The sequence below is a fragment of the Nerophis ophidion genome, linkage group LG12 (assembly GCF_033978795.1).
Source record: "Nerophis ophidion isolate RoL-2023_Sa linkage group LG12, RoL_Noph_v1.0, whole genome shotgun sequence".
Taxonomy (NCBI): Eukaryota; Metazoa; Chordata; class Actinopteri; order Syngnathiformes; family Syngnathidae; genus Nerophis; species Nerophis ophidion.
The window spans coordinates 26004217-26076305 of NC_084622.1; the positions used below are offsets into that span (position 1 = coordinate 26004217).

Below are 72089 nucleotides of genomic sequence, written 5' to 3' on the forward strand. Positions count from 1 at the left end.
AACCATGCAAGGAAATGTACAAATGTTTTTTTACCGTTTCAGTCTTTGGTCCATGCCTTTTAGAAAATGACTGTGAGAGTGGATACATCCCAAAATGAATTCAGTATGAACAACATTTAGTACCAACAGTTTGGTAAAATAATACAGCTGGCAGCAAGATCTGGGACAAGGACTTCCATCAGATGTGCAAGGGTATACGAATTGTTTTAGAAGAGAATAGAATAGAATAGAACAGAAAGTACTTTATTGATCCCTGGGGGAAATTCAGCACCACAGTTCGCTCACAATAGACAATAATAATAATAAATAATTCATGACATATATTATATATATGTATATATATATATGTATATATATATATATATATATACATATATATATATATACATATATATAATATATAATATATGAATAATATAAATATATTCTACATATATTCTACATTTAAGTGCAGTCAAGAAGGAACATATACATTATACAGTCTGATGGCTGTCGGTATGAAGGATCTTCTGTGTCGTTCCGTGTTACATTTTGGGAGTCTGAGCCTTCCACTGAACGTGCTCATTCTCTCCGCAAGGTCCGAGTGTAGTGGGTGGGAGGTGTTGTCCATAATGGCTAGGAGTTTTGGTAGACTTCTCCTCTCTGACACCACCGCCAGAGAGTCCAGCTCCACTCCCACCACGTTACTGGCCTTCTCTACCAACTTGTCCAGTTGGTTTGCATCCCTCACTCTCAGCCCGCTGCCCCAGCAAGCCACAGCGTACAAGAAAGCGCTCGCCACCACCGACTCTTAGAACATATTCAGCATTTTTGTACAGACGTTGAAGGATCCTAGCCTCCCGAGGCTTGAAAGGTGGCTCTGTCCCTTCTTGTAGAGGGGCCGCAGCGTGTTTTGACCCATTCAGCTTGTTGTCCATGTGTACTCCGAGGTATTTGTAATCCTCAACCATGTCCACATCGACCCCCTGTTGGAAACAGGGGTCGCCGGAGTACTCCTCCTCCTTCCCAGGTCCACAACCAGCTCCTTGGTCTACGTCACATGGAGCTGGAGGTGGTTCTTTCCACACCATGTGACAAAGTCCATGTTTATGTAGTCGTTCACATTACCCAAAAAAATGTGATATCTAATGTGAATGCAATCCGACCAACATGTAGATGTGACATCATGACATCACACTGCAGTGTTTACGGAAGTAAACATGGCTCCAATTCTATAGTAGGGCTCAGTCCTGCCGCATTGGTGGCAATTCAAAGATTGTGTGCGATCCAAGTCAACATTTTTGGAACCGAACTATTGCATGTTGAAGATTAAGACGTAAAAGGGCGAGCATTTTGGCTCTCGCAGTTTGTGGATCATTTGCTTTGATGTCTGCGAGTAATCAGAGACAGGGGTAAGTGGACCATTGGCATGAGTTCCTAAAACATCTTATTTTCACCTGTTCTCTCTACATTTGTCTACTATTTATTTCGCAACCGTCTATTCTGGAGAACAATTTTGACGTTTATCGCTTTTTGATGGCACAGTTGGGTGAATGCTACCCGTTCGTTCAGACTGCAGCCACATCGGCTGATAACTGATCATATCCACATACGAAAGAGGGCTTGGTCTGATTTGAGAAATTCAGAATTGCACTGTTCACATTGACATGAAACAATCCGATACGGGTCAATCGGAATCGACCTGTAGTGTGAACAAGGCCTAAAACTTACACTGTGAAAAATTGTTTTTAAATTAATTGCAAATTGCTGGCTATTTGCATTACAATCATGATCAAATTTACAGCAATTTAATATAACTGCAGAGCTGGGATTTTATGTTGGATTACAATAAAGTTACAACTAAATGCTGTAATTTTACAATTGTAATTGTATAGTTTCTTATAATAAAGTTAGAACTACATGCGTTCACTTTAAAAATGTATTTTCAAAGTTAAATACTCTCAGTTTAAACACATGACACAACTTTCTGTACAAGAAAGGATAGAAATCAGTTTGAATTTTTTGTAATTTGTTTTGATATTACAGAGGACTTTGATTACTTTTATTTACTATGAAATAGTAAATAACACTAGTTTATTGCTGTGAAATATAAGGATATTGTATTTTTTTTTTTTGCAATTTGTTGTAATGTTACAGTAAATGTTGATTACAGTGTTTTACTGTGAAAAAGTCATTTTAAATGCTGTGAAATCAATTTTTATTTTTTATTTTTATTTTTTTGCAGCGTTGCCAGTCAAGATGATGGTGTGCTAAATCCCCAACGGTCAGTCCAACTACAACCTATAGGGTCTCTTCTGGCGGTCAGAAGATTAAGTGTGAGGTGTGCTGTGCAGCGCCTGATACACAACCCACTATAAAAAAAAAACTGTAATTATATATATATTTTTTATTCAAAGGTCTTCCAAGCATTAAATGTGAAATACACTTTAGTAGCTCATGTGATAGCTGGATAAATAAAATATTATTAGCTAATATAATCCATTTTAGTGCCATCCATTCATCCATTTCTACCGCTTATTCCCTTCGAGGTTGCGGGGGGCGCAGGAGCCTATGGTTTTATGAAAAGGCCCATGTATTTTGAAAGGTTTCAAGTATAAACAATCCCCTTTTACATAAACCTGCAAAAATAATTAAAAATAGTGTATTATGCATGCCACGCCACTAGTTGGCGTGGAACTAAGTAAAGTATTCCGCATGTACACTTATACATGCTTTATAAGCGATGTGTGAATAATGCGTTTACACTGGGGGTCAGAAACCCGCGGCTCTAGAGCCACATGCGGCTCTTGAGCGGCGCCCTGCTGGCTCCATGGAGCTTTTTCAAAAATGTATGGAAATGGATCAAAAAGGGGTGAACATTTTTTTGGGGGGGTTGTAATATGATTTTAGTAGGAGGACAAACACGACACAAACCTCCTTAATAATTAGAAAGACCATTGATTAATAAGTTTGTGTTCAAGATTCACTGATGAGCGCCGTTTTGTCCTACTACTTTTAGCGGCCCTTGAACTCACCGTTGTACCGACTGTGACTCAACAGTTTGTTTACAAGTATAACTTTCTCCGACGCTGGCACAAAAAGATGTGTTTTATGCCACTGCTTTTTTGTCTCACTTTGTCCACCAAATGTTTTATGCTGTGTGTGAATGCACAAAGGTGAGCTATATTGATGTTATTGACTTGTTGGAGTGCTAATCAGGCATATTCGGTCAGTGCATGACTGCAAGCTAATCGATGCTAACATGCTATTTAAGTTAGCTGTATGTACATATTGCATCATTATGCCTTGTTTGTAGGTATATTTGAGTTTATTAAATGTCCTTTACTTATGTCCTTGGTGTATTTAGTTTATATTGTTGTATATGTTTCACTATATGTATGTAATATTGGCTGCATCTCTGATAGTTGTTTGTGTGCCATGTTGTTCCAGACCACAGCAAACGTTACCCAGCTTGCAAAGAGTGTAATAAATCTATTAGAGAATAGAATAGAATAGAATAGAATGGAATAGAAAGTACTTTATTGATCCCTGGGGGAAATTCAGCACCACAGTTCGCTCACAATAAACAGTAATAATAATAAATAATATATAACATATATTATATATATGATATATAATATATGAATAGTATAAATATATTCTACATATATTCTACATTTAAGTGCATTCAAGAAGGAACATATGCATTATACAGTCTGATGGCTGTCGGTATGAAGGACCTCCTGTGTCGTTCCGTGTTACATTTAGGGAGTCTGAGCCTTCCACTGAACGTGCTTATTCTCTCCACTAGGAGTTTTGCTAGACTTCTCCTCTCTGACACCACCGGTCAGAAGAAGATTAGAAGAAGACAGCCTGATGTTACCACTTGGACACACCCATCTATATCTTTGACCATTTCCAGGAGTTATCTCACCCTCTGAGAGATCTTACTCATGTTTTCCAATGTTGTAAAAATGTGTAGAATACATTTTAAATTTCAACATTTCTGTCAACGAAGATCGTGACACATAGTAATTTTGATAGTAGACTAATATAGCTAATATAGACACTTACATCACGTGTTGCCTGCCCTGCGATGAGTTGGTGACTTGTCCAGGGTGTACGCCGTCTTCCGCCCGATTGTAGCTGAGATAGGCACCAGCGCCCCCGCGACCCCAAAGGGAATAAGCGGTATAATATGGATGGATGGATCATGTTTTGCCTTCATTATACAAACCCTGTTTCCATATGAGTTGGGAAATTGTGTTAGATGTAAATATAGACGGAATACAATGATTTGCAAATCATTTTCAACCCATATTAATTTAAATACTCTACAAAGACAAGATATTTGATGTTCAAACTTATAAACTTTATTTTTTTTTGCAAATAATAATTAACCTAGAATTTCATGGCTGCAACATGTGCCAAAGTAGTTGGGAAAGGGCATGTTCACCACTGTGTTACATCACCATTTTTTCTAACAACACTCAATAAACGTTTGGGAACTGAGGAAACTAATTGTTGAAGCTTTGAAAGTGGAATTCTTTCCCATTCTTGTTTTATTTTAGAGCTTCAGTCGTTCAACAGTCCGGGGTCTCCGCTGTCGTATTTTACGCTTCATAATGCGCCACACATTTTCGATGGGAGACAGGTCTGGACTGCACGCGGGCCAGGAAGGTACCCGCACTCTTTTTTTACCGAGCCACGCTGTTGTAACACTTGTCTTGCTGAGATAAGCAGGGGCGTCCATGATAACATTGCTTGGATGACAACATATGTTGCTACAAAACCTGTATGGACCTTTTAGCATTAATGGTGCCTTCACAGATGTGTAAGTTACCCATGCCTTGGGCACTAATGCACCCCCATACCATCACAGATGCTGGCTTTTGAACTTTGCGCCTATAACAATCCGAATGGTTATTTTCCTTTTTGTTCTGAAGGACACCACGTCCTCTGTTTCCAAATATAATTTGAAATGTGGACTCGTCAGACCACAGAACACCTTTTCATTTTGTATCATTCCATCTTAGGTGAGCTCGGGCTCAGCCAAGCCGGCGGCTTTTCCGGATATTGTTGATACATGGGTTTGGCTTTGCATAATATAGTTTTAACTTGCATTTACAGATGTAGTGACCAACTGTAGTTACTGACAGTGGTTTTATGAAGTGTTCATGAACCCATGTGTTGATATCCTTCACACACTGATGTCGGTTTTTGATGCAGCACCGCCTGAGGGATCAAAAGTCCGTAATATCATCGCTTACGTGCAGTGATTTCTCCAGATTCTCTGAACTTTGTGATGATTTTACGGACCGTAGATGGTAAAATCCCTAGAGTCCTCGCAATAACTTGTTGAGAAATGTTGTTCTAAAACTGTTCGACAATTTGCTTACAAAGTGGTGACCCTCACCTCATCCTTGTTTGTGGATTACTTAGCATTTCATGGAAGCTGTTTTTATACCCAATCATGGCACTCAACTATTCCCAATTAGCCTGCACACCTGTGGGATGTTCTATATAAGTGTTTGATGAGCATTCCTCAACTTTATCAGTATTTATTGCCACCCTTTCCAAATTCTTTGTCACGTGTTGCTGGCATCAAATTCTAAAGTTAATGATTATTTGCAAAAAAAAAATGTTTATCAGTTTGAACATTAAATATGTTGTCTTTGTAGCATATTCAACTGAATATGGGTTGAAAATTATTTGCAAATTATTGTATTCTGTTTATATTTACATCTAACACAATTTCCCAACTCATATGTAAACAGGGTTTGTAACACTTATATCCATTTATCCATCCATTTTATACCGCTTGTCCCTTTTGGGGTCACGGGAGGTTGCTGGAGCCTAACTCAGCTGCATTCGGGCGGGAGGCGGAGTACACCCTGGACAAGTCGCCACCTCATCGCAGTAACACTTACAGTATATGTGCCTTTTATTTGTTTGTGGCTCCAGACAGAATTACTTTTTTTATATTTTTGGTCCAATATGGTTCTTTCAACATTTTGGGTTGTCGACCCCTGGTTTAAACAAACAATAATACTATCTTTTTGGAAAACTTTTGCCCTGAAAAATATATTTTTTGTTTGTTTTTAGTGTAAATGTACCTTACATTCATCCATCCATCCATTTTATCTACCGCTTATTCCCTTTGGGGTTACGGGAGGTCGCTGGAGCCTATCTCAGCTACAATCGGGCGGAAGGCCTCGTACACCCTGGACAAGTCGCCACCTCATCGCAGTAACAATATGCGTCTTTTATTTGTTTACGGCTCCAGACAGATTACTTTTTTTGTATTTTTGGTCCAATATGGTTCTTTCAACATTTTGGATTGTCGACCCCTGGTTTAGACAAACAATAATAATATCTTTTTGGAAAACTTTTGCCCTGAAAAATATATTTTTCGTTTGTTTTTAGTGTAAATGTACCTTACATTCATCCATCCATCCATTTTCTACCGCTTATTCCCTTTGGGTTTACGGGAGGTCGCTGGAGCCTATCTCAGCTACAATCGGGTGGAAGGCCTCGTACACCCTGGACTAGTTACCACCTCATCACAGTAACACTTATATGCGTCTTTTAATTGTTTGCAGCTCCAGACAGATTACTTTTTTTGTATTTTTGGTCCAAAATGGCTATTTCAACATTTTGGGTTGTCGACCCCTGGCTTAGACGAACAATAATACTATCTTTTTGGAAAACTTTTGCCCTGAAAAATATATTTTTTGTTTGTTTTTAGTGTAAATGTACCTTACAGTAGATGTGAAAACTAACATGTTGGTTTGTTTTGTATGGATGTTGTGCAGAAAGTGAGTTAGGTACCTTTTTGCAAAAAAGGTAAACACATTTATAGTGTGCAAAAAAAAAAAAAAAGGTAAACATGTTTATAGTGTGCAGAGGGAAAACTACAGATTGCAATGTTACAAATGCTTTCTTATTCCTCTTTTGTTTAATATTGTCTCTCATTACTACGTGGTAGTAACAGATTGTTTGAACAGGAGAGAGAAGCCATTGGAAGCTAATTAAGCAGCTATTCCAGCCCCTATTCACAGGCAAGGACTGAGGAGCACAGGCATTTGTCAGCGCTTGACCCCGCGTGGTATTGATTGACAACGCCGCCTGGTGACTGACAGGCTCCACAAACACCAACCAATCAGAGGTCAGCGTGTAAGTGAGCTGCTTCGCCATTGGTCGAGACGCCTTAAAGCCGCAGAGACACCCCACGTGGGGGTTAGAACAGGGAAAACAAGGCTGGAGCAGACATGGCTGATGTTAATATCACACAAAGACAATCAGCTGTCCTCTACGCGAATGAGCTCAGGCGGGATTTACGGAACGACGCCGAAGCTTTAATTTGATCGCCAATCGATAGGTCTTTAAGGTGTCCTTCACAGTCGTGTTTTTTTTTTTTTTTTTTTTTTCAAATTGGCGTTACCCCGCATCATCTCACACGACACCCTTCGTTTCCTTCTCGTCGATGAATTAAAACATGTTGATTTTGTGGCTAATCTGGACGCGCGGAATGTGCCCGTCTCTGTCCAATTTGAGTGTGCGCGTGCGCGTGACTGTTTGCGTGTGCATCAGCAGTAAAAGGGGCGGGGCTGGCGGCGTGGTGACGTCACACGCACCATGCCGGCCAACCCCACGTGGGGCTCGCCGCCCTCCGATAGGCAGATGTGGCGGTTCTTCCCGGCCAGTAATCCGATTGGACAGATAGGCGCTTTCACGGCAGCTCAGCCCCGCTGCCTGTGTGTGGCAACCGGGCTAAACTGGACAAGAAATGGAAGAGAGCGCCATGTTTTGAACAAGCTCCTTGTTTTTTAGGCGCGGTGATTTTTTGGAGGTATATTCCCCATCCGCTCTGTGGATTTACGGCGGACACATTCCTGGGAGGTTCGCGGCTCGAAGGATAAAAAGTAGTATTTTTTTTTTTGTGTGTGTGTGTTCGAGCACCGACCGCCGCCACCGCCGTGTTCTTTTCGCCCCGCCGCTGCACTCGCGGTGCGGCTCCGGAGAAATGGTGCTCCTCTACCACCTCATTTGTACGGATTAAAACGCCTGCTTTCTCTGCTTCGGTACGTTTTAAATGAGCAAGACCGTGTACACTTTTTTTCTTTTCCCCTTCGACATTTTTGTGCGCCCTGGACGACACCGGACGAAGCCTGGGTTGTGATTTGGTGCTTTTGTTGAGATTTTAAACCTTAAACACGCGCATTTTCACGTTCACACAGCATTTCCGTGGAAGCGTCCACCCCGTCCTCTGTGTTCAAATTGTATTGAATGAGTAATATGTTTCCCTGGCTTCCACGAACTGATTGCCTTATTCTCACAGGGATTATTAGTTACAAACAAAAGTGCATTTGATTGGTGATTAAACCGCGTCATTTCCCCAACGCAGGCTATTCACGACCTCTCCTGCACCAACAAGCCCCCTTGCCTGCTCATTTTCTCTACCATTTTGTCAAAGGACCTGCAGAAATAAACAAAGGGTTCATTTTTTCCCCCCAAGATGTATCCACAAGGCCGACATCCGGTAAGAGGCGCTTACTCCTCTGCATAACATGCATGTTTATTGCTGGTGTTGATATGCAGCCCCCTCCTCCCTGCACCTCATCAAGTGTCTATTAGATTATATTTCAAGGCTACATGGTGGTAAATATAAGTGGGAATAAGAGAACAGGTGTTTTTATGTGACTTCTGAAATGAAATCTATTCATTGGTTGTGTTAACGATCTTATAATTTGTTTATGTGTGCGCAAATCAATATTTCAAACTTGCCTTTTTTATTTTATTTTTTATTCCATGTACACAATTCAGGCTCCCCACCAGCCCGGCCAGCCCGGCTTCAAATTCACCGTAGCCGAGTCTTGTGACAGAATTAAAGACGAATTCCAGTTCCTGCAAGCCCAGTATCACAGGTACTGTTGACAAAAGACGTCAGAGTTTACTCATGTGCGGGTGCATTGCTAGGTGAAGGCTAATATTCGCTCGCGGGCGGAATGAAAATGTCCTGTAATCTGCCGCCAAGTGGTTAAGTGAGTTATGCAAGTGATGGAGTGGCTGAAATTGACACCTTCTCTCCTATTTTAGTCTTAAGGTGGAGTATGACAAGCTGGCCAATGAGAAGACAGAGATGCAGCGCCACTATGTTATGGTAAGATAGTGGAGCTATGGGCAGCAATTATGACTCCAAATTGCACGGCTTGTTGACAAGCTAGTTTGGGTAGAGTCAAACGGCATCTATTGTGCTCACCTGTGTGGGTGTCAGGGCGGATTAAGCGTCACTCACGTACGGGCCTGTGAAATCCCCCAGGAGGCTGGTTGTTAAAAGGGTGGCGTCCTTCTGACTGACAGACAGGCGGCAGTAGGCCGCGGCTCCATTAAAGCACACCCCTGATCTCTATGGGTCGACCACAGCTTTGCCCTCTGTGTGCTGATCTGATTATTCTCCTAGGAGACCTCACGCTCCGACATATGTGTGGGGGTCAGCGTGTGGGAAAATGTTTCCAAACAAAATGGAGGAGCCCGTTGCGGTTGATTTTGTGGAAAGTTCCAGTGTTCAATTTAGACAACCTAGGTGTGCCCATGATGCAGACGTGACGCTACAAGAAACACTTTTGTGGGCCCGTCATCCTAGGTAAACACGCTGGGCAAGGACTTCCAAGCATCGACAACATGCAGGTTGAACATTCTTTTAAACGAGGAAAACATGTCAGGCAGACAGGGAGGAGGTTAGGTAAACATGTGAGGAAGTATAGGGTGTCCTCTTACACTCCTGCCTGCTAGGGGCTCTGATCTACAGACAGAATGGCTCTCTTGTTTGAGACTCATTTTTCGGCCCTGCTAATGGACTGAATAATGCATTGGTTTTATCAGAATGACTGGAAAGCCATTTCTGCCCCAGCTGCCACCTGTGGTCTCTTCGGATTCAAGCAGACACACACTGACCTGGCTGCAAATAACGAGTGTTGAGTAAACACTTTAGTCTGAGCAAATAGACAACATGGAGATCCAAAGGGAAAATGCTGATCGATACATTGAGTGGTTTTATTTCTGCACCCTCGCTGGAAAAGCAGAATATCAATTTATGCTCACTCTTAGATCTCCTTTTACGTCTCATCTATGTTGATCACATTTGCTCCCAGCTGCTGCTGATTTGGAACTACGTCATGACGCAATTAGAGTAGCCGTCAATGCAATTATTGATCTTGCATCTACTGTGGTCCAACACTATATATTCTGGGATGCTCGCCGACCTCCAATTTGCTCGTTTAAAAAACAATTCTTCTCATCGGAAATAATGCAAATAGAGACCAAAACGTTGTCTTTTTTGTATCCCGAAGTTGTTTATGATATACTGACCTCAAACATGACAGTCATCTATCATTTGGAATAATAAGATCCAAAAAACCATAATAGGTCGTTTGAGGCATTCTGAGCTCACGAGTTCTTGCTCACTTTGTTGTTTATTTTGCCAGAAAACATCTTCAGGGGTACTAAATGATGTCTTTGTTTCTTTTGCAGTATTATGAGATGTCTTATGGGCTCAACATTGAGATGCACAAACAGGTAGGTACCCCCTTGTTGCTCGTTTTAATCAGTTCGCTGATTTTTCTTTTGTCTGGGGACATCCAACCTGCTGGTATGCTGTGATCTGCAGTTTTTGACATTAGGCTGTTAACACACACACACACACACACACACACACACACACACACACACACACACGCTGTTCTCAAACAAGGCAGCAATTCTGTCTTGGTTGAATGTTGAAAGCTTTTGAAAAAAATTGGCCAAGGGAATGAAATCCTAGATTTATCTCAGCTTTGTTGATTAGATTAAAGGTAGACTTTGGATGGCTTGGCCTTTGACTTCCTGATTAAAGGCAGTGTATAAATGATCAAGTTCAGTGGTGGTCTGGTCTATGCTTACAGGAAAGAGGGTAAAAGTCATTGTGCTCTTACTATTGTCCAAAGATAGTGTTGTGTTGTTACGCAAGGACCGTTCAAACCATTTCATGTGTTTGTAAAGTGACAGGGTTCAAAATAATCGTAACACCTCTTGACGTTCTTCAGATAGATGTGTTTGTAACAACACCGCAGGCTGTTAATTGGTCAACAGAATCACCACTTGTGTGCGACTTAAGTAGATTGGATACGACAGAGAGAGGTTTAAAACAGTGCTTTTCAAAGGGAAAACAGATTTTCTTGATTATAATCAGTTTTCTACTAAATGTAGATCATGCTGACTTGCCCAATGTGGGAACTGAAATAACATAACTAAGATTGGAATTATGTATTTCTTTATTTTTCTTCAGCTGCTGTGCCACCTCCGGATGATGTCGGCCTAACACTTTAAAACTGTTTCAAAGCCTTGTGTTCGTTGTTGTACAGATATAGGTCATCGTTGCAATTGGTGGAAATAAGGCATAAGTCCCTTGATTCCCTTATGTTTAAAGCAGGGAGGCTGTCCCTTCACCCGCCATCGCCCCGCTGGGCTAATGACAGTGCCGGAGGCGCAGTGTGATCCATCAGAGCCTGGGCCGTGTGTCACACTGCCACATGTCTGTCAGAGCTGGGGCCACTCTGATAGCTTCTGTCAGGCACTTATCGCCAACCAGAGAACCAATGGAGGGGGATGGTGAGCGCTGAGACGAGCAGGAGAATAGAGGGGGAGGGGAGGGGCGAAAACCCCCAGTTTTGTGTAAACAGGTTAATCGACTGATCCATTTTAGTGGCTGACTTTTTTTTTATCAGGAACCTCAACAGAGCTGCTGGGAAGCCCTTGAATAATTCATCAGTGGGGCCCTAACCTGCTGAACGGCATGTTTGTGAGCAAACAGTGCAGGCCCCCATGCATGCAGCTCAGGCTGGGGGAGGTGTGGAGAAGATAGAGAGTGGTTAACAAACAGTGAGGGTGTGATGGATTATTGGATGCACACAAGCATATTATTTTCCCGCCAGCAGATTAATTCCATAGCGAGGAAATCTATTCCTATAAATGTGCCTTTTTTCAATTATAATTCAGATTCCATCTGGCATAAACCAGCTAAGATGGACTGACGTGACTGTGATATTGATCCCTCTCGACATCATCATATGTGACGGCATTGTATGCATGACGTCTTCTGGTAATTTCCATCATCTGGTGCTTATTACATTAGTCCGATTACCTGCAGTTGTCACTCAGGAATGAGCCTGACCATGGATTTGTTTGGAACGTAGAAGCCTGTTGGCCGTACCCTGGCCAAAACAAACCTTGACTATTTGCCGTGTACATACAAAATAGTAGTATGAAGTGGAAATGGACCACCGCTCAAAACCTCAACCTGCTGTATGTCTTGTCCATTTACAGTGTATCTGGAAAGTATTCACAGCGCATCACTTTTCCACCTTTTTGTTATGTTAAGTCTTATACCAAATAATAATTTCCGTCCGCAAAATTGTGAAAACATGTGAAACATTTTTTTTTTTTTTTTATAGAGATACTGTATTTGCAACATACAAAGAAATCACAGCCTTTGCCATGAAGCTCAAAAGTGAGCTCAGGCGCATTCTGTTTCAACTGATTGTCCTTGAAATGTTCCTTCAGTTTGATTGGAGTCCACCTGTGGTAAATTCAGTTGATTGGACAAGGAGAAGCAATATAGGATAGGATAGACTTCATTTATCTCTCTAGGGAAATAATGTGGTTCAGTGCAGACACAAAACATAGGGTAAGGGTGGTGTAGATTTTAGACCAGGGGTGCCCACACTTTTTCTGTAGGCGAGCTACTTCTTAATTGACCAAGTCGAAGAGATCTACCTTATTCGTATATATAATTTATATTTATTTATTTATGAAAGACGTTTTTGTTCACATGTTGAAGGTGTACAAAATACATGCATGTTTAACACGTATAGATTCCTTTCTTTCATAAGAAAATAATATATGTTGGTGTATTATCTTATTCTGATGACTTGCACTGATTGGAATCAGACAGTAGTGCTGATAACGTCAGCATTTTAGAATGGAGAAGAAAAATAGTCCTCCCTTCTGTCCAATACCACATGAGTTGTTTTTTGGCATCTTATTTGTCCAGCTTCCACACTGTTTTTTATACACTCTACTAGAAATAGATTGACAACTAACTCCCTAGCGTGTGCACGCTAGCTTTTTGAGTCTCTTGTTTTGTTAGCGCAGGCAGGCAGGATGAAGCAGCGCTTTTATTGTGAAGACAGGAACTGTGCAGTTGGTCTTTAGAGTTTTGACGGCAGGTACAGCGTGAGCGTCTGTTGAAATAAAAAGTGTTTTTCGCCATCCTCTCAGTCATTTTTTCCTAATAATGATCTGGGAGCATCCAGCGTCATCTCACAAGACCCTCTGGTGCTGTGAATGTCAATCAAGTGACGAACATAACGTAATAGTGAATATCGATGACCGCTAATTTTTAGGTCTGGTTTTGTAATTGACTGACACACCCGCCCCAATCGACCGGTTGCTCGCGATTAACGTAATGGGCACCCCTGTTTTAGACCATGTTGCCTATACCTAGATGTTAATAATGGTGGTAATTTGGGCCGCTTTTTAATTCAATGTAATGTTCATACGGTTACGTCTCCCAAAACCAAAGCCCAGCATATGCATTTGGGCAGAGTTATTTTTCCTCAAAGGAACAAGTGCAGCATTTTCAATAATTAACCCAGGTTAATGTGATAGTTTGTTTTGTGTACCTGCCCCTTTTCATAAAGACCTTCCCTCTTCCTGAGGGCGTTTCTGTGTTATAACTTCACCTTTATCTTTAGTTTTTAAGCCAAAATGTATCCATTCTCGCTTTTCTGTCTATACGCTGAGTCTACTTGTAAGTACTCCATGCTCGTCTGCTCGTAAACCAGCAATAACACGGCATGACGGGGGCGCGGGGGAGGAGGAGGGCATGTGAACCGGTACTTTTCAGAGGCGGTATAGTACCGAATATTAGGGCTGCGAATCTTTGGGTGTCCCACGATTCGATTCAATATCGATTCTTGGGGTCACGATTCGATTAAAAATCGATTTTTCTTTTTTTTTTTCAATTCAACACGATTCTCGATTCAAAAACGATTTTTTCCTGATTCAGAAGGATTCTCTATTCATTCAATACATAGGATTTCAGCAGGATCTAGCCTAGTTTGCTGACATGCAAGCAGAGTAGTAGTTTTTTGTAAAAAGCTTTTATAATTGTAAAGGACAATGTTTTATCAACTGATAGCAATAATGTAAATTTGTTTTAACTATTAAACGAACCAAAAATCTGACTTATCTTATCTTTGTGAAAATATTGGACACTGTTGTCAAGCATATGAGATGCTATGCAAGTGTAAGCCACTGTGACACTATTGTTTTTTTTTTTTTTTTTATAAATGTCTAATGATAATGTCAATGAGAGATTTTTAATCACTGCTATACTGAAATTATAACTACTATTGATACTGTTGTTGATAATATTCATTTTTGTTTCACTACTTTTGGTTTGTTCTGTGTCGTGTTAGTGTCTCCTCTTAATTGCTCTGTTTATTGCATTTCTGAGTGTTGCTGGGTCAGGTTTGGTTTTGGAATTGGATTGCATTGATATGGTATTGCTAAAAAACAAAAACGATTAAAAAAAAACGAGAATCAATTCTGAATCGCACAACGTGAGAATCGCGATTCAAATTCAAATTGATTTTTTCCCACACCCCTACCGAATATGATTTATTAGTATCGCGGTACTTTACTAATACCGATATACCGTACAACCTTAATATACAGTAAATGTGCCTTAATTCATTCCTGCTAGAAGAATAGGCGGTCTAGTCATGTTGGCATCCTAGGCTGTTTTGCGGCCCTCCAAATCTGACATGTCAAGTACTGTTTGCTGACCGATCACGTGACCAACTATTTCCCTCGTTATTTAATCCTCCTCAGTGTCTCAACTCCATTTCCCCCTCTGCTGATGGCTACAGGCAAACACCTCTGCATGCTGACTGACAAGGCAGCTTGAGAGTGCTCTTAAAGTGGTGCTACACAAGTCCGAGTACCTGTAATTGTGTTGCAGCAGGAGCAGCGTAAAGATGGCCTCTCGAGGGCTGGGCTGTCATCTCCTGAAGGTGACTGTAACAGCCCGTTTTTATCTGCCAGCAGGAGCAACAACGGCAAAAACTCCTCCCAGTCCTGCACCGTATTTTTTTTGACAGCAGTGGCGAGCCCACTAAAATAAGCGTGCATGTATTTGCATGCTGTGTTGCTCAGGGCCCAGTGGATGAGCCACCTCCTGACCTCTCCCAGCCAGCTGTCATGGTGACACTAAGCTACAGAGGAATGGCCCATGCGCTCAAGGCCTTCTCGCAAATCCTGTCAAATGTTCAACTGCTATTGACATGGCTTATCTTTACAAACATGGATTACACAGGCTAGGATGCTTGTCAACCATTTCTGAAGGCCCTTCTTGAGCCTCGCACAGCACGCACTCGGTTGCAATAATACTTGTGCTCATAAACCCTTTATCTAACCGTCTCTATTGATTGCTGAGAATTTTATTGCATGCCAAACAAGGTGAGAGTTCAACATCTTTTTTAATAATTCACATTGTTCTCTGCCTTAGCTATATTTGTATCTGTTAATTTTTTGGGCACCCTATGATTCAGAGCCAGTAATTTGATTACATATCTATTTATGCATGTTTAATTATTATAGTGTATATTATCATATATCTATGGCTGACAGTGTTGTCACATTGTGTGGATATTATGCTTTCTCGACTCACTAATCTATTTGCTAATTTCCTTCATTTAGCCGGTGTGTGAACGTGAGTGTGAATGTTGTCTGTCTATATGTGTTGGCCCTGCGATGATGTGCCGACATGTCCAGGGTGTACTCCGCCTACCGCCCGAATGCAGCTGAGATAGGCTCCAGCGACCCCCCCCCCCCCCCCCCCCGTGACCCCAAAAGGGACAAGCAGTAGAAAAGGGATGGATAGCTGGTTGCTCTCTGCTGTAACGCTGCAACTAAAGCTTTTGTTATTCTGTTGTTTCACTATTCAATTTGTGTTTAAGTCCTTTTGTTTTCCTGTTGTCGAACACGTTTTTAGATATTTATTTTATGACATTATGCACTTATCTCAAGTTTCAACTAGGGTTGTGCGATATAGACCAGTGGTCCCCAGCCTTTTTTCCAGTGATGTACCCCCTGTGAACATTTTTTTAATTCAAGTACCCCCTAATCAGTGCTAAGCATTTTTGGTTGATAAAGAAGTACAATACAGCACTATGTCATCAGTTTCTGATTTATTAAATTGTATAACAGTGCAAAATATTGCTCATTTGTAGTGATTTTTCTTGAACTATTTGGAAAAAAAGATATAAAAATAACTAAAAACTTGTTGAAAAACAAACTAATGATTCAATTATTAATACACATAGAAATAATCATCAACTTAAAGTGCCCTCTTTGGGGATTGTAATAGAGATCTATCTGGATACATGAACTTAATTCTAAACATTTCTTCACAAAAAAATAAATCTTTAACATCAATATTTATGGAACATGTCCACAAAAATCTACCTGTCAACACTGAGTATTGTATCGTTGTATTTTTTCTTCACAGTATTATGAACTTACAATAATATTTTGTTGAAGTATTATTCAATAAATATATTTATAAAGGATTTTTGAATAGTTGCTATTTTTAGAATATTTAAAAAAAATCTCACGTACCCCTTGGCATACCTTCAAGTACCCCGAGGGGTATGCGTACCCCCATTTGAGAACCACTGATATAGACTCTGTAAATGTTATACATTTGGCTGACAACAGAGCTTTTAATACTCTGTTATCATTCTATCGTGATAAAGCTTGTTAATGACACATTCTAGCTGTCCTGTAAATTTGACAGCAACAAGTGAACAAGCGCTTCCTCAACACATTTTTAGCATTCTTGCCAACAACTACTGTAATGTCAAAGTGCAAAGCCACTTTTAGGTAAGCAATCCTTACCTCCATGGCAGCACTGGGGGACCAGACTCGAAGGATATGTTGACTTCTAAGTAGAGATGTCCGATAATATCAGACTGCCGATATTATAGGCCGATAAATGCTTTGAAATGTAATATCGGAAATGATCGTATCTGTTTTTAAAATTATCGGTATTGGTTTCAAAAAGTAAAATTCATGACCTTTTTAAAACACCTCTGTGTATACGGACGTAGGGAGAAGTACAGAGCGCAAATAGTCCTTAAAGGCACTGCCTTTGCGTGCTGGCCCAGTCACGTAACATCTACGGCTTTTCACACACACAAGTGAATGCAAACCATACTTGGTCAATAGCCATACTTACAGGTCACACAGAGTGGCCGTATTAACAACTTTAACACTGTTACAAATATGCGCCACACTGTGAACTACGCCAAACAAGAATGACAAACACATTTCGGGAGACCATCCGCACCTTAACACAACATAAACACAATAGAAGAAATACACAGAATTCCTTGCAGGACTAACTCTTCTGGGACACTACAATATACACCCGCTAACCCCAGCCACCTCAACCCCGCCCACATCAACCTCCTCATGCTCTCTCAGGGAGAGCATGTCCCAAATTCCAAGCTGCTGTTTTGAGGCATGTTAAAAAAATATATAATGCACTTTGTGACTTCAAGAATAAATATGGCAGTGCCATGTTGGGATTTTTTTCCATACCCTTGAGTTTATTTATTTTGGAAAACCTTGTTACATTTTTTAATGCATCCAGCGGGGCATCACAACAAAATTAGGCATAATAATGTGTTAATTCCACGACTGTATATTTTGGTATCGTTTGATATCTGAATCGGTAATTAAGAGTTGGACAATATCGGAATATCGGATATCGGCAAAAATGCCATTATCGGACATCTGTACTACTAAGCTATACCTCTAAAATGCAAACAAAGGTGGGTGGATCGACACACATATCGACAGTGACAAGTAAAGTCTCAATTATGGTCGATACTGTAGTGGTTAGATTTATATTTTTTATTGTCGAAAAATCTTTTGCTGCTTTTGTCATTGTCTACAAATTCAGGAAATTCAGTGGGCAAATAAACATGGATTTATGATTACATTGCCATCCTGTTTTTTGTTGATTATAAATGTGATCCAAATTTTATGAAATTTATCGACATTGGTACCACTATACTGCTCCTGTGACTACTTTGTACCCACATGTTTAGTATCGCCCAAAACTAATGTAATGTATCCAAACAGAAGAATAAGTGCTTGTTACGTTTTACCAGTAGTGTAGATATAACCATATTACAACAGAAAGTAACGAGCTGTTTACAGTAAATTAGTAGAGAGATTATAGTTTTGAGGAAATAATACAACCAGAAATGACACTGTGTCGCATATGTCAGCAGCCAAATTAGAAACCTTGGTAACCTGTTTAAAAAATGGTTTCTATTATAATTTGTAGGCTTCACGGTGGTAGAGGGGTTAGTGCGTCTGCCTCACAATAAGAAGTTCCTGCAGTGCTGGGTTCAAATCCAGGCTCGGGATCTTTCTGTGTGGAGTTTGCATGTTCTCCCCGTGAATGCGTGGGTTCCCTCCGGGTACTCCGGCTTCCTCCCACTTCCAAAGACATGCACCTGGGGATAGGTTGATTGGCAACACTAAATTGGCCCTAATGTGTGAATGTGAGTGTGAATGTTGTCTATCTGTGTTGGCCCTGCGATGAGGTGGCGACTTGTCCAGGGTGTACCCCGCCTTCCGCCCGATTGTAGCTGAGATAGGCGCCAGCGCCCCCCGCGACCCCGACATTTCCAAAACAGAAAGGGCAAGATTGTCAGAGACATTTTAAGTGTCAATTAAAAATGAGCTGCTTAATAGGAAATCATAAATAAATAAATGATAAATGGGTTGTACTTGTATAGCGCTTTTCTACCTTGAAGGTACTCAAAGCGCTTTGACACTACTTCCACATTTACCCATTCACACACACATTCACACACTGATGGAGGGAGCTGCCATGCAAGGCGCCAACCAGAACCCATCAGGAGCAAGGGTGAAGTGTCTTGCTCAGGACACAACGGACGTGACGAGGTTGGTACTAGGTGGGATTTGAACCCGGGACCCTCGGGTTGCGCACGGCCATTCTCCCACTGCGCCACGCCGTCCCTATCAAATCAAATAGTATTCGTCCTTCACTATGTGGTCGGTTACTACGGACGTTATTAAATTTTCTTCATTCTCTAACGAGTGACTTTTCAAATGATGCTACATATTAGCAGTAATGCTACTTTTTATAGCAATGCTTTTGCCCCACACTTGACAAATTACGGTTGTTTGTTCAACATATTCCCACTTGAAGCCGAACCACCGCTAGACGATGGACCCCCTGATGTTTTTATTGGGAATTAAGTCTTCCTTCATTTGTTACCAGATCCGCACCTTCTTTCTCTTGTATTACGACTCGTACGGCTACGTTAGCATCACAGCTAACGTTACGCAGTCTGCTACCTCTCTGCTGGGCGAGGGCGTATACATATGTGACGTATGACGTGACAGTATGTGACGTGTGTAAGTTTGTGTGCCTGCTTGTCACTGAGAAGGAGAGACAGGAAAAAGTGAGAAGAGCCTGTAGTGTAATGCCCGCAGCTAAAAGCAACTGCGTGAGAACGTATACTTGAATATTACGATACAGTCATTTTCTATATCGCACAGAGACAAACCCGCGACATATCGTATATATCGATATATCGCCCAGCCCTGCATCCAACCGGCTTTACCACCGCAGACCATGTGTAACCACACCAGCCCAGGACCTCAACATCCAGCAGGGGCACCTCCATGATCATCTGAGACTAGCCACCGGACAGCTGCTTTAACAATTGGGTTGAATAACCAAAAACTTTCTGCAGAAATTGTGAGAAACTATCTCCGGGAAGCTCATCTGAAATGCTGGTCGTCCTCATCAGGGTTTGGATCTAAACTCAGTTCTTCGTCCTTACCGACTTGAGTGGGCAAATGCTCACATTCGATGACATTCGATGGTGTTTGGCACATTGGAGAGGTGTCCCCTTCACGGAAGAATCCCGGTTTTCACTGATCAGGGCAGATGGCAAACACTATGTATGGCGGTGTGTGGTAGAGCGGTTTGCTTTTGTCAATGTTGTGAATCGAGTGGCCCATGGTGTGGGTGTGGTTACGGTAAGGGAAGGCGTATGTTATGGACAACGAACGCAAGCGCATTTTATTGATGGTTTTTTGAATGCACATCCTGAAGCCCATTGTTGTGCTATTCACCCGAGACCATCACCTAATGTTGCAGCAGGGCATTGCACGGCCCCATTTTGTCAGGATCTGTACTTAATTCCTGGAATTTGATAACATCCCAGTTCTTGCATGGCCAACATACTCGCCGGGCATGTCACCCCTTGAGCATGTTTGGGATGCTGTGGATCGGTGTATACGACAGCGTGTTCCAGTTCCTGCCAATATCCAGCAACTTCGCACAGCCATTGAAGAGGAGTGGACCATCATTCCACAGACCAGAATCAATAACCTGTTCTACTCTATGAAAATAAGATGCAAAACTGCACATTTCAGAGTACCCTTTTATTGGAGCCTAAGGCACACCTGCGAAATGATGCTGTTTAATCAACATCTTGCCAAACCTGTGAGTTGCGATGGATTAGGGTTGGCAAAGAAGGAGTGCTCACTAACACAGATTTAGACAGATTTGTGAACAATATTTGAGAGGAATAGGTCTCTTGTGTGTATAGTAAAAGTTTTAAATCTTTGAGTTCAACTCATGAAAAATGGGAGCAAAAACAAAAGTGTTGCGTTTATATTTTTGTTAAGTATAACTCAGTTCAGTATATGTGGCGATATTCATTTTTATCCCAGGAGGCTGAAATATATATTGTGATATAGATTTTAGGCCATGTCGGCTATTGCTAATCTGAAGTGCTGTTGATTTCTCACTGTGTTGTTTCATGCTTCACTTATTTGCTAGCTTCATTGGTGGAATATATGGTGTCAGACATTTAGTTCTGTATCAACTACTATTGCCAGCTCACTACAAACCTTGCATTGAAACTACAGGTCACTACTATTCCTAACTTTGCTTTAGCAAAACGAAAGAACGTACCAGAGATCTGTTAATTAGGGTGGGGGAAATAGTCAGTTCACGAATGGGGCGTGGACCATTCTGAATTGATAGACAGACGTCCAATCCTCAATTTATGTTGAAGTATGTAATAGACGTTTCTGAAATGTGGAATCACATGCCAAACACAGGCAAAAGAAGAGACGCTATGCTAACCGTTATGCTATATTGAATGTGAGGTAAGGAGAGTTGTATGAGGGGGAAATAAAAAAAAAACATAGTTCATACATTGAACGACACAAAGTAAGACTTTAAAAATATGTTTTAGCTGCCAAATTCTCTTCTGAAGCACCAAATATTTATTGGAAAACTGTGCAGTTATGACGAACTTACTTAAACTGCAATTTTTCGATATAACATAGGTATTTGTGTTGTCCCGATACCAATATTTTGGTACCAGTAGCAAAATATTCAGATACTTTTTGGTACTTTTCTAAATAAAGGGGACCACCAAAAATTGCATTATTGGCTTTATTGTAATAAAATATCTTGCGGTACATTAAACATATGTTTCTTATAGCAAGTGTGTCCTTAAATAACATAATGAACTTACAAGACAACTTGTCTTTTAGTAGTAAGTAAGAAAACAAAGGCTCCTAATTTAGTCTACATATTGTGTCATTTTCCATTCTATTATTTTATCAAAATTATTAATCTACTTGTACAGCTACTGTTATTATCTGCTTATTTTCTCTTTTAACATGTTCTGTCTACACTTCTATGTAGACAAAACGTGTGGGTATCAATCCGATACCAACTTGCTACAGGATCATATATGGTTATATTCAAAGTCCTCATGTGTCTAGGGACATCTTTCCTGTGTTTATAAACATAATATGAATTAAAAAAAAACGTAAGATGTCATGCCAAAAAATATCGACATAATCATAGTAGTATTGACTAAATACGCTATTATACTTGGTATCATTACAGTGGATGTCAGGTGTAGATCCACCAATGGCGTTTGTTTAAATTTTTACGCCGGAGAGCTACGGTGTGAAGTGAAGCATGTTTAGCTATTCCTCGTCATGCAGGGACGATACTTGTAAGAGACTTACTTTATTTGTCGCCATGGAGGCGAGGATTAGTGATTTAGAAGTAGCTAAAACACTGCTGATGGCGGATGGACGTTAACCACCAGCTAACTAGCCATGTTTAAAGCACCTCTTCCTAAGGGCGTTTCAGTGTTATAAATTAACCTTTGTCGTCAGTTTTTAAGCCAAAATGCATCCATTCTCCCTTTTCTGTCTACACACTGTGCCTGCTTGTAAGTACTTTGTGATTGTGCACAAACATGCTCCTCTGCTCTTAAAACCAGCAATGACGCAAAGTGACAATGGGGGCGCAGGATCGGTACTTTTCAGAGATGGTACAGTACCGAATATGATTCATTAGTATCACAGTACTTTACTAATACCAGTATACCGTGTAACCCTAATAGGTACATTATATAGTTCCTGTGTTAATTTAACTCATCACATGCTTTTATGCTATTATATTATATAGTGTGTCCTCTTTTTTTCTGCTTGATTTTTGTCCGTGTGGCTGGCCATGCTAAGTAGCTATCCATGCTGCAGCTTGGGTCAGCAGGTCTCGTTCTGTTACACATTACTCTCCAATCTCTCTGGCTCTGCTCAGAGGTAATTCGTCAGGCTGCCAAAACCGCCTGGCATTTCTGCCATGTGTAATAAATAAGCTGGCGGTCGGCAAGGTGCACTTTGTGCGTATGTGTGCGCGCTGCTCCAAATGAAAAATCCCAGCAAATCCATGTGATGTGTTTGTGTTCCGCAGTGGCCCTGGGATGAACTGCAGCTCATAAATTCCATAGATGATGTAGCTTTGGCACTGTTATTTTTCGGCTCCCAGTGCAGAGCTTGAACCTGAACACTCATCTTCCATCCCTGGAAGAAAAGAGGAGGCAGCCCAAGCCAGCTGTGCAGTGTTTTTACAAGGGGGAGGTTGATCACACCCCCTCTGCATATGTCCTACTCCTGCTGCGCTTTTTTTTTTTTTTCAGCCATTTGCAGCATTCATGTGATCGACAGGCCGAAAATTCAATTTAATGACCTGCCTCCAAGCACGTAATATGATTTTAAAGCCTGTTACGGTCAAGGAGAGGTTCCATTTGCATAATGATCCCAGCAAGATAGGGCTGCAGCCGTTGCCATGACACTGGGTAGACAGGCAGAAGAATGGAGGCAGGCCTCTGTGGATGGATTGGGGACTTGGAGGGTGGTGGCAGTTGCTTTGCAATGACGAATGGTCTAGGAAAAAGGCAGCTTTGCCACTAATAGTATTGATAAATCTGTTGTGTACCTTTGAGGTCATTAGGGTGTGTAATTTTTACATCGTCCATGCAAACTGCATGAAATGTCACATGTAAGTAAACCATAAAATTTGCTTAGTGGGCTTCACTTCCTGGGGTGTGGTTGTGCGGTTTAACATGGAGGTTAAGTGCAGGACGGTGCGCTCTCAGACAAGGGGAAGGAGGGCAGAGCGAGTGAGGATCCTCTCAATCCAGCAGCACTCTGCTGCCTAATATCCGTTTAGCATGGAGTGCACTCTCAGCACAGCTGTGCTCCATCCCCCTGGGCTCTCCTAATGTTTTAAATCTTTCAAATGTCAATATCACGCTGTTTAGAGGATGTTGAGTCAAGCATTTCTGATTGCTGCAGTAATTGACTTAATCGGTGTAAACATTAAAGGCGGGGTTATGTGAAGCCATTATCTGTTTTTTAATATTTTGTCTCATTTTGCTCCTCTGTTGTTTTCCAGACGGAGATTGCCAAACGGCTCAACGCTATTTTAGCACAAATTATGCCTTTCCTGTCACAAGAGGTAAGATTGAATGCAACTTTCCATAAATGCACTACATTGAAAGCTACTACTTTAGGATAAATATACAACAGTGGAAACTCTGAAGTCCACACAATTTGTTCAATGAAGCGCTTTGGGTGTGAACGTGATTTTTCTTATAGGAAATAGTAGTTCTTTGCTGTCACACATGCTGGCTTCAGAGGCATATTTACTCCCAAATTTGGGCTGTTTTCAAATTGTTCAAGGTTGGACGTTCCACATAATTTTCTACAATATTTGTGGTTATAGCATTTGCAAAAGCAGCCATGGATATAAAGCATCAACTTTACATTGGGTGCTGCAAGATGTCCTAATCTGGTCTCTGTCTTCTTCTCTAGCACCAACAGCAGGTTGCTCAGGCAGTGGAGCGGGCAAAGCAGGTCACTATGACTGAGCTAAATGCTATCATCGGGGTACGTGGACTTCCCAATCTGCCACTCACCGTGTGTATACTTTATCTTTTATTACACCTTTTTTATTTCTTTTTTGACCTGGTTTGTGGCATAAAGAACTAAATTTGAGTATCCTGAGCTGCGATCTATACTTCCTTATTATTAGTGGCTCTTTAAAAAGTGTGCTGGTGTATGCAGTATTTCTGTTTTTGTTTCAAAATAAATTCTAGTGATATATGCGACAAGTGGCGCGCCAAGCTCTTGAGTTGCTCCTGCTTTGGTCTCTGTGGCATCTTCACTGCCTTGTTGTGTATTTATAAATGAGAGCCTGAGAGCTCTTGAGAATCCTCCTCTCAGCCTGTATTGCTTTAATTGGTTAAGGTTTTAACGAGGAGCCTCATCCCTCACTGCTGACCCGGATAGCTGTGGGGAATTAAAAGGCTGAGCGTGAGCATAACGCAGTCAGCTAAAGCTGAAGCGGTGCAGAGTGTACATTACGGTTCTGCTGCACACCAGAAAAGCACTTGGTGTTCATCACCGCCTTAAAAACACCATCTGTTACTCATTGATCAGCACCCTCTCAGTGCAGCAAAGATTGGTTTCACCCTCACGCTATCAGTGATCGACTACACTTGCAGAGTCTTTAGCAGAGGCTGCCCCCGCAAGTTTATTCGATGATTGGAGCAGCGTATTGGAATTCAATTGATGCCCTCTTGGGGACTTTTTGTTCCAGGATGATTCCTCCCTAGAATTTGTTCCAGGGAGTTTCTTGAGGGAATTGATTTTTTTTTCCTTGTTGGTGTGAAGCAGATGTTTTATTCTACTTAACAAATGCAGACCAGTTTTTCTCTGTGTAGATGATACGATACAGATGCTTCATTATGAAGCGATGTCATAGAACAGTATGGGAATCATTAGATTCATAGTTGTTTGTCCTTTGCAGGTCTGGTCCAATGATACCATTTTCTGGACTATTTATGGTCCCACAAATCATTGCAGACAAACGAGATTATTTTCTGCATTTGTTTGAAACCAAATGGAACACTAATGTTATCATAATATATAATGATATTAATGCATCTTTTCCTTTTCAAACAAAAACTTTGATTACTCATTAGTTGTTTTTTACTAATTACAAAGTCAAGAGCTTTTTATTGTTCAAGATAAGTAAAACAATAAAAGTAAAATGGACTCTCAATCTCTATTACAAACCCCGTTTCCATATGAGTTGGGAAATTGTGTTGGATGTAAATATAAACGGAATACAATGATTTGCAAATCCTGTTCAACCCATATTCAATTGAATGCACTACAAAGACAATATATTTGATGTTCAAACTCATAAACTTTATTTTTTTTTGCAAATTATAATTAACTTAGAATTTCATGGCTGAAACATGTGCCAAAGTAGTTGGGAAAGGACATGTTCACCACCGTCTTACATCACCTTTTCTTTTAACAACACTCAATAAACGTTTGGGAACTGAGGAAACAAATTGTTGAAGCTTTGAAAGTGGAATTCTTTCCCATTCTTGTTTTATGTAGAGCTTCAGTCGTTCAACAGTCCGGGGTCTCCGCTGTCGTATTTTACGCTTCATAATACGCCACACATTTTCGATGGGAGACAGGTCTGGACTGCAGGCAAGCCAGGAAAGTACCCGGATTTTTTTTTTTTACGAAGCCACGCTGTTGTAGCACTTGTTTTGCTGAAATAAGCAGGGGCGTCCATGAAAACCTTGCTTGGATGACAACATATGTTGCTCCAAAACTTGTATGGACCTTTCAGCATTAATGGTGCCTTCACAGATGTGTAAGTTACCCATGCCTTGGGCACTAATACAACCCCATACCATCACAAATGCTGGATTTTGAACTTTGCGCCTATAACAATCCGAATGGTTATTTTCCTCTTTGTTCTGGAGAATACCACGTCCTATGTTTCCAAATATAATTTGAAATGTGGACTCGTCAGACCACAGAACACCTTTCCACTTTGCATCAGTCCATCTTAGGTGAGCTCGAGCCCAGCCAAACCGGCGGCGTTTCAGGATATTGTTGATAAATGGGTTTAGCTTTGCATAGAAGAGTTTTAACTTGCACTTACAGATGTAGCGACCAACTGTAAATACTAAAAAAGTGGTTTTATGAAGTGTTCCTTTGAGCCAATGTGGTGATATCCTTTACACACTGATGTCAGGTTTTGATGCAATACCGCCTGAGGGATCAAAGTCCATAATATCATCGCTTACTTGCAGTGATTTCTCCAGATTCTCTGAACTTTTTTATGATTTTACGGACCATAGATAGTAAAATCCCTAAATTCCTTGCAATAGCTCGTAAGAAATGTTGTTCTAAAACTGTTTGACAATTTGCTTACAAAGTGGTGACCCTCGCCCCATCCTTGTTTGTGAATTACTTAGCATTTCATGAAAGCTGCTTTTATACCCAATCATGGCACCCACCTGTTCCCAGTTAGCCTGCACACCTGTGGGATGTTCCATATAAGTGTTTGATGAGCATTCCTCAACTTTATCAGTATTTATTGCCACCTTTCCCAACTTCTTTGTCACGTGTTGCTGGCATTAAATTCTAAAGTTAATGATTATTTGCAAAAAAAAATATTTATCAGTTTGAACATCAAAAATGTTGTCTTTGTAGCATATTGAACTGAATATGGGTTAAAAATTATTTGCAAATCATTGTATTCCGTTTGTATTTACATCTAACACAATTTCCCAACTCATATGGAAACGGGGTTTGTAGGAACAATTGAAGTTTTTCACAGCTGTAAAACCTGGGTCATGTGTTTTGCATTGTTGTTGTTGTTGCTATCATTCTCATTCCAACAAATTAGGCATTCTTCCTTGTTTGATAGAATCTGAAATATTTTCACACCGGTCAGGTGGCTTTGCAATTATCTTATTTTTCCTAATTTGTTTCCTTGTTACCTTGCGGTGTTTCACAATAGCAAATTGCGACTCTTCGTACGCTGTGTGTGTGTGCATGCAAGCTACCGGTCCTACCTCCGCCCTTTGAAACAAAGATTGTGGATGACTGAAAAAGGGTTCACTGCGTTCATTGAATTTTGCTATTGAATAAATGCGCTCAGAATATGAGAGCGATGCACAGAATGAACCCTCTTGTGCCCTGTTTGAAAATGAGAGATGGAAAAAAACAAACTTACATGCACCTTGCAATTTATTGATGATGGCAAACTAATCGAGTTAATTATCATTAATTGTTTGATTTATTGGTTCAAACCAAGTTTTAATCATTATACTGTATGTTTCTATTCACTGTTGGTGTTTAGAAATGTCCACAGTTGGTAAGAAATCTTGTTTAGTGTTAACTATTTCTTTTTCTTTTATCATAAAAAGCCAAATGGATTCATACTCTGAAGTGCATGTTACAAACTTCTACAAGCAGAAGAATTTATGTTGGTCAGCTGGCTCTACTTGGAACAGTAGAATGTTGTCCGGTTAATACGTAGTAGCTGTCTACCATGGTGCATTTTCCTGGCTAAGGCCTTTCCTCACCTTTTCCATATACACAAACTGTTTTATAAACCAGTTTGCCTGGAGTGCTGCAGGCCCGCTCATTTTGCAGGCGGTGGAGATGTAGCTACTTTATGTTTTACGAATACCTTCCCATCAGTTATTCATTGAGGAGAGCTTTGCAAGGCATGCCAAAATCCTCATGCATATTGTAAAGCAAGGTGGGGTGAAAGAGCGTGCCAGGCAGCCTCCAGGAGCCGTCTGCATGCCTTATTGATGGGGCCGAGGGCCATTAATAGGATGCAACTAGGACAGCCTCATGTGCTGAGATGACTGCTAGCAATTCCAGTTTGAGTTGCTAATAGGCCAAATACAGAAGTACCTCCGATTTGTTTTGTCTTGCAGCAAGTAGCCTTTTGTAAATGTATTTTGAAGTAAGGTCATAGTGATTTCGTGTCTACGTTTAGAAATAGTGGTTTATCATCGACAAGTACGCTTTTGTCTGTGGGTCCTTTTTTATTCTTGTCGATCAAGCCTGTTCCCAAATGATGGCGATATTACATGGCATCTGTGTGTTTTTAACCAAGTCCAAGAAAAAAACGCCTCTATATCATGGAAGATTAAATTAGAGGAAACGGGCCAAACTCCTTTCTTTATTTATTATTGTCTTCATTTATGGTCCTCTAATGAGGGCTCTCGCTGATCAACCATGCACATTAGCCATCAGTGGCTCATTAAACACAATGAGAAAGGATGGCTTTCCCCTGCCAATGAACCTTAATTTCCCTCATGGACAGAGTATTATAACACAATCACTGTCCTTATCTTTCTCCTGCCCTCCCCCTGCCTCCCTAGATGTATTTTGTAATTGCATTGACATGTGCCCTATAGCGCAAAGGACAAGGCTCTGATGTGAAATCATGCCAGCTATTGTCCAGTGAAGGCTTCTACATGTCCTGCACAGATAATACACAAAATATGAAGCAATTAAAATACACTGAGGATTGAGCTAATTTTCAGGGCAAATTGTAGTACCATATGCCCAATTTATAAGGTTGAGTGTCTGACTGAATACTCTGTTGATAGTCAGTATGCTGTCTCACCTCCCTGTGTTTTACAAAGTGCCTCATATTGGTGAAATGGCGATAATGGCGGCTGATTGAAGCCATTCTTGTAAAAGAGAGGAGCTGCATGCCGTAACAGCAGCTGAATTATTTAGCTGGCTCGCAGACAGGTAATAAATTGCTGATGTTTTTATTGGTGTCTCAGCTAAGTATTATTTAACCTTGCTTTAAACTGCTTACTTCCATGCTAAGGGGCTTTTAACTCTCAGCCATTTCCCCATGCCTTTCAAATATTGATGGTGAATATGGGAGGGTTGACTGAGTGCCAGCATGGGACCCCCTGCTCCCAGCTCCCACAGCAGCCCTCCAGACGCACACAAACGCGTACTCCAAACACTCAAAGTGAGACGGCTGCAGTGCCAGCTCTTGGCACTTAGCGTTCCTTCAGTCTTTTTAAGTTTGCCCGTGTAAGCAAATGATTCATGTTCTGTTAATCCGGGAACATGAGTATGATAGGAGTAAATAGAGTCTACTTGGCTTTTTTTGGAAGTGTTTTAAAAGCAGGTAGTTGTTTAGCCCACAGGCTGACAGATTCACGTTGCTTAAGAGGATTGCTCGCTGGTGGCATAGAATATGGAACGCAAGAGTGCTGTGGCACTGCAGCGCTCTACTTTACCTGAAGAGAAATGTTTATTCCCCATTAAATGCAAGTCAACTCAAAGTGGCTCTTTGTGGTTGTTGTTTCCTTAACTTTGCATGCTGTGCAATCAAGCATCTTGATCCCCGGGTCAGTAAATGTTTAGAGTAGTTGAACAGAAGTCATTCTCTCATGTGTGCAAAGCGAGGACTGGCCAAGTGTAGAAAGAGCAGTGTGATCCTGACCGTCAATGTGCTAATATCATGTAGGGTTCAACAGATCCATCTTATTTATGTGAACTACTTGCCTCTTCCCTCTGACCCACTCGGTGTCTGTTTTGTCGACTTACAGCAGCAGCAGCTACAGGCGCAGCACCTCTCCCACGCTGCTCACGGCCCTCCAGTCCAGCTGCCTCCGCATCCCTCCGGTCTGCAGCCGCCTGGCATCCCTCCCGTCACGGGCGCGGGATCGGGCCTGCTCGCGCTTGGAGCTCTGGGCAGCCAAACCCACCTCCCAGTGAAGGATGAGAAGAACCACCACGATCTGGAACACAGAGGTAAGGCCCAATTAGCAACAAAACAGATGTATACGAATGTTTAGACAGCTGAATAGATGTTAAACAAGGATAAAACATCTCATGGCGGAGTGCTTCTGCATATCTAGAGCAGACTCACAGGGCCCTAAGGTGGCGAGCACATCCTGTCTGTTCACATTCTGTCTGGGTAATGAGCTGATACATTCCCAGCCCATGACTGCATAAGCTATTCAACAGCTTTAGCACAGTGATAAGTAAGGCCCGGTGCCCTCAGGTTGATTCTCACGCATACTGCCAGGGGCATCATCTGTAATTATATATTAACCGACTTTTTGTTTCTCTTTGTTGTGCTTTGCTTCTTCATCATCATCACCTTCTTCACTGTGACCACCATTGTGATGTTTGACAAGCTGAGAGCACGGTGAGTGTGTACATACCTTATTTTTTTGGTGTAATATTAGCACTAATTGAAGTATAACTGGCAAAGAGCGCACAATTGGAATTCCTCAAGCCACACCTTAGTCTGAATACACAAATGTAATGGGTTCTTCGTTGTCTCATGCCCAACTTCACCACAAAGGTTAGTGCAAGGCTGTTAAGTAGTTGCATTATTCTTGGTGAGGCTTCTCGCCATGACCTACAACACGCTAGAGGGATTTTATCGTCTTAGGGATGCATCAGTTTGAAGATTCTTGGACTAAACTGGAAAATGTGGAAACCAAGGCTTTGGCCTTGGTTTCCACATATTTTGCCAGTTGTCATTATTAACATTATCGGTGTCTCTGGGATATATTAAAGTAAGTACACATCGCAGACATGTTGACTCCCCTGTAGACAAGGCATGGGCCGGTTTTTAGATTCCGACTCTACAACTTCATGCAAAAATATCACGGTATAATGTTTTGGTATTATAATTACAGCTCCAAAATGTGTGATTTAGAAATGTCTATTGAAAAGAGGAGAACCACTTATTTTTTTTTTTAGAGAAGTCATTTTAAAACTGTGATAAAACATGAAATTGAAGATTTTGTATTCAAATTGGATAACAAAATATAAAAAAAATATTTAAAAAACAAAAAAAAACGTGCTGTTATATTGTGTTCTATTGTTGCTAAAACTGCAACTCAAGTGACAACACAATTATTTTATTTGTTAAAAAAACAACATAACATTTGCAAACACAAAGCGGTTCAAAACATCACAATCATATGACTTTAATAAAAGATACTTCTTTCTATGACTTAGAACAAATAAGAGTTAGCAGTAGCTTAAAACGGAATTCCAACATGTTTTGAAAACGTACTCGCAAGTCAACGAGTGTTTTGAAATTGTTGGAGTGTATATTTGATGTTTCCTAATTTGTGTATTATACTTTATTTGTTTTTAAAACAAAACATTACTAAACAAAACTAAACAATGTTTTTGTTTTGGTATTTGTTTAGTTAACCGCAACTGCTACATGTTATCTAGCTGTTGTTAGCTGTGGTGTGCCGTCAGGGCCAGCAAGGCCTTCGCTGTTGGCCTAAAATAACCAGAAATCATTATCATAATTAAAGATATAATTCATATTCTCTTCATGTCATATTATGCTCGTTCCAGTGCTGTTGTTTTTAGTTTGTATACAATCAAAATTTAGCTAGCTTATGTTGTTGCCATGCTGTACGAAATCTGCCCGAGGCCTTCAGAATCAACAATGTAAGTGCTAGGGGACATACATTTGATAGACAGTTGCGATAGCCAATCAGATCACGAGTTGTTGTCAGTAAGGCCTTCAAGGTGACCTCACGTTGAACGTGACATTTACGTGTTGTTGACCGTAGCCTATCTACGTAGCCTGATGTTAACGAGACTGTGATTGGATATTCACTTGTCACTCCAAAGTAAGTAGCCATTCACTAGTTTCAATTTAGCAGGAAGCAGGAAATAATGCGCCGTAGCCAGACAGGGATAGCAGAGGAGAACAAAACGTTGGCAGATAAATATTTGCAAGGCCATTTACAAGAAGGATATTTAAAGAGAAACTACATCTTGTGAGACGATGTCAGCCAACCCCGGAAGCTAGCTCAGCTATTCTGGCGATGAAATGGGGACATGCTCGTCATTTTCACTAGAATAAGCAGACGACAAGGGGTACCACTGGCTTATAAGGCATCGAATAGGTGCTACAAATTGTAACTTCAAATATTTTATTTTTTCACATTTAATATGTTTTTTGTAATTTTAATTTTGACAGTACCACATAAGATATGTTTTAATTACTGATGCGTTTGATTGATTTTTAAATGCGCCAGAAAATAACCCATTTTGTACACTTTTGAGGTGATTAGGGCGTAAATGTGTTCCTGTATAGTATTTCTCCAGCAATGGTCATGTGGTAACATCATTTATGGTATTTTGAGAGGTAATCATTGAAGTCGGACCTGACGGCAAGGGTAGTTATTCCATGTCATGACAGGTTTACCTCGACCTTGAAGTTAGCATATACAGTATAGTAATAGTAGGTGCTCCCTTAGATCCACTATCCAGTTTCCTGTTGCTGCAAGCAGCATGCTAAAGCACATTAAGCATGTCTGACAACATTCCTCCTCCACCATGGCAGTCTGTCTTATACGGCAGGTGACGCATTCCCAAACAGTTGATTTAGTCATTTTTAAACAGAGGGAAAAGTTCAGCAAGCTAGCCTCATTCATCAGCCTGCAGTGCTATGTACACCGGGAGGGGTCCTGGTATTTCCACTGCCGCCAAACGCAACCTTAAGAATTTCAAACTTTTATTTCCGCTAATACCGTACAGATGTGAAGAAAAATGTTAATCACTTTTTAACGCCAGGTAATAACTTTTTTAAAAAGGTAACCAGCTCATGTCTACTTCAGACAAGTGCATGTTTTCTGTTTATGTCATCACAATAGGGCTGGCAAAAATATTGATCGCGATTATTTTGATTGATATAACGATTGATTACGTGATTTTTTTATTATATTTAGCACCAAATTTAAACTATAAATATAGTTTTTTTTTCCAAAACTGGTATAATTTAGTGATGAATAAACCACATGTCTCAGCTACAATCGGGCGGAAGGCGGGGTACACCCTGGACAAGTCGCCACGTCATCCCCCGCGACCCCAAAAGGGAATAAGCAGTAGAAGATGGATGGATGGATAAACCACATGTTGAATAATAATGGCAATAACAATACATTAAGATAACCATAGCAATATAAAAAACAAAATTAAGTTTTTGCGTCTTAATTTTCTGTACGGTTGTTCTCGGCTTGACGAGTAAAGAGACGACTCACTTGAAAAAAAAAATAGATCTCTCAAGATGTGACCCTTTGTTTTGTTTGCACATTAATTTTACATTGACAATGTTATTCACAACAACACAAGCAGATGAGATGTGTTGTGGATGTAGGGAATGTTATTGGTAGCTTTGCCTTTGTAGTTTAGTTGCTGTTTCAAGTGACCATCTCGACATTGTTTAGTTTAGGGCAGGGCGACTGAGAGTGTCAAGGATAATTGGGCGCTACCAGATTCACAGTTTTCCCAAACAAATGTTCCATTTCCTTATAATGACAACATTTGACTTACATTCATGTAAATTTCCCTGATATTGTGCGTTTACCAGCGGGTTCCATTTTGTTAGCAAATGATCTGACTTGGTCCACGGTTACGTAAAAGCAAAAATCGTATGGCCTTAGCTTTTTTGTTGAGTTTTGTGATTATTGATTAGGCATACCAGCACTGTGTCAAATAAAAAGTAGCAACTATGGTGACATTCCAAACTTCTTCTAGACGTTTTTTTTTTTCTCATGTGCGCCTCATCTGTTTACAGTCACAAGCTTAGGAATTTGTATGCATGTTGCGTGGCCCATTAGTCGTTTTTGTCCGATTATCATACTTTTCATAATCATGAACAGCCATAATTAAAATAAAAAAACAAATTGTATTAATTGTCCAGCCTTACATCACAACCTCCAGTTTCGGTGACAAAAGTAAAAATGCAACTTTCGGTGGCTGAATCCTTGTTGCATCACTTGTCCCTACAGATAGGGAAGTCTGGGCTTCTCTGCCTGCTTTGATTGGAAGTTTGTGCATACTTCGCTCCAATTGAAATATAAACATAACCCTATTGACAGAGGTAAAAAATGGTTATTCATGCAAATTGAGGTTAAAAATGTAAATCCAACATGTTCAATCCAGGAGGGGAATGACTGGTATCATGCCGAAGAGATTAGAAGCCTTGTAATTTCATCACAATTATCAAATGACGTGGACGTCCACATCTTAAAGGATTTATTTGATCCCTTCCCCCGTCTCCCTTGTTTACCAGCTCACTCCTTCTTGGCATGTGATGAATATTTACACTCACAAATGGGAAATTGTTTTGATTTCCTCCCATCTCTTGAAGCTGTGTGGGTGTACCTTCCCAAGCGTTTAATATGAATGGCTGCGATCTCTGATGGATTGCAATGGGCGTCTGAGATTGGGTTTCTGATGGCTGGGCCATCTCAATGGGTTCAGTCATGTCTGATGAAATGGAACTCCTGGGGCGATTAGCAGGCCTTTCTTTCGTTTCTGTGCTCTCGTCCAGGTCATCTGATAGCCAAGTGGTGACTTTGGTTAATGAGTCACGCTAAGCATCTCTTTTTAAAGGTCAGCCATTATACAGGCAGTGGCCTGTTGCCCAGTCTGCCAGTCTGTCAGCCATTGTTCACTCCTGACTTTTCCACATCGTAGCTTCATTCTATCCAAGGAATCGGAGGGAGCAGGGGGCTGGCCGCTGGACTCTGGTCGAGTTACTCCTGGGCGGGCAGGCTCTAAGAAGAAGCACAATTCTGTCCCACGGTGCTGTGCCCACTAGCAAGATATAGCTTGTCCTTCTTTCTCAAAGCTTGCGCTAACATGGCGCTTAAGCACAGTGCGACAATCAATGCCCACGACATCCACATTCTCTCCTCCCCGTGCTCCCCCATGCTTAGCCTGAGTGACTGGAGAGAAAAGGCCCTCTGTTCAGCCACAACACTCTGCTCATGTCCCCGTGAGGCCGTTTGTTGTCCAGCAATGAGGAGGGAGCCGAGCTTAGAGAACAAGCCATCCTCCTTTTAGCTCAGATAATGGGCCACTCTGTTGTGCAGCCAGGGACAGCCTTGTGTGTGTGAGATTGGGCTTGGATGGTGTCAGGGTACACTTTGGTGCTGGCTCACAGCTGCATTTTAAGAGTCTGCGGCTTCCATAATTGCGCGAATGAGACGCTTTTAGGGTTTGCCTTGGCACGCCCAGTGAGCAACTTGTAACGAATGAATGATTCACTGGTAGATGAAATGCTAATAAAGCCTTTGTTTGCCTTTCTCTTTTCAGAATAACTCAATATCGCCGTCAGAAAGCTTACGCACAGCCAGCGAGAAACACCGCAGCTCCTCTGACTACAGTTTGGACTCCAAAAAGCGCAAAGTGGAGGAGAAGGACAGCATGAGCAGATATGTATGTGACCTAACACTCTTTGACTGATGCATTTTAGGGGATTGACTCATCAGCACATTGTCTCTGTAGGACAGCGACGGAGAGAAAAGTGACGACCTTGTGGTAGATGTGTCTAATGAGGTGAGCAGGCAATTTTCAGCCCCACTTTGTCAGTATTGTTGGCGCAGTGTCTAAGAATTCATTGTCCCCAGGATCCTGCCACGCCTCGAGCCAGCCCAGCACACTCGCCGCCTGAAAATGGCATTGATAAGCCCCGGCCCCCGAAGAAGGACACGCCCAACAGCCCAGCATCGGTAGCGTCTTCTGGAAGTACCCCATCTTCCAAGGCCAAGGAGCTCAATCATGTAAGGCAGCGAGAGGGTTGGCTCAAACTAGGCCATGAAGGGGTTTAAAAGCGAGAGAAAAGGGATATGTCCAAATAAATCTAGGACATTTTTGGCAGTGGATTAGGGAATAGCTGTCTGTGATTTAAGTGCATGACTAAACATCAGGGTTAATATTGTCCCAAATCAGGATAAGTCAGGTCCTCACTGTTAATAGCTTGAATGTATTTAACTATTCTAGGATTTCCCCCCTCCTTATTCCTCACCAAAAGATTAAAGCCAAAGCAGGAAAGGGATAAAAAGTGCCTATCCCCATTGTGCCCGTAATAGGTTTTAGAATAAATAGCAGTTTATGGCTCGGCAGGACTGTACGCCGAGTCAGAATTAGACTGGATTAAGTTGAGTTTTCTCTCAAATTGTCACTCTGAACAGTGCCCAGCTTCCCAGATTGTGAACGCGCTCGCTCTGCCGTTTCCCTCGACAGAATGACAAATCCTCAACGCCTGGCCTCAAGTCCAACACACCTACCCCACGCAACGATGCCCCCACCCCTGGCACCAGCTCCACGCCTGGGCTCAGACCCATCCTTGGAAAACCACCAGGCATGGAAGCTCTCGGTTGGTAACATTCTCTTTTCTTTCAGGACAATGTAATGGTCTGTATCCGCCAATCTGCTGCCATGACTCATAGTAATGCCATTTTCATGCTTTTGTCTACAGCAGCACCAGCCCTGCGTACACCTCTGTCCATCGCAGGCTCCTACCCCACGCCCTTTGCAATGATGGGCCATCATGACATGAATGGAGGCCTGACTAGTCCCGGTGTCTATGCTGGTCTGCACATTTCCCCTCAGATGAGTGCTGCGGCTGCTGCAGCCTATGGACGTGCCCCCATGGTAACACACCTAATATGTACAGTTTTATTAGGCCCCTTGTACACTAAGGTTATCCAGAATAAATCCCACCTAACCTTATCCTAGTCCAAACACACAAAATTGTCGTTTAAGAGCCCCCAACCCCTCTGTTCGCCGGCACAACACGACCTAGTATGCATGCGCAGAAAATGTCCACGTCATAGTCACCTCCGGTGTTGCTTTGTGTGCAAGTTGTTAAATTTAACTTATCTGAGCAGTATCCAGTATTATAGTATTTCAGTGAACTGGAATCCAGTGTGCTGTTGGGCTCTATTGTAGTGAATCACACCTGAGACATCATAAATTAATGAAGTCTTGAATGGACATGTGAAAGTAAACAATGTGATAAAGAACATTGTACAACAATCAATCTAGGGATCTAGATATTTGGTCAGGACACTCTTTACTCTTTTGGCTTCACCTTCAATGTCCATTAGTTTTTGGTGTCTTTATATACTCTGCACCGAGACGTTGAGTCTGCGACATACATGGCGGACAATAACTGATACAGTCTGCTTTGCCATTCCAAGAGGATTCGATGTTTTCCGTAGTCCTCCCTCGTTGGCTAGGTAATACAAAGCACACACTACCTTTTTTTTTTATCACATACACGAGAGCATGCATTCTCGTTGTCTCTCCTTTTACAAATGGACAAAGTTTTTCGCTAAATAGAATCACAGCTTCCCTGGACATTCGAAAATGTTCTTTCCGTCTGAGAAGTGTTGTATCCGAAATAGCTCCAAACGCTTTCTCTTAAGGTATTCATGTGTGCTTTCCACAGGCATCTGTACAGACGGAAGGAGAAACACGGGCATGTCTGGATGACTTGCCTCCATATTTCCAGTGGTTAGCTCCGAGTTACGACACGGCATTACTATGAAGCTAACTCTGGCGCGTTCTTTCTGACGTCACTTCCTTTGTGGGGCGCGGTATTTCTGACGTCACTTCCTTTGTGGGGCGCGGTATTTCTGACGTCACTTCTTTTGTGGGGCACGGTCTTTCTGGCGTTACTTCCTCTCCGAACTCAGTTTGTAAACGATCAATGAGTCCATACAAAGCTAAGAGCCAGAGATTAACGAAAGAGATGGCGCACTTACCCGTGTAAAAAATGATCCAAGGAGGGGAACCTTAAACGAGGGTTTAGTGTGGCCGAAACAGAGCTTAGGCTAAATAATTATTCATTTAAGGGGTTATCCGGCTTAGTGTAGACACAGCCTTAGTGTGTGCTCTCTCTATCTATAGCTCTTGATGTCTAAAGCTAAGTTTTGTGTTACCATTCAGGGGTTTGATCCTCACACTCACATGAGAGCCCCTGGCCTTCCAGCAAGCCTCACGTCCATCTCGGGAGGTAAACCGTAAGTATTGTACTCCATTTATTGTGCAAAACTCACAATGTGACATCCAGATATTGATAACACGTCTCCTGCCCACCAGGGCTTACTCTTTCCACGTGAGCGCAGACGGCCAGATGCAGCCTGTGCCTTTCCCACCCGACGCCCTGATAGGCCCCGGCATCCCACGCCACGCCCGTCAGATCAACACACTGAGTCACGGAGAGGTGGTGTGTGCAGTAACCATTAGCAACCCCACACGCCACGTCTACACTGGCGGCAAAGGTTGTGTCAAAATATGGGATATTAGCCAACCTGGCAGCAAGAGTCCCGTGTCCCAACTAGACTGTCTGGTAAGGAGTGCTGAATGATTCACCTCTCACTCATCGCGTAGGTTTTCACTACCTTTTTGTGTTGTTGCGACAGGTATGAGCAGTTTAAACAAACACTCGTTCAAATAGCAATCTGTTTAACACAAGGGCCAGGCCAGGCGTACCGCTGACAGCTTCACTGTTACGAAAACAAGCAAATGTTTTAATTCAATAACATGTCCTCTAAACCTCAAATGGAAAGGAAGGAAACGATAACTATTATATGACATTTTGCAGAGAATATAAATAAAACCAAGTGTGCGTGACCACAGCATTCTGCTAAAAAGAGATCAGACTTGTTTTGAAGAACGCTCATATTGATTTAATATGACAGAGGGATTCTCATCTACTTTGCCACCGACTCTTTCTGAAATCTCTCTCGAGCTGTGCGGCCCTAAGCAGCAATTGACTTGGCTTTTGTGTCCTGTGGGCAACAGAACAGGGATAACTACATCCGCTCCTGTAAGCTGCTGCCTGATGGCCGCACATTGATTGTGGGAGGCGAGGCCAGCACGCTGACCATCTGGGATCTGGCCTCTCAGACGCCCCGCATCAAAGCTGAGCTCACCTCTTCGGCCCCAGCGTGCTACGCCTTGGCCATCAGTCCCGATGCCAAAGTCTGCTTCTCCTGCTGCAGCGATGGAAACATTGCTGTGTGGGACCTCCACAACCAAACTCTTGTCAGGTTGGAAGAAAACATTGTCACTGTTTTGGTCACTTTAAGATCACGCCGTTATCTGTAATATTTGTCGGCATCCTATTCTTTTGATTGCAGGCAGTTCCAGGGTCACACAGACGGTGCAAGCTGCATTGACATATCGCATGATGGCACTAAACTGTGGACAGGCGGGCTTGACAACACTGTTCGCTCCTGGGATCTTAGAGAGGGTCGACAGCTGCAGCAGCACGACTTCACATCACAGGTACATGGCCCAGATAAGCAGAAAATATGGATGTACTGCAAGCATAGGGTTGGGCAATACTGGCAACCAAGTTTTACATTTATTACACGTATTATCACTGGAGGATGAGTTTAAAGGGGAACATTATCAGCAGACCTATGTAAACGTCAATATATACCTTGATGTTGCAGAAAAAAAGACCATATATTTTTTTAACCGATTTCCGAACTCTAAATGGGTGAATTTTGGCGAATTAAACGCCTTTCTATTTGCTCTCGGAGCGATGACCTCACAACGTGACGTCACCTAGATAGTCAACCGCCATTTTCTCAAACACATTATTAACATCGAGGCAAATCAACTCTGTTATTTTCCAATTTTTCGACTGTTTTCCGTACCATGGAGACATCATGCCTCGTCGGTGTGTTGTCGGAGGGTGTAACAACACGATCACGTTACGGATTCAAGTTGATTTAGCGGTACGTAGAATGTGCATCGATTAGCATGGCATGCTAATCGATGCTAACATGCTATTTAGGCTAGCTGTATGTAGATTTGTAGCTATATTTGCATCCAGCCTTTCCCTCCACCCACATTTAATGCCAAACAAACACTTACCAATCGCCGGTTTTAAGTTGCTCCAGTGTCACAAGACGTGAAAGTCCCGATCGTTTGGTCTGCACATTTTACCGGCGATGCTAAGGCAGACATGGCAAAGAGATGTATGGATATCCTGCAGATGCATTTCCAACGATAAAGTCAACATAATCACAATGGTGTGTTTTGTTTGTTATTGACTGATGTGCTAATCAGATATATTTGGTCGCGGCATGACTGCCAGCTAATCGATGCTAACATGCTATTTAGGCTAGCTGTATGTACATTTGTAGCTATATTTGCATCCAGCGTTTCCCTCAACACACATTTAATGCCAAACAAACACTTAGCAATCGACGGATTTAAGTTGCTCCAGTGTCACAACATGCGAAAATCCCGATCGTTTGGTCTGCACATTTTACCGGCGATGTTAAGGCAGACATGGCCGAATAGCGTCAATAGCTATTCGCTCAATAGCTTCACTTTCTTCTTCAATTTCGTTTTCGCTATCTGCCTCCATACTCCAACCATCCGTTTCAATACATGCGTAATCTGTTGAATCGCTTAAGCCGCTGAAATCCGAGTCTGAATCCGAGCCAATGTCGCTATATCTTGCTGTGCTGTCCGCCTGGATAGTATGTATATCACTGGATGACGTCACAGGAAAATGGACGGTGGATTCACAGATAGCGAAAATCAGGCACTTTAAAGCCTTTTTTCGGGATATTCCACGATGGCTAAAATTTTGAAAACAACTTTGAAAAATAAAATAAGCCACTGGGAACTTACTTTTATTGGTTTTAACCCTTCTGAAATTGTGATAATGTTCCCCTTTAAATATGTTACACATTGTAGGAAGAGTAAGAAGGCATGCATATAGCTAAGTTAGCTTGAAACAACACACGAAATGAGTGCTCAGTAAACTTGAAGTGAAGATGGACCCATGTTACCGCAAAAAGTAAGCAGCTATTCACAGGAAATTAGCAAGTAGATGAATAAAAGTTAGAAAGAGGATAATATATTAACAACAGTTGGCATGCTCTGCTAGACACACATGTAAGAGGAAGACTGATCGATTCATAAATCAGTAGTGTTGATACCAAATGTATTATCAGTATATGATTGAAACTGAAAGCAACATTTTTAATTTCCCCAAATATTTTTTATTATTTTTCTCATTTTTTGTTAATGTTTTTACAAACTCAGAACAATTCCCTGGACACAGGAGGACTTTGAAGGCAAAACCTAAAGGATTTCATTGATTAATAGATTAAAGTTTTTGCTTTTGTTTAGTTCTTGTGTACTATTGACTTAATTTTGATCAAACAACTGTATATTATAAAATTATGTAAGGAACTAGTTTAAATATTGTTGCTATTGCTACACTGTCAATATCAACATGTGATCAGTATAGGGTTGTATGGTATCCCGGTATCGGTATAGTACCACAATACTAATGAATCATATTCGGTACTATACCGCTAGACAGATGAGGACTTTGAATATGACCAATGTATGATCCTGTACTTCATGGTATCGGATCGATACCTAAATTTGTGGTATCATCCAAAATTAATGTAAAGTATCGAACAACAAAAGAACAAGTGATTATTACATTTGAACAGAAGTGTAGATATAACATGTTAAAAGAGAAAGTAAGCTGATATTAACAGTAAATGAACAAGTAGATTAATAATTCATTTTCTACCACTTATAATTTTGACAAAATAATAGAATGATAAATGACACAATATGTATACGTCAGCAGACTAATTAGGAGCCTTTGTTTGTTTACTTATTACTAAAAAACAAGTCGTCTCGTATGTTCACTATTTTATTTAAGGACAAACTTGCAATAATAAACATTTGTTTAATGTACAGTAAGATTTTTTTGTTAAAATAAAGCCAATAATGCATTTTTTTGTGGTCCCCTTTATTTAGAAAAGCATCAAAATACCAAAAATGATCGAAATACATTTTGGTACCGGTACCAAAATACTATCGAGACAACACGAGATCGGAATCGGCAGCAAAACAACCCATTTGGAACATCCAGGTCTCTAAAACACAAACAGGATATGTGTAAATATTTCTTTAGGGTGTTTTCAAAAATAAAGTGATACTTCCATACTTATTGTATATAAATATTATTTTAACTTAAAAGATTTTATATTTATACAGTAACTGAAAATTGACCCATGAGAATAGAACATTTTTGACCCAGTCTCTTAAAAGAATTGGAATTGAGAATCTTTGCTAAGCAGAGTCTGAACTGGAATAGTCCTAGTCTTACGATGCCCAACCCCAAGTATGCACGCATTACTGCTCATTTGACAGACATGATCGCTCTTTTATTGCAGATCTTCTCACTGGGCTACTGTCCGACTGGCGAGTGGCTAGCTGTGGGCATGGAGAGCAGCAACGTGGAAGTGCTGCACCACTCCAAACCAGACAAGTATCAGCTGCACCTCCACGAGAGCTGTGTTCTCTCGCTCAAGTTTGCCTACTGTGGTACGAACAAATCTGTCTGCTTTTTCATGGGATCTCAGTGACTCACAACCGCATGCCAAAAATACAGGGATATGAACACTCTTTGTGAAAAAAGTGGTGAATTAAGCAAAAAAAAAAGGGTAATGCCACACAAACCCATAACGAGCATTTAAAAAAAATCAAGACTACATTTCCTGCAATTGGGTGCCTTTCTACACTGTATTTTACCTTTAGATTTATTCTCATCTACCGACCTCTTTTGTCTGTCTTTTTGACACATGTCAAATATACCATGTCATTTTTAGGTGATTGTAGTAGATAATTTACTAGCATTATCATCAGTAAAAATGGATCGTAAAATTCAATAACATGCTGTCAAATAACTTAGAAAACATACCTGATATTATATTTTGAAGGTTCTCGAGCACAGCTGTTAAACTCAAGACCCGGGGGCCAGTTCTCGCCCACTACATCGTTCTATGTGGCCTGGGAAAGCCTGGAAAAAATGGGTTTCAATAAAATAAATATATTTTCTTTATATAAATACCGGTATTTTTTAAAATTTTTTTTTACTAAAAGCATTTGTTCTTTCAATTTTGACAGAAACAAAAATGCATATTTAAAACTTTAGTATTATCTGATCATTCCAATTATATTATTATATACTGTATTGCCAAACTATTTTTGTGGGATAAAAACAAATAGTTCAATATCTGCTTGTCATCTTTATTTATTAATTTAAAGCAAGTTATACATAACAAAATAAAATAATCCAATGCATATGTATTTTGATTAATCATAATTAATTACAAGTTATTACCAGCATGCATAATTTTAATATTTTGTTTTAAAAAGCGTCCGTCTGAAAGCAGTCATTCCTGCGATGTGGCCCTCAATGAAAATGATTTTAACACCCCAGTTCTAGAGCTTCATGCTTTTTCTTGTAGTTAAAAACAACCAGTTTACAAATTACTATTCAATCATTATTGTATTTTTTACGTAGAGTTAGCTGAACTAATTTGTCTTGTGTGTCTCTCAATGTCTGTTCAAAATGTGCGATATATTTAGGTCTTCTCAGTTATTGATCTATGAATAGGAGCATTGCTTTTTTTCTCAAATACTGTACGTTGTTTGTAGCCTGCAGCTAGCTTATCTCACCCTAGCACTAACAGCCTATTATATGCTACATGTGTGCTTTGATTGAAACTTACCAGTCTGAAAATCTGGTGAAGACACCAACATGAACCAGGTGATGGAGTTAAAAGTGATGTTTGATCGTCTCACGGCTGCTCTCCAGGCCATTCGCCGTCTCTATTAGCTCACTAATCCAAGTTCCTTGACTTTACTGGAAATTAAACACATCTCACCAAAAAATGTTTTCCCTTAAGTGATCATGATAACACACGGCAGTTAATAACACTGCACAATCGCACCATGTTTTGAACTTGTCAAACAAAAAAACGAAATTTAAGGACAGACGCTTGCATTCAGCCGTGCAAATAAGCTACTCAGGCGCCTGCAAGTCCCACAATGCATTGTGTTTCAGCATTACACTGTCAAGACTAGAGATGTCCGATAATTTTTTGGCCGATATTCCGATATTGTCCAACTCTTAATTACCAATTCCGATATCAACCGATACATACAGGTGTTGAATTAACACATTATTATGCCTAATTTTGTTGTGATGCGCCACTGGATGCATTAAACAAATAAATCAACTCGAGTTATGGGGGTAAAAAAAGACAACATGGCACTGCCATATTTATTATTGAAGTCAAAAAGTGCATTATTTTTTTTAACATGCCTCAAAACAGCAGCTTGGAATTTGGGACATGCTCTCCCTGAGAGAGCATGAGGAGTTTGAGGTAGGCGGGGTTGGGGTGAGCGGTAAAGGGTAGCGGGGGGTGTATATTCTAGTGTCCCGGAAGAGTTAGTGCTGCAAGGGGGTTCTGCGTATTTTTTATGTTGTGTTTATGTGCTGTTATGGTGCAGACGTTCTCCCGAAATGTGTTTGTCATTCTTGTTTGGTGTGAGTTCACAGTGTGGCGCATATTTGTAACAGTGTTATAGTTGTTTATACGGCCACTCTGATCAAGTATGCCTTCCATTCACTTATGTGTGTGTGTGTGAAAAGCCATAAATATTATGTGATTGGGCCGGCATGCAAATGCAGTGCTTTTAAGGCACGCCCCCAATATTATTGTCTGGGTGAAAATCGGGAGAAATTAGGGAGAATGTTTGCCCCGGGAGATTTTCGGGAGGGGCACTGAAATTCAGGAGTCTCCCGGGAAAATCAGGAGGGTTGGCAAGTATGACTGGGAGACGTAACTGCTCTGTGCTTCTCCTTACATCCGCGTACCACTCCGTACAGCGGCGTTTAAAAAAGTCATAAATTTTACTTTTTGAAACAGATACCGATAATTTCCGATATTACATTTTAAAGCATTTATCGGCTGATAATATCGGCAGTACGATATTATCGAACATCTCTAGTCAAGACACATTGTTGTTTTATTAAAAACATTCAGGTGATATTTTGACATGAAAATAAGCTGTTAAGAGGACGTATTTTCGCGAAAAATTTGCATATCTTAAAATATCCCATTGGTAATCAAGGAAACAAAGTTGAGTTCCCACCCCTTTTCTACGAGCTAAGAGGACTTTTCATTCCTGAGGCGTTATGATTTATAGTCTTGTTTTCTTGCAGGAAAATGGTTCGTAAGCACTGGGAAGGATAACCTGTTGAATGCTTGGAGGACTCCCTATGGAGCCAGCATATTCCAGGTAGGCTATTCGTTTTTTTCTCTTCAGTCCAAAGGAATCCGCATAATAGAACCGAGAGGAAGGTCACTGCAATTGCGGTCTGTCAGGATTCTTATCAGAGAAAAGTGAACCTGACCTACTGACTTGACAAATAAGTGGTTGTCCACCTTACTCTCGCTGCAATCTTACCATGACACTATCGTCAGCAAATCCTTCTCACTTAACTTCAAATGTTGCTATTTGTCTCTTCCCTGCTACACAGTCCAAGGAATCCTCATCCGTCCTGAGCTGTGACATCTCCACGGATGACAAGTACATCGTGACGGGCTCTGGTGACAAGAAGGCCACAGTGTACGAAGTGATCTACTAAGAACGGAGCGTCGTCTCCTTTCCACGCCACCTCACAGACAGCATGGATGTTGCCTGCAGCTCAGAGACGGAAAGCCAGGATGTTTGGCAGTGCCAGACTGAGGTGGATGTTTTCTTTTGGCCCCCGGATGTTGTAACCTCCAGTTCTGCACTTCCTCACTCATCCAACTACTTGTACAGCAAGATCTGCTCCCAAAGGCACTAAGAAGGAAACCATGTCTTGCTGTTTTGTTTTTTTTCCCCGTTTGTTGGATTTTTATCTATTTTTATTTTTTTTCCAAAATCGTCCTTTCTGATGTGGAAGTAAAGTTCCATGACACAACTCGAAGCGGTGCTTCGCTGTGGAGTTTCTCCTTGGAGGTCCTGTGAAAAGTGTACATATTGGAGTTAAAAAAAAAGACCTTTTATAGATTTATATTTTGGTGTCCAATTACACTTGTGTTGGTTCTTTCATGTTCCCTGTGATTTTCTGTCCCCTCTGGGAATGTAAATTAGATTACAACTTTGTAAGAGGATACCCTCTTTCCTTTTTACCCCCCTCCTCAGCTTTTTCACATTGGTTGTGCCTGATGACCTTTTCAGAAATCCAATTTGGATCTCCCCCTCCTGCCTCGTCTCCCTGAAAACAGCCTTTTTCCCTTTCACTGGAATTTGCTTTAACACAGAACACAGATACTTGACCCGTGGATTTCAGCAGTGGATAACTCTTAAAATGCTTGACAAGGAGGAAAATGGCGGTCTCTGACTCAACAACTTAATGAAGACCTTACCCTGGAACCCTGGCTGCTTTCACTGACATTAAAATGAATTTTCATCTACTGAAAGACCGATGGCTTTTACGGAGAATCGGCTGTGACATGATTTCAACCTGTTGATGTGACGCTTCCTTGCCTGGTTGGACAAAGTAATCAGTCTCAATGGCCTCGTTTTTTTTGAATGATTTGCAAGTCTCATGGTGGCAGCCATCAGCACATATGACTTTGGGATGGGCTCCGTATGCTTTTCCTCTGTATTTCAAAATATTCCCTTTCAGCCCACTCGTGGAGAACGGTCTCTGGGAGAACCCATTCGACGTGTAGTCATCCTTGAAGATTGTACAGTTGGCAGTTGTTGATGACTCAATAAACTGTTTTATATATAAAAATGAACACATCGGTCGCTTGTACTGCTGTGTGAATAAATGTGGGAAGTTTTTTTCAGCGTCTTTACCACTAGGGATGCTTACATTTGTTTATATTTAACTATTGATGCAATTATTGCAAACCCCAAAACCAGTAAAGTGGGCACATTGTGTAAATGGTAAATAAAAACAGAATACAATGATTTGCAAGTCCTTTTCAACTTATGTTCAATTTAATAGACTGCAAAGACAATATATTTAATTTTCCAACTAAGAAACTTATTTTTTTTGCAAATTATTAACTTAGAATTTGATGGCAGCAACACATTGCAAAAAAGTTGGCACGGGGGCATTTTTACCACTGTGTTACATGGCCTTTCCTTTTAACAACACTCGGTTAACATTTGGGAACTGAGGAGACCATTTTTTGAAGCTTTTCAGGTGGAATTATTTCCCATTCTTGCTTGATGTACAGCTTAAGTTGTTCAACAGTTCAGGGTTTCCGTTGTGGTATTTTACGCTTCATATTGCGCCACACATTTTCAATGGGAGACAGGTCTGGACTACAGGCAGGCCAGTCTAGTACCCACACTTTTTTACTATGAAGCCACACTGTTGTAACACGTGGCTTGGCATTGTCTTGCTGTAATAAGCAGGGGCGTCCATGATAACGTTGCTTGGATGGCAACATACAGTATGTTGTTCCAAAACCTGTATGTACCTTACAGCATTAATGGTGCCTTCACAGATGTGTAAGTTACCCATGCCTTGGGCACAGATGCTGGCTTTTGAACTTTCTAACGATAACAGTCTGGATTGTTCTTTTCTTCTTTGGACCAGTGAACAGGACATCCACAGTTTCAAAAAACTATTTGAAATGTGGACTCGTCCGACCACAGAACACTTTTCCACTTTGCATCAGTTCATCATAGATGAGCTCAGGTCCAGCGAAGCCGGCGGCATTTTGTGGGTGTTGTTGATAAATGGCTTTCGCTTTGCATAGTAGAGTTTTAACTTGCACTTACAGATGTAGCGACAAACTGTAGTTACTGAGAATGGATTTCTGAAGTGTTCCTGAGCCCATGTAAGGATATCTTTTACACAATGATGTCGCTTTTTGATGCAGTACTGCCTGTGGTCTCGAAGGTCTGTAATATCATCACTTACGTGCAGTGATTTCTCCAGATTCTCTGAACCTTTTGATGAAATTACGGACCATAGATGGTGAAATCCCTAAATTCCTTGCAATTGCTTGTTGCGAAATGTTGTTCTTAAACTGTTGGATAATTTGCTCACGCATTTGTTCACAGTGGTGACCCTCGCTCCATCCTTGTTTGTGAATGACTGAGCATTTCATGGAAGCCGCTTTTAAACCCGATCATGGCACCCACCTCTTCCCAATGAGCCTGTTCCCATGTGTGATGTTCCAAATAATTGTTTGATGAGCCTTCCTCAACTCTCGAGTATTTTTTGCCACTTGTGCTAGCTTTTTATATACATGTTGCAGTCATCAAATTCCAAATGAGCTAATATTTGCAAAAAATAAAAAATTCCAGTTCGAACATTAAAATATCTCTCAGCAGTCTATTCTAAATGAATATAGGTTGAAAAGGATTTGCAAATCATTGTATTCTATCTGTATATACGTTTTTTTCACAACGTGCCAACTTCACTGGTTCGGGGTTTTGTACATCACTTCTACTTCTTAAATTTAAATGCCATTTTCTTCCCAAAGGTAATTCAGAAGATTATTACAGCCGGATTGTTTTTGAATTATTTCATGGGGCATGACCATCGTTTAAGGATGCCCATTGCATACTGGTCATCTACGACAATACATCTATCATTTTTTTTCCGAGAATTATGTTTTTTCTCTCGTCCCTTACTCCGACAATATGCAGTCGTGATCAAAAGTTTACATACACTTGTAAAGAACATGTCATGGCTGTCTTGAGTTTCCAATAATTTCTACAACTCTTATTTATTTGTGATAGATTGATTGGAGCACATATTTGTTGGTCACAAAAACATTCATAAAGTTTGCTTCTGTAATGAATTTATTATGAGACTACTGAAAATGTGACCAAATCTGCTGGGTCAAAAGTATACATACAGCAATGTTAATATTTGGTTACATGTCCATTGGCAAGTTTCACTGCAATAAGGCACTTTTGGTAGCCATCCCCAAGCCTCTGGCAAGCTTTTGGTTGAATTGTTGACCACACCTCTTAGCACAATTGGTGCAGTTTCACCTAAATTTGTTTTTTTTTTTGACATGGACTTGTTTCTTCAGGATTGTCCACACCTTTTAAGTCAGGACTTTGGTAAGGCTATTTTAAAACCTTAATTGTAACCTAATTTAGCCATTCCTTTACCACCTTTGACACGTGTTAGGGGGTCATTGTCCTGTTGGAACACCCAACTGCGCCCAAGACCCAACCTCCGGGCTGGTAATTTTAGGTTGTCCTGAAGAATTTGGAGATAATCCTCCTTTTTCATCGTCCCATTTACTCTCTGTATAGCACCAGTTCCATTAGCAGCAAAACAGGCCACCACCATGCTTGACGGTAGTCATGATACTTTTGACCCAGCAGATTTGGTCACATTTTCAGTAGATCCATAATAAATTCATAATAAAAGCAAACTTCATGAATGTTTTTGTGACCAACAAGTATGTGCTCCAATCATGCTATCACAAAAAAAAAAATAAGAGTTGTAGAACTTATTGGAAACTCAAGACAGCCATGACATTATGTTCTTTACAAGTGTATGCAAACTTTTGACCAAAACTGCAGTAAATGCATCCAGACAGGCGTTGACAAGTGTCTCCGGGGAACCACGGATTTGAGCAATGATATGCATTCTGGTTGCTGTTAGAGGGCTGCTTTAACCCAGAAATAATTCAACTTATTAATATTTGAGACGCATTACGCGATTATGCGTCCAACTTTGCCGTGTGTTGTGTGGTCGATTCCAGCAACCGCCATTTTTCGTTGGAGTATACATTGGCAGCGTTGCTGTGATGAAGTAAGACTCGACGCGGTGGTACTTGAGAAATATGACGCAAATACTGCTCTTGAATTGCTCTCAAGTGGGCTTTGGGTAGCTGAGTACTTTTGGATGGGGCCCCGGTCCTTCCACTCCACACAGCCAGGCTCTTCTAGGACTTTTGTGCCTGAATCTGTGAGCTCTTCTTACGGCCACCTCTTCAGAGATGTTGTTGTTGGATTATAAAAGCGGGGCCGGATGCTTTCAGCATGGAGCCGGCTGCCGTGCCCCGCTCTCACGGGCTAATTTCTTAGCGGCTATAGTCTTTTTCTTTCCCCACATGGCTGGAGTGTCTACTTCCTCCCGACGTTTGTAGCCTCCGCTTCTCGCCCCGAGTGCACATTTCTTCCTCACTTAATCAAACCGGAGAACGTCTACGGATGCAAGGTTGTACCTCTGAGTGGCTCCGGCTGCATGATGAGGGGTCATTGTCTCGCCTTCTGCTGATACTTCTCAACGGAAGGGCTTTCAGCAGCAGCTTCTCCTTTGAGGACGCCCACACTGCGAGGAGCAGAGTGGTTTTAAGTGTTTAACGGCAAACATAACAATGCGGTCCAATATTCCACTCTTACGTGCGTTGTTGGGAAAAGATCCTCCAGAAAGGTGTTGTTCAGCCTTCTTGGAGCCAAAGCATTGAAACAATCCGAAGGCACACCACCAGCAGAAATCATTAAAAGACGAAACTCAGTTGACAGTGAAAAGTCGTCGTCGCAATTGTTGGACATGACTTTAAACCATAACCAAGCATGCACCACTATAGCTCTTGTCTCAAAGTAGGTGTGCTGTCACCACCTGTCACATCACGTCATGACTTCTTTGGATTTTTGTGCTGTTTTCCTCTGTGAAGTGTTTTAGTTCTTGTCTTGCGCTCCTATTTTGGTGGCTTTTCCTGTTTTGTTGGTGTTTTCCTTAAGCGCTATTCCCTGCACCTGCTTTGTTTTCGCTATCAAGACTATTTAAGTTGTTGCTAGCCTCCTTTGTGGGGACATTGTTGTTTGTCAAGTCATGTTCGGATGTACTTTGTGGACGCTGTCTTAGCTCCACAGTAAGTCTTTGCTGTCGTCCAGCATTCTGTTTTTGTTTACTTTGCAGACAGTTCTGCATAGCCATCCCTAAGCTTCAATGCCTTTTCTTAGGGACACTCGCCTTTTTTTTTTTTTTTTTTTTTTTTTTAGGCATGAGACGCCTTTTTACCTGCACGCTGCCTTCCGCTGCATCCGACATATACAAATCAATTAGCCACCTACTGATATGGAAGAGGATTACACGGTTACTCTGCCGAGCTCTAGACAGCACCGACACTTAACGGTAAATTTTTTGCAGACCATAATTACTGGTTTCCAAAAAATATTTTGACCCCAAATAGGTGAAATTACATCATCTCCCACGGCACACCAGACTGTATCTCACGGCACACTAGTGAAAAACACTGCTCTAGAAAACGAAGGGGTGGAAGGAGTGTGTGTGTGTGTGTGTGTGGGGGGGGGTCTCTAATTCCCACATGAGGGCTTGCACATGCAAATCTACTGCTGCTAGGCTTTGGTTAAAGTCCACCAGGCTGGCTGCTTTCTTTCTTGGCTGGCATTTTTGTTTTGTTTCGCCCACCTCTTTCTTTTGACGGCAGGGGGAAACAGAGGAACTGGCGCCGCGATGAAATGCAGAATAATCCCTTAATCACCTGAGTATTGCCAGTTCTAGGTTTTATCTGCCATAGATGTGAAAGCTTCCAGTGCTGAGTGATTACAGCATTTGATCTGGGTAATAATGTCTTCACTGCCCTGCCTCGGGCCCGAAGGCAGTGAAGCTCTAATCCACAGTGCATTCTAGTAGAATTGCATTACACAAAGACCACCAGGGTTCTCCTCTCGAGGGGTGGGGGTACAGGAAGAGGTTGTCATGGAAACAGGCTTTTCTTTCTCCATCCCTTAGACACACACACACACACACACACACACACACACACACACACACACACACACACACACACACACAGCCTCCTGGGGTAGATAAGCCAAGGACAGGTTTTATGTTTACTTCCCATGAAGCCGCCAATCCCCAAGCAGGCCGGGTCCTGATAAGACGAGGCCTGCTCAGCCAGCGAGTACAGGCGGCAGATAAGCACCTCGGCACAGGCGGGCCGCCATCGCCCCCCAAGCAGGATGAACTAACCTGCAAAACCAGGATTCATTTGGATTAGGTCGGATTGCTTTTGCTGCTATGGTCAAACTATTTATTTTTTATACATCTATATATATATATATATATATATATATATATATATATATGCACTAAATGTTGCACTCGACTCTGCGGAATCACATGACAGCAGCACAGGATGCTACTTTAGATATTCCAGGGATTCCAAGACAGACCACACACATGTTATCAGCATGTTTCATCATCTTATGTCTACTTGTTTTGAACTGGATCACCATAACACAAGTTGTTCCTCTGATCGCAGGAATCTTTTTTTTTTTTTTTTTTTTTTAAATACCCAAGGTACTATCTTTGATGTTGCAACCATCATTATTACATACGTTGTGATAACACCGTGATTATAATTCCACACACATTCTTTGATTAAGGCATAGCTTAAGGCAGGGGTCCCAAAACTTTTTGACACGAGGGGCACATTTGGTTAAAACAATTTGGTCGGGGGCCGGGCTGTATATATATATACATATGTGTGTATGTATGTATATATGTGTATGTATAAATGTGTAGTTATATATATATACACACGTATATATGTATAAATATATACAGTATATATATATTGTATATATGTATAAATTATGTATATATATATATGTATAAATATATGGATGTTTATATATATTGCGTATTTATATATATATATATATGTATGTATGTGTGTATGCATATATATATGTATGTATGTATATATACACACATTTATATACATACAAATATACATACACATACACACAATTATATATACAGTGGGGCAAAAAAGTATTTAGTCAGCCACCGATTGTGCAAGTTCTCCCACTTAAAATGAGTACAGAGGTCTTTAATTTTCATCATAGGTACACTTCAACTGTGAGAGACAGAATGTGAAAAAAAATCCAGTAATTCACATTGTAACAATTTTAAAGAATTTATTTGTAAATTATGGTGGAAAATAAGTATTTGGTCAACCATTCATAGCTCTCACTGATGGAAGGAGGTTTTGGCTCAAAATCTCACGATACATGGCCCCATTCATTCTTTCCTTAACACGGATCAATCATCCTGTCCCCTTAGCAGAAAAACATGATGCTTCCACCCCCATGCTTCACAGTAGGTAGGGTGTTCTTGGGATGCAACTCAGTATTCTTCTTCCTTCAAACACGACGAGTTGAGTTTACACCAAAAAGTTGTATTTTGGTTTCATCTGACCACATGACATTCTCCCAATCCTCAGCTGTATCATCCATGTGCTCTCTGGCAAACTTCATACGGGCCTGGACATGCACTGGCATAAACAGGGGGACACGTCTGGCACTCCAGGATTTGATTCCCTGTCGGCGTAGTGTGTTGCTGATGGTAACCTTTGTTACTTTGGTCCCAGCTCTCTGCAGGTCATTCACCAGGTCCCCCCGTGTGGTTCTGGGATTTTTGCTCACCGTTCTCATGATTATTTTGACCCCACGGGATGATATCTCGTATGGGAGCCCCAGATCGAGGGAGATTATCAGTGGTCTTGTATGTCTTCTATTTTCTGATGATTCCTCCCACAATTGATGTTTTCACACCAACCTGCTTGCCTATTGTATATTCACTCTTCCCAGTCTGGTGCAGGTCTACAATTCTTTTCCTGGTGTCCTTCGACAGCTCCTTGGTCTTGGCCATGGTGGAGTCTTACTCTTTGAGGCTGTGGACAGGTGTCTTTTATACAGATAACAAGTTCAAACAAGTGCCATTAATACAGGTAACAAGTGGAGGACAGAAGAGCTTCTTAAAGAAGAAGTTACAGGTCTGTGAGAACCAGAGATCTTCTTTGTTTGAAGTGACCAAATACTTATTTTCCACCATAATTTACAAATAAATGCTTTAAAATTCCTACATTGTGAATTCCTGGATTTTTTTTTTCCACATTCTGTCTCTTACAGTTGAAGTGTACCTACGATGAAAATTACAGACCTCTGTCATTATTTTAAGTGGGAGAACTTGCACAATCGGTGGCTGACTAAATACTTTTTCACCCCACTGTATATATATATATATATATATATATATATATATATACATATATACATACATATATACATACATACACATATATATATATATACATACATACATGTATACAAACCCCGTTTCCAGAGTTGAGAAATTGTGCTAGATGTAAAAAAAAAAAAAAAAACAGAATACAATGATTTGCAAATAATTGTCAACCCATATTCAATTGAATGCACTACAAAGACAGCATATCTGATGTTCAAACTCAAACTTTTTTTTTTTTTTAAATAATTAACTTAGTATTTCATGGCTGCAACACGTGCCAAAGTTTGGGGAAAGGGCATGTTCACCACTGTGTTACATCACCTTTTCTTTTAACAACACTTAAACGTTTGGGAACTGAGGAAACTAATTGTTGAAGCTTTGAAAGTGGAATTCTTTCCCATTCTTGTTTTATGTAGAGCTTCAGTTGTTTAACAGTCCGGGGTCTCCGCTGTCGTATTTTACGCTTCATAATGCGCCACACATTTTCGATGGGTGACAGGTCTGGACTGCAGGCGGGCCAGGAAAGTACCCTCACTCTTTTTGTACGAAGCCACGCTGTTGTAACACTTGTGTTGCTGAAATAAGCAGGGGCGTCCATGATTACGTTGCTTGGATGACAACATATGTGGCTCCAAAACCTGTATGGACCTTTCAGCATTAAAAGGTGCCTTCACAGATGCGTAAGTTACCCATGCCTTGGGCACTAATACACCCCCATACCATCACAGATGCTGGCTTTTGAACTTTGCTTCTATAACAATCCAAGTGGTTATTTTCCTCTTTGTTCTGGAGGACACCACATCCTCTGTTTCCAAATATAATTTGAAATGTTGACTTGTCAGACAACCTTTCCACTTTGCATCGGGCCCAGCCAAGCCGGCGGCGTTTCAGGATATTGTTGATAAATGGGTTTGGCTTTGCATAGTAGAGTTTTAACTTGCACTTACAGATGTAGTGACCAACTGTAGTTACTGACACTGGTTTTATTAAGTGTTCCTGAGCCCATATGGTGATATCCTTTACACACTGATGTCGGTTTTTGATGCAGTACCGCCTGAGGGCTCAAAATTCCATAATATCATCGCTTACGTGCAGTGATTTGTCCAGATTCTTGGAACATTTTGATGAATTTACGGACCATAGATGGTAAAATCCCTAAAGTCCTTGCATTAGCTCATTGAGAAATGTTGATCGAAAACTGTTGCACAGTTTGCTTACAAAGTGGTGACCCTCACCCCATCCCATCATGGCACCCAACTTTTACCAATTAGCCTGCACACCTGTGGGATGTTCCATATAAGTGTTTGATGAGCATTCCTCAACTTTATCAGTATTTATTGCCACCTTTCCCAACTTCTCTGTCACGTGTTGCTGGCATCAAATTCTAAAGGTAATGATTATTTGCAAAAAAAAAATGTTTATCAGTTTGAACATCAAATATGTTGTCTTCGTAGCATATTGAACTGAATCCATCCATTTCCTACCGCTTATTCCCTTTTGGGGTCGCGGGGTGAACTGAATATGGGTTGAATATTATTTGCAAATCATTGTATTCCGTTTATATCTACATCTGACACAATTTCCCAACTCATATGGAAACGGGGTTTGTACATACAGAATATATATATATATATATATATATATATATATATATATATATATATATATATATATATATATATATATATATATATACACACACACAATATATATGGGGAAATGGGCGAGAGGGCATTTGTGTTAGACGCTATATGCTCTAATAGAGTTCCTTTTTGTCCTCATTGTGCACCTGTGACGATAATTTATTGGCACCTGTTCGAAAAATCCTTTCACATATGGCCATTTGAGGATGAGTCTGCAAGTCTTACCTTCAACATGTTTGTTTTTAATAATTCAAATCACCTGCACCCCCTTTTGAGGTGTAACATTCTGATGGCGGGACTACACATTTTTACTTTAATATACCGTACCTTTAAATATCATGTATTAGTTTGAATAACTGAATAACTTTTTTCTCGCTTATTTTAACTGAATACGACGAGTTGACACAATACAAACTACCATGCTAACACTACATTCTCCCACTCATATTCGCCATCTATTGATACCTAAACATGAACATAGTTCATGTGTGAATGTTAACTAATTGTTAGTTTGCTGTTCTGTACAGAGGAGGGAAGGAGGCGACAACCAGGGCACAACTGCGGTTCACAAGGTTTATTTAAACCTTTGATACATGGCGTGTGTATGCTACTCTAAGTGAAAGAGTGTGACTATGTGTAATATTAATAAAGTAAATGTTACCAGGGTTTGTTGTCTGTGAGTCTTGGTTGTATCCTTCGTCGAATCCAGAGGGGAAAGGCGAACAGGCAGTTCGTGAGCAGGCAAGATGTCGGGGGCAGGAGCGAGGCAGCGTGGTCTGGGTCTGAGCAGGGAGGTCGTGGATCGAGGAAGGCAGTTAGGTATCCGGATGTATGTTGAGAGGCAAGGTACGATTACGAAAGACAGGGGAGTCACTGTGGAAAACACAAGGGATATGAACAAGGGAGACTCGGCGAGAGCAAAGCACAGGGGAGGGAATGCCAGACGTAATGCTTACTGAGAAGATAGCGACGTTCTGGCAAAGGTTCCTCGGGTCTGGTGGCTTTTATGCTGCTCCCTCTCATCAAATCCAGGTGTGTTGATTCTTGACAGGCTGCAGGCTTGTTGCTGCTTGGGCGTGCTGCACTCAGCACGAGTGAGGGCGAGTCTGAGTGCACTGTCAGCAGAGACCTCTCTTGGCGCACTGCTAACAGAGGCGCATGCAGCTCCAGCCGCCGAGGAAACGCGGGTTTGACTCCGCGTCGTGACATTTGCTGCTTCATATGGAAATGCTCCTTCCAACATCCATGTGTTTTTTGATGACGCTAGAGCAGTGGTCACTAACGCGGTGCCCACGGGCACCAGGTCGCCCGTAAGGACCAGATGAGTAGCCCGCTGGCCTGTTCTTAAAATAGCTCAAATAGCAGCACTTACTAGTGAGCTGCCTCTATTTCTTAAATTGCATTTATTTACTATCAAGCTGGTCTCGGTTTGCTCGACATTTTTAATTCTAAGAGAGACAAAACTCAAATAGAATTTGAAAATCCAAGAAAATATTTTAAAGACTTGGTCTTCACGTGTTTAAATAAATTCATTAATTTTTTTACTTTGCTACTTATAACTTTCAGAAAGACAATTTTAGAGAAAAAATACAACCTTAAAAATGATTTTAGGATTTTTAAACACATATATATTTTTACCTTTTAAATTCCTTCCTCTTCTTTCCTGACAATTTAAATCAATGTTCAAGTATTTTTTTTCTTATTGCAAAGAATAATAAATACATTTTAATTTAATTCTTCATTTTAGCTTTTGTGTTTTCCACGAAGAATATTTGTGAAATATTTCTTCAAAATTATGATTAAAATTCAAAAAAAATATTCTGGCAAATCTAGAAAATCTTTAGAATCAAATTTAAATCTTATTTCAAAGGCTTTTGAATTCCTTTTAAAATTTTGTTCTGGAAAATCTAGAAGAAATAATAATTTCTCTTTGTTAGAAATATAGCTCGGTCCAATTTTTTATATATTCTAACAAAGTGCAGATTGGATTTTAACCTATTTAAAACATGTCATCAAAATTATAAAATTAATCTTTATCAGTAAAAATTACTAATGATATTCCATTAATTACTTTTTAAATTTTTTCAAAAAGATTCGAATTAACTAATTTTTCTCTTCTTTTTTTCGGTTGAATTTTGAATTTTAAAGAGTAGAAATTGAAGATAAAATATGTTTCAAATTTATTTATTTTTTTTCCCCTGTTTTTTCCTCTTTTAAACCGTTCAATTAAGTGTTTTTTTCATCATTTATTCTCTACAAAAAACCTTCCGTAAAATGAAAAATAATGTATGACGGTATGACAGATAGAAATAACCATTTTTTTTTATATCTATAGATTTATTTATTAAAGGTAAATTGAGCAAATTGGCTATTTCTGGCAATTTATTTAAGTGTGTATCAAACTGGTAGCCCTTCGCACTAATCAGTACCCAAGAAATAGCTCTTGGTTTCAAAAAGGTTGGTGACCCCTGTGCTAGAGTAACCGAGAGTTTGTATTCAGAGGAAAACTCAGTAGAAAGGACAAACAATAACCAGGGAATCGAGAGGCACCTTGCTATATTGGCCACGGTCACGTCTCTCGTCAAAACATGGCTACGGTCACGGGGAAAAGGGTCTCGCTGCAGCCGCAGACTGTTTAAGTCATGCCCACTCTAAGTTCCACCCACAGGGATGAGGACAACGGAAGTGAACCGTGTCTTAAAGACATGCCCGCAGTGGCACTGGCAACACGAGAATGGACACTTTGTAACGTGATCCAAGATGGCGAATGCAAGACACCATTGTTGTTATTTAAGTTATTGAATGTAGTGCTTTTTCGGCTGATTATGTACAACCCTAACCCTAGCCCTAAAACCTAACCCTAACCCAAACCCCAATCCTTACCATTATACAAACCGAACCCTAACCTTAACTTATTTTCAGCATAATATTGAAAAGCTCAGTTCTGATTCCCGTGTTACGTAATGTCTCTCCAGCTTTGCTTCAATTTGGGACACGCTTCACTTCGGTTGTCGTCACCCCAGTGGGCACGTCTTGAAATGGGCGTTTAGTGGGCACGACTAAGTATCTTTGACGCCGCTGTTATGTATTTGGTTAATGCACCTCCCCTTGAACCATGCTCAAACCACACACCTCTGGCTTCACAATAATTGCGAGACGCGTTACATCCTGTCCAACTGCGCAAACAAAATGAAAAATGGACTACACTAGCAATGTCAATTAGTCTAGTTAGCATATGTGAACAAGCTAAATGTCTTGAGAATCGGCAATTCATAAAACTCTTGTTAAAGATGTAGTCTTTTAGTCCGGAGTGTTATGGTAACTACTGAAATCATTTTGACCAAATTGGACAACATGCAAGTGAACCTTTGGTGCATCTATAAGCAATCCATTCCATATCTAAATGCTTTAGCTATAGAATTAAACAAATCAATCAAATATCTATCCAAAAGATTCCCGTCCGAGGCTTACGATGGTGAGTTTTTGCTTTCAACTGACACAGAAAGATTTAGTAATATGTTGCACATCTAATATTTGCTACCAGACATGCCAAATATCGAACCAACGCCAACTTGGTTATGCTAAGATTGTTATGCTAGCTAAATGCTAAGCAAACAACTGGATTACCTCAATAGTGCATCTGATTGTAGTACATGATTGTGCTTTAGGTATGACCGAAACATATCCATCCATCTTCTTCTGCTTATCAGAGGATGGGTCACAGGGGCAGCAGCCTTCAGCAGGGAAGCCCAGACTTCCCTCTCCCCAGCAACTCCGTCCAGCAAACCCGGAGGATCCCGAGGCGTTCCCAGGCCAGCCGGGAGATATAGTCTCCCCAACGTGTCCTGGGTTTCCCCGTGGCCTACTACCAGTCGGATTTACCTGAACACCTCTCATGGAGTCATCTGTGGAGGAGCAGCGGCTTTACTTTGAGCTCCTCCCAAATGACAGAGTTTCTCACCCTATCTCTAAGAGAGAGCCCCACCACCTGACGTAGAAAACTAATTTTGGTCACTTATACCTGTGATTCTGTCCTTTTGGTCATAATCCAAAACTCATGACAACTGGTGAGGATGGGAATGTAGATCGACCAATCAATTCAGAGCTTTACCTTCCAGCTGAGCTCCTTCTCTGCTGCAACGGATCGATGCGGTGTCTGCATTACTTCAGACACCGCACCGATCCGCCTGTTGATCTCACGGTCCACTCTTCCCTCACTCATTAACAAGACTCCGAGGTACCACTTGGGGCAAGATATCCTTCCCAACCTGGAGATGACACGCCACCCTTTTCCGGGTGCGAACCATGGACTCGGACATGGAAGTGCTGATTCTTATCCCAGTTGCTTCACACTTGGTTGCAAACTGATTCAATGAGACCTGAAGATCCTGGCCAGAAGAAGCCAGCAGTACCACATCATCTGCAAAAAGAAAAGACCAAATCCTGCAGCCACCAAACACGATCCTCTCAAAGCCCTGACTGCGTCTAAATTCTGTCTGTAAAAGTTATGAACAGAATTTGTGACAAAAGCCAGCCCTAGCGGACTCCAACCCTCACTACCGGCAATGCGGACCAAGCTCTGACATATGGGGAGCAGACCACCACAATCCGACATTTCAATACCCCATACTCTCTGAACACACCACACTGGACTTCCCAAGGGACACGGTCGAATCCATTCTCCAAGTCCACAAAGCACATGTAGACTGGTTTGGCAAACTCCCATGCACCCTCAAGGACCTTGTCTAGAGTATAAAGCTAGTCCACATGACCAGGACAAAATCCCAACTGCTCCTCCTGAATCCTTAGTTCAACTATCCAGCAAAGCCTCCTCTCCAGTTCACCTGAATAAACTTTACTGGGAAGGCCGAGCAGTGTAATCCCACGATAGTTGGAACACTCCCTCCAGTTTCCCTTCTTAAAGAGACGACCCACCACCCCGGTCTGCCAATCCAGAGGCACCGCCCCCCCACGCAATGTTGCAGAGTCTTGTCAACAAAGACAGCCCCACAGCAGCCGGATCCTTAAGGAACTCCGGGCGAATCTCAACCACCCCAGGGACTCTGCCACCAAGAAGCTTTTTAATTTCCACGGCAACCTCAGCCCCAGAAATAGGAGAGTCCACCAAAAATTCCAGAGCCACTGCTTCCGCACAGGGAGATATATAGGTGAGATTGAGGAGGTCTTCGAAGTATTCCCTTCACAGATTGACAACATCCTGAGTCAAGGCCACCAGCACACCAACCCCACCATACATACTAGGTTTTGACCGTACAAAGTTTCCCCCTCCTAAGGTGATCCATAATCGCTTCATAAGCCGTCCGAAAGTCGTATTCCACAGTTTCCCAGAACTCCTCCCATGTCCGAGTTTTTGCCTCTGCAACCACCAAAGCTGCACACCGTTTGGCCTGTCTGTACCTGTCCGCTACCTTCTGGGTCCCATGAGCCAACATGACCCGATCTGACTTTTTTTTCAGTTTGACTATCTGGAATTTAGCCACGACAGGCACAGACCTTTCGGCTACAGCTCCGATCGGCCGCAACGACAATAGAGGTACAGAACATGGTCCATTCGGACTCAATGTCCAGCGCCTCCTTTGTGACATGTTCAAAGTTCTTCCGGAGGTGGGAATTGAAACCCTCTCTGACTGGAGTCTCTGCTAGGCGTTCCCAGCAGACCCTCACAATGCGTTTGGGCCTGCTAGGTCTGTCCAGCATCCTCCCTTACCATCGGCGCTACAAAACATGAGACCGCAAATTCGATGATACAACCACAAAGTTGATCATTGATTCACAGCCTAGGGTGTCCTGGTGCCAAATGGACACCCTTATGTTTGAACATGGTGTCTGTTATGTACAATCTGTAACAAGCACAAAAGTCCAAAAAGTCTAATAACAAAACATCACTCGTGTTCAGATCAGGGCGGTCGTTCCTCTCAATCATGCCTCTCCAGGTTTCACTGTTGTTGCCAATGTGAGTGTTGAAGTCACCTAGCAGAACAAATAAACCACCTAAGGGAGCACTCTCCAGTACTCCCTTGATGGAATCCAAAAAGAGCTTGTTCTCTGAGCTGCTGTTTGGTGCATAACCACAAACAACAACCCGTCCCCTGCCTGAAGGCAAAGGGAATATGCAAACGTACAGGCTCTGCAAAAACTATGAGTAAGGTGTGTTTTTTATTTTATTTTATTAGTCATTGAATTTATTCGATAAACATAAGGTTTGTGTTATAAATACAGCAATGACTATTGTTTTGTCGTTTAAGAAACTCAAATACAATTTCCTCCTTTTAGGCTTGTTCATATAACATGTATATCCAGTGTATTACTAAGGAAGGTAAGTCGTTCATGTCCTGTGAGAACTTTGTACGATTGAACAATCACTTAGATTTTTTTCTTGTGCATTATATTAATTTCATTATTTATGTACAGCATGTGTATTCAACTGAATTGTTCTAGGGGCCACATTTCCAGAAAGCCCTTTACTGGTTTTCTCTTTTTGAAAACCAGCATTCTTTCTATTGACCATTTGTGATTAGTCTGTTTATTTTGTCAGAGTTACGAATTTCAGAAACTTGCTCGGTTATACGAAATAAAAGTGTCCACAGCAGTGGACGCTGGGCTCTAGGGTGTTACATTGTCGATGCAAGTATCTGCTAATGTGTTTACACTGGTCCAAAACAACAGGAGCGTGCCAGTGTTTTAAGTAATTTTCTGCAAAAATGTTGGTCTCTCCCAAGTTTTAAACTGGACGTTCATGCCTGAGTTTTCTCTGGATTTTTCAAAAAATGGACGATTGTTTCTTTCAAGCCAATACTGATACAGATAATCCTGCTTCTCAAGACGGATACCGGTAACCTATTTATGGCTACAATTTTTTTCAATTTGGATTCAAAACTGTAGTTTGTGCAAAACTTTCTGGGCTTCTGGCTTTGGAGCAGGTTCTTTAGCAGCATAGGCATCTTCGAAGGCTATCAAACCTCTCTTAGGCCCCTTCTAAGGTTATCCAGGGAAATTCCCACCTAACCTTATCCGTGTCCACACACACACAATGGTCGTTTAAGACCCACTATTCACAGAACCACAGCTGACCTGGACATTAAAAAAGTTCTCTTTCTAATCCTCTGACACAAAACACTCGTTGACAAACATATCCCACCAGGCTGCCGTTCTTCCAAGCTTTATCCAAAACCGTCGCTCAACCGTCAGTTTTCCGTCTGAGATGTGTTGTATCCGAAATAGCTGCAATCGCGCAGTTGCTTCTCTTAAGGTATTCATGTTTGATTTCCACACGGGCATGCCTGGATGACTCGCCTCCCTCTTTCTGACGAAACTTCCTTTCCGAATTCAGTTTGCAAACCATCAATGAGTCTATACAAAGCTAAGAGCCAGTGATTCAAGAAATACATGGCGCACCTACCCGTGTAAAAAATTGTCAGCCACACTAAACGCTGGTTTAGTGTGGCTGAGATAATGCTGAGGCTAAATAATTATTAGTTTAAGGGGTTAAACGACTTAGTTTAGACCAGGGGTTCTTAACCTTGTTGGAGGTACCGAACCTCACCATTTTCATATACGCATTCACCGAACCCTTCTTTAGTGAAAAATTAAATGTTTTTTTTTTTTTCAAATTCAAGACAAAGTTATATGTTTTTGATAACACTTTAGTATGGGGAACATATTCTAAGTAACAAAGACTTAATTTAGAGTTATTTGGACACTACAGGAACATATTCTAAGTAACAAAGACTTAATTTAGACTTCTTTGGTTAGGGTCAGGGTCAGCGTTAAAGGGTTAGGGTTATAATAAGTCCATGCCCACCGAATAAGGCATAAATAAGTACTTAATAATGACTAGTTAAGAGCCAATATGTTACTAATTTGCACGTTAATAAGCAACCAATTAATGGTGAATATGTTCCCCATACCAAAGTGTTACCATGTTTTTTTTACTGGTGCACAAAATGAACCGTGCATGAACATCATCTTGTTCAAACAACAAAACCAACACAGTGCATAAACTCACCACAAATTGCACACCTGCAAATCAGTCAGCTGTTGCCGTAACCCTAATACGTCGATAGGGAGAAGTTTGTATTTACCCGATGAGCCAGGTGTGTTTTGACCTCCGCCGAACTCCTTAGGCCGACTCCCCGAACCCACAGGGTTCGATGGAACCCAGGTTAAGAACCATGGGTGTAGATATAGCCTTAGTCATGATGGCGTTTCAGGTGGCTGATAAGGTTTGAAGCTCAATGTAGATTCCCTCCTTGCGTAATGTCTGTAAAACATTATGTGGAAATAGCAATGTGAAATGTCTTCCTATGACACAGAGAAGAAGTCCCACTCGATCGACGCCATGTGTGTTAACGTTGAGCTCAAGGAAAGTTTACGATAATGTGAGCAGGAGAAAATGAGCACTTGATTTGCTCACCATACCCAACTGACAGCACAGTATGTGTAATCTTGCCTTATTGGAACATTTATTTTTTAATCAGTTCCATCCATTTTCAACCGTCTGTCCCTTTCAGCGGACCAGTCGCCAACACAGACACATTCACACACTCAGGCCAATTTAGAGTTGCCAATAAGGCTATCCCCGGGTGCATAGAGGTGGGAGGAAGCCGTAGTAGCCAAAGAGAACCCACGCCGCCACCGGGAGAACATGCAAACGCCACACCGAAAGACCCTGAGCCCGGAATCGAAACCCGGGACCTTATTGTTGTGAGGCACGAGCACTAACCACTGCCCACCATGCAGCCTTTTAATCAGTTCTCAGAGCTAATGTTTTAATGTTATCGTATTTATCAGTATGACGTCAAAATTCCTTATTAGTGAAGTGAAGCCCTCATTCACAAGTGTCTCAAAGGGCTGCACAAGCCACAGCGACATCCTCGGCTCAGATCCCACATCAGGGAAAGTAAAAACTCAACCCAATGGGATGACAATGAGAAAGCTTGGAGGAACCGCAGATGTGGGGACCCTGCAAATGGGCGACCGGTGTCCATATGTATTCATGGTTGTCTATATGTGAGTGAATGGTGACCAGTGCAGGGTGCACCTGGCTCAGCTCGGTCAGGCTCCGGCTTAACCGTGATCCTAATGATGACAAGTGGTATGGAACAGTGGTTCCCAACCACCAGTTCATGATGCATTTTCTACCGGGCCGCACAGAAAGACTAATTAATTTATGAACTAATGCATTTTCTCCAACTCACCTGTCTTACTAAACACTAACATATTTGTTATCCATCCATCCATCCATCCATCTTGTTCCGCTTATCCGAGGTCGTGTGGCGGGGGAATCAGCCAAAGCAGGGAAGCCCAGACTTCCCTTTCCCAGCCACATTGTTCAGCTCCTCCCGGGGGGTCCCGAGGCGTTCCCAGGCCAGCCGGGAGACATAGTCTTCCCAACGTGTCCTGGTCTACCCCGTGGCCTCGTGCCGGCCGGACGTGCCTGAAACACCTCCCTAGGGAGGCGTTCGGGTGGCATCTTGACCAGATGCCCGAACCACCTCATCTGGCTCTTCTCGATGTGGAGGAGCAGCGGCTTTACTTTGAGCTCCTCCCGGATGGCAGAGCTTCTCACCCTATCTCTAAGGGAGAGCACCGCCACCCGGCGGAAAAAGCTAATTTCAGCCGCTTGTACCCGTGATTTTGTCCCAAAGCTCATGACCATAGGTGAGGATGGGAACGTAGATCGACCGGTAAATTGAGAGTTTTGCCTTTCGGCTCAGCTCCTTCTTCACCACAATGGATCAATACAGCATCCGCATTACTGAAGACGCCACACCGATCTGCCACTCGAGTTCGCGATCAACTCTTCCCTCACTCGTGAACAAGACTCTCAAGTACTTGAACTCCTCCACTTAGGGCAGGGTCTCCTCCCCAACCCAGAGCAGGCACTCCACTCTTTTCCGGGCGAGAACCATGAACTCGGACTTGGAGTTGCTGATTCTCATCCCAGTTGCTTCACACTCGCCTGCGAACCGATCCAGTGAGAGCTGAAGATCATGGCCGGATGAAGCCATCAGGACCACATCATCTGCAAAAAGCAGAGACCTAATCCTGCAGCCACCAAACCAGATACCCTTAACATCCTGACTGTGCCTAGAAATGTTGTCCATAAAAGTTATGAACAGATTTGGTGGCATAGGGCAGCCTTGGCGAAGTCCAACCCTCACAGGAAACGGGTCGATTTACTGCCGTCGAAGCGGACCAAGCTCTGACACTGATCATACAGGGAGCTGACCTCCACAATCAGATGGTCCGCTATGCACTCCCCCACAGGACTTCCCGGGGTACACGGTCGAATGCCTTCTCCAAGTCCACAAAGCACATGTAGACTGGTTAGGCAAACTCCCATGTACCCTCAAGGACACTGCCGAGAGTTTAGAGCTAGTCTATAATTCCACGACCAGGACAGAAACCTCACTGTTCCTCCTGAATCCGAGGTTCGACTATCCTGCGTAGGCTCTTTTCCAGTACACCTGAATGGACCTTACCGGGAAGCTTGAGGAGTGTGATCCCACAACAGTTGGAACACACCCTCCGGTTCCCCTTCTTAAAGAGAGGAACCACCACCCCGGACTGATAAGCTTGTTAATAGATGTCTATTACTCCTTTGTTATAGTACATGGGACAATGCACATTAATCCATCCATCATCTTCCGCTTATCCGAGGTCGGGTCGCGGGGGCAACAGCCTAAGCAGGGAAACCCAGACTTCCCTCTCCCCAGCCACTTCGTCTAGCTCTTCCCGGGGGATCCCGAGGCGTTCCCAGGCCAGCCGGGAGACATAGTCTTCCCAACGTGTCCTGGGTCTTCCCCGTGGCCTCCTACCGGTTGGACGTGCCCTAAACACCTCCCTAGGGAGGCGTTCGGGTGGCATCCTGACCAGATGCCCGAACCACCTCATCTGGCTCCTCTCGATGTGAAGGAGCAGCGGCTTTACTTTGAGTCCCTCCCGGATGGCAGAGCTTCTCACCCTATCTCTAAGGGAGAGCCCCGCCACACGGCGGAGGAAACTCATTTCGGCCGCTTGTACCCGTGATCTTATCCTTTCGGTCATGACCCAAAGCTCATGACCATAGGTGAGGATGGGAACGTAGATCGACCGGTAAATTGAGAGCTTTGCCTTCCGGCTCAGCTCCTTCTTCACCACAACGGATCGGTACAACATCCGCAGTGATGTCTTTCTATTTTCATCTTTCTACATATCCAGTACCATAATAAACTAGTAGGTCTCTGCAGAGCAAAAAGAACGTTCAATGTAATCTTTGACAAACTGGATTTTCAAAATGAGTAAAACACAGTATCCCTTTTTATGTTGTCGTCCATTGAAGTTTCTGTCACTCCGAGTATTCCCACTGAGCTTTACAAAAGCAGAGGCACATTAGATTGAAATGACGCACGGGCAATCTTTGGAATGGATGTCTTTTCAAAAATATATTATGACATAATCATGTTTTCTTCTCTAAAAGCTCAGGGGAGACCTGTCTGTCAGATTGCACTCCTCCCTTGGCTGAACAGAAACAGCAGTTGTGTGTTAATAGAACCCAGAGGCGCTCTGAAACCCTAGCCCATTGTGCTTTACGCGCTCAGCCAGGAGATTAAAGTCAGGGAAACATTACTGGGGGCAGGATAATTGCCCCGTGTCTCCGGCACACAAAAGGCAACGCTCGGCAATTCCCCCGCTAAATTGTCAAGAGAGGCTCAAGGATTCTTCAAAGCTGTAGGAAATTGTACAGTGCTGTCCAGAAACCTACCAATTTCTGGATATTATGAGCCTTCCATATATCCTTGGCCATAATGACAATTTGCACTCCAATAATGGAGTGGAGGCACAAAATAGACTTTATGAGAAAAAATACTACGTTGGTTGCCACATTTTTTTTTTCTTCTAAAAACGCATTTGTACTCTGATTTACTAGTGTTATTTTTTTTTGTTTAGATTTAGCCTAAACGGGACCTATTATGCAAAACCAACTTTTCTTATCCATTGCTAGCGTTTTTTGCGTATTTGTGATCTGCATAAGCCTGAACATTTTAAACAAACCATCGATGCGGAGATATTTATAAAATAATCTTGACTTTGTTTATACTTCCTCCAAATGAGCCGTTTGGAATTTTCTCCATGTGTGAGGTCTTTCAGCGGATATCTCCACATATGGTAGAAGTTATTCGGAAGATCTTTGCGCGAGTCTGCCATTGTAGTCTGACGCTGTAGTCAATAAGCTCCTTCTTTTTCTCTATCTTTTTGTTGTGGGGCAGACTGGCTCGTACATCCACATGCATCCTCTGCTGTTGCCATTTCTATAAGCAGTGCATCGTTCCAACTTCCTTTCAGTAAACTCTATGGAAACGGTTCAAAACTACAGACCCCGTTTCCATATGAGTTGGGAAATTGTGTTAGATGTAAATATAGCATGGAATACAATGATTTGCAAATAATTTTCAACATATTTGATGTTCAAACTGATAAACATTTTTTTTTTTGCAAATAATCATTAACTTTAGAATTTAATGCCAGCAACACGTGACAAAGAAGTTGGGAAAGGTGGCAATAAATACTGATAAAAATGAGGAATGCTCATCAAACACTTATGTAGAACATCCCACAGGTGTGCAGGCTAATTGGGAACAGTTGGGTGCTATGATTGGGTATAAAAGCAGCTTACATGAAATGCTGAGTAATTCACAAACAAGGATGGTGTGAGGGTCACCTCTTTGTAAGCAAAATGTCAAATAGTTTTAGAACAACATTTCTCAACGAGCTATTGCAAGGAATTTAGGGATTTTACCATCTACGGTCCGTAAAATCATCAAAAAGTTCAGAGAATCTGGAGAAATAACTGCACGTAAGCGATGATAGTACGGACTTTTGATCCCTCAGGCGGTACTGCATCAAAAACCGATATCAGTGTTGAAAGGATATCACCACATGGGCTCAGGAACACTTCATAAAATCACTGTCAGTAACTACAGTTGGTCGCTACATCTGTAAGTGCAAGTTAAAACTCTACTATGCAAAGCCAAACCCATTCATCAACAATATCCTGAAACGCCGCAAGCTTGGCTAGGCCCGAGCTCACTTAAGGTGGACTGATGCAAAGTGGAAAGGTGTTTTGTGGTCTGACGAGTCCACATTTCCAAATTATATTTGGAAACAGAGGACATAGTGTCCTCCAGAACAAAATGGAAAATAACCATTCGGATTGTTGTAGGCGCAAAGTTCACAAGCAAGCATCTGTGATGGTATGGGGGTGTATTAGTGCCCAAGGCATGGGTAACTTACACTTCTGTGAAGGCCCCATTAATGCTGAAAGGTCCCTACAGGTTTTGGAACAACATAGAGTATGTTGTCATCCAAGCAACGTTATCATGGACGCCCCTGCTGATTTTAGCAAGACAAGTGTTACAACAGCGTGGCTTCGTAAAAAAAGAGTGCGGGTACTTTCCTGGCGCACCTGCAGTCCAGACCTGTCTCCCATGGAAAATACGACAGCGGAGACCCCGGACTGTTGAATCACTGAAGCTCTACATAAAACAAGAATGGGAAAGAATTCCACTTTCAAAGCTTCAACAATTAATTTCCTCAGTTCCCAAAAGTTTATTGAGTGTTGTTAAAAGAAAAAGTGATGTAACACAGTGGTGAACATGCCCTTTCTCAACTACTTTGGCCCGTGTTGCAGCCATGAAATTCTAAGTTAATTAATATTTGCAAAAAAATGTATAAAGTTTATGAGTTTGAAAATCAAATATCTTGTCTTTGGAGAGCATTCAATTGAATATGGGTTGAAAAGGATTTGTAAATTATTGTTGTCAAGACTTGGACTATGGGATGGTTTGTTTTACCGATGCAAAGGAAAGTTGGCACGAGCAAGGCGTCAATGAAGGTACATATTTATTTCTTTTACTAACAAATTACAAACAAAGGAAGCAAACAAAAGGCGCGCACGAGGGCGGAAGTACAAAACTTGGCTATGAAACAAAAACTAGCTATATGGCATGACTATGGACAAAACAAAACCAAAACTCAAAAACTGTGACATAAAAAACGTACGTGGCATGGACAGAATGCTAAAACAGGCATGGCATGACATGAAAGAAGTTGAGGTAAAGTCGCCAGGCTGACCACCTGGCAACTACAAGTTTAAATAATACAGGTAATTAGTGCAAACAGGTGTGAGACATGAGGACAGGGGCGTGACATGAGGACAAAGTGAAAACTAATGATTTGCTATGGAAACAAAACAAAACAGGAAGTGCAAAAAAAGGAGCTGATTGTCCAAAAAAAACAAAAACAAACATGACCAAAACAAAGCATGATCCCATAGACATGACAATTGTATTTTGTTTATATTTACATCTAACACAATTTCCCAACTCCTATGGAAACGGGGTTTGTACAATATGGCTGGAGCGGAGAAGACGCAGAAGAAGCGAAGGCACTTAAATAAGACCGCCCACAAAATGGCGCATCCTGAAGCATGCTTCACTACACACCGTAGCTCACTGGCGTCAACGCTAATGATGCCGTTCCTGAATGTAAACAAACGCCACAGTTTGATCTACACCTGACATCCAATGTAATGATACCAAGTACATGAGCGTATGTAGTCGATACTACTATGATTACATCAATATTTTTTAGCATCACAAAATCTTTTTGTTTTTTTATTTATTTATATTATGTTTATAATCTCAGGAAATATGTCCCTGGAAACATGATGACTTTGAATATGACCAATGTATGATCCTCTACCTATTTGGTATCGGATTGATACCCAAATTTGTGGTACTATTCAAAACTAATGAAAAGTATCCAAACAACAGAAGAATAAGTGATTAGTACATTTTAACAGAAGTCTAGATAGAACATATTCAAAGAGAAAGTAAGCATATATTAACAGTAAATGAACAAGTATATCAATAATTAATTCTGTACCACTTGTCCTTAATAATGTTGACAAAATAATAGAAAGATAAATGACACAATATGTTACTGCATACTGCAGCAGCTACTGTATATTAGGCGCCTTTTTGTTTGCTTACTTACTACTAAAAGACAAGTTGTGTTGTATGTTCACTATTTTATTTAAGGACAAAATTGCAATAAAAAACATATGTTTATGTTACCTAAGATTTGTTGTTAAATAAAGCTAATAGTGCCAATATTTTGTGGTCTGATGTTTCGAAAAGTATGGAAATAATTTTGATACCGGTACCAAAATATTGGTATAGGGACAAAACTAATAGACACAAAAGCACAAACAAAAGGCTAGAAATGACATTTTTCCTTTTCAGTTAGCCGCCGACGGTTCCTTTTCACTAGCGTAGATATAAATGACTTGGATGATGGCCACTTGGATGGTGCTTTGAGTATGTCACATGTTTACCTAATATTTTCTCAGATAATTGCATCTGTGGATGCAATGTTTTTGAATACGTCGCAAATTAAAACCCGCAAGAAGAAATGACATTATTTTGGATAATTGTACTCAACATTGGTTAGAAGTGTCCCTGATAACCTTGGGCCGGGCGGGGGGGGGCATCTGCAGCCGCTAATGAGTTGCCGTGGAGTGTCAAAGCGGTCTTGGAATTAACGCCGGCTTTTGTCAGGGTTCTCCTTTGCTCCGGCACTTTCACTCGCCTCCTCCCTCCTCCCGCTCGCTCCTCAATTTTCTCCCGCTACCTGCCAGCTTCACGCTCCAGTGGCGCTCTGTCGAGGGCTGCCTTGTCTGGCTCTGACTCTAAACAGTGCTCATTGTCAGGGCGCTACATGCTCGGAATTAGCCGCTTAATGAGAACAAAAGGAATTAATTGGTGGTTTTAAGCCTAATGAGACGCCTGCGAAATTAACGGGCCTCGTTAATAGAAACAAATAAAATCCTCCAGCTTGTTGTTGGGGAGCATTATTCTGACAAAGCGTTTGACACAATGATGAATAGCAGGTCGGGGGAGACCATCTGTGGGGTTTTTTTCAGGAGGGGGAGGGGGGTCGAATGTGGGCTGGTTGGAAGAGACGGCGATAAAAAAGAGGGATGAGGAAAAAGGAGTGGAGACGTGCTTTTCTACCTTTTTTGAGCCAAGGTGCATTTTTTTCATTGAAAAAATTCCGGAGGCACACTACCAGCACCAATCATTAAGAAATAAACCTCAGTAGACAATACAAAGTTGTTGTCGCAATTGTTGGATATGTCTTTAAACCATAACCAACCATGCATCTATGGAAGTAAAATTGTCTCACATCAACTTATATATTTCAATATGATATTAATACATATACATATATTTATAAATATACAAATACAAATGTGATATACAAACAAATACATAATTTGTATAAATAAACACATATTTGTAAATATATACAAATAAAATGTATAAATA

The 72089-nt window shown here is 41.4% G+C and overlaps 1 protein-coding gene across 6 annotated transcripts; it reads left to right on the top strand.

Moving 5' to 3' along the window:
- Positions 1-7350: 7350 nt before the first annotated feature.
- tle3a (TLE family member 3, transcriptional corepressor a) lies at positions 7351-46848 on the top strand. Of its 6 annotated transcripts, none has more exons than XM_061917153.1 (21): positions 7351-7369; positions 8387-8521; positions 8806-8906; positions 9079-9142; positions 10513-10557; positions 23909-23971; positions 24328-24432; positions 29928-30132; positions 30522-30532; positions 35470-35592; positions 35662-35712; positions 35784-35936; positions 36400-36532; positions 36635-36810; positions 38110-38183; positions 38263-38512; positions 38968-39215; positions 39306-39453; positions 42390-42540; positions 45230-45306; positions 45548-46848. In XM_061917153.1, exons 2-21 carry the CDS (start codon positions 8498-8500, stop codon positions 45653-45655), a joined length of 2310 nt encoding a protein of 769 aa, XP_061773137.1. In that variant the 5' UTR covers positions 7351-7369; positions 8387-8497; the 3' UTR covers positions 45656-46848. The 6 variants fall into 6 exon arrangements, with proteins under 6 accessions (XP_061773137.1, XP_061773138.1, XP_061773140.1 ...); XM_061917154.1 differs by lacking the exon at positions 7351-7369 and adding an exon at positions 7662-8063 and having other exon boundaries at positions 36638-36810; XM_061917156.1 differs by lacking the exon at positions 7351-7369 and adding an exon at positions 7662-8063 and having other exon boundaries at positions 24328-24402; positions 36638-36810.
- The last annotated feature ends 25241 nt before the right edge of the window (positions 46849-72089 follow it).

Coding starts and splice junctions, on each gene's coding strand:
- tle3a (XM_061917153.1), top strand. CDS start 8,498: ATGTATCCACAAGGCCGACATCCG. Junction 10,558..23,908: donor ACATTGAGATGCACAAACAG/GTAGGTACCCCC, acceptor GTTGTTTTCCAG/ACGGAGATTGCCAAACGGCT. Junction 23,972..24,327: donor TGCCTTTCCTGTCACAAGAG/GTAAGATTGAAT, acceptor CTTCTTCTCTAG/CACCAACAGCAGGTTGCTCA.